The 70,867-nt window shown below is 49.2% G+C and overlaps 1 protein-coding gene across 1 annotated transcript; it reads right to left on the bottom strand.

Annotated features, from left to right (window-relative positions):
- Positions 1 to 43,201: 43,201 nt before the first annotated feature.
- STC2 (stanniocalcin 2) lies at positions 43,202 to 53,726 on the bottom strand. The gene is made up of 4 exons (XM_028102792.2): positions 53,576 to 53,726; positions 51,300 to 51,442; positions 48,601 to 48,812; positions 43,202 to 43,699 (listed from the first exon to the last, which is right to left on the bottom strand). Exons 1-4 carry the CDS (start codon positions 53,724 to 53,726, stop codon positions 43,297 to 43,299), a joined length of 909 nt encoding a protein of 302 aa, XP_027958593.1. The 3' UTR covers positions 43,202 to 43,296.
- Positions 53,727 to 70,867: the final 17,141 nt, after the last annotated feature.

Here is a 70,867-nt window from a genome sequence, read left to right as displayed (position 1 = left end):
ACTAAGTATTTACCCAAAGGATACAAAAGTACACATTCGAAGGAGTACATGTACCCTGATGTTTATAGCAGCATTATCAACAAGAGCCAAACTACTGAAAGAGCGCAAATGTCCATCGACTGATGAATGGATAAAGAAGATGTGGTATATATATATACAATGGAATACTACTCAGCCATCAAAAAAATGAAATCTTGCCATTTGCAATAACGTGGATGGAGCTAGAGTGCTCCATCTTATGCTAAGTGAAATAAGTCAGTCAGAGAAAGACAAATACCATATGCTCTCACTCATATGTGGAATTTAAGAAACAAATGGCATGTGTACATATTACCTATAAAAATTCAATAGGGACAAACCCTAATAGCTACTTGATTGTGGATCTGAAGCAGGAGTCCCTCTGTAACTTGCTCCCGTGTTTTCCCATCACATCCAGTGCTGTGCACTCATGGTCAACAGTTGGATTGGATAGGCTGGGGGCTCTCTGTGGCTGGGCCATGGGACAGGGAGGCAGCTCAGCCTCACTAAGTCATCTGGGGCCCCAGGTTCCTTCTGTCTTGTTGGTCACCATGTCTGTGCCCCAGCTTGTGAGATGGGGGCGGGGAGGCGGGAGAGAAAGAAAGTGGAAGGCAGGCAGTTTTCTTTTGGGGGGTGATGTGGAAGTTGCACACACCACATCTTCTCACCGTCGTTGGTGAGCCCTTGGTCAGGGGCCACTCCCAGCTGCAAAGGAGGCTGGGAAATGTGGCCTCTGCTTGGGCAGCCAAGATGAGGGCAGGGGTTCTGTGATGAAAGAAAGAAGGGATGTGATGAGCCCTGGGTGTTATATGTAACTACTGAATCATTGAACACTACATCAAAAACTAATGATATACTAAACAGTGGCTAACTGAACATAATAAAAAAAAGGCGGGGGGGGGGGGAATGAGACTGGTAGATAAGTAGTGGCTTCAGCCCGGGGGCTTTTATTTAAAAAGAATGGCTAAAATTATTGGCTGTACAAGATTATTTTGCAGTCTTTTACTTGAACCAAACCCATAAAACTCTGTTACTGTAGGGGCAATGAAAAGGATGTAGTAGTAATGGTATTATTACAATGGTATTATCGCTACTTTCCTGTAATTATCCCTCTGTGAGATTCCTTTCCTCACAAGAGCAGCCGTAATGAAAGTTGTAACAACCAGTCATTCAGTTTGGCAGCTTTGTCAAACGATACCCTTTTTACATACTTTGCAGGACGCCGGGTAGGTTACGGAAGGAGCAAAGAACGCAGCCTCTGCCCCCACCCACCCCTTCCAAGATGACATTCATGCCAAACAGGGGGAATAAGAAGGAACCTCCCATTTGTTTACCATCTACAAAGACACTGTGTCCTTGTTATGTATTAGGTAGGGATTATTTTTTGTTTTCAAAAGATTTTATTTATTTGAGAGACAGAAAGAGAATGAGAGAGCACAAGCTGGGGGGAACAGCAGAGGGAGAAGGAGAAACAGGCTCCCTGCTGAGCCTGGATTGTAGGATCCAGGCCCTGGGATCATGACGTGAGCTGAAGGCAGACACTTAACCCACTGAGCCACCCAGGCGCCCTAGGTAGGGATTATTAACACAGAAGAAACTGAGGCCAAAGAAGAGAAAGAATTCACAAGGTCACCCTTCAAGCTTGGAAATGGGAGAACAAGGTCAAACAAGTGTCTTGACTTCAAAACCAGTGCACTTAAAACAATTTTTAAAATCTTGTCAAAATTATCTTGCCTTATCTCCCCCAGCCCACCCAACTAATGCTGACCCCCTTCTCCCAGAAACAACATTTTCCAACCTGTTTAACTATTTATTATTGCATTTGCTTCCAAATAATATGTATCTCTGGATTCATCAATTTGACCATTATTGCTTGACTTCCAGTTATGGCAGATGAAGATTTTAGCCCACTTATATCTTCTTGTTCCCTTCTCCCCGATATAATTTATCTCAATATTTTATAAAAATTTATTCAGTACTTACATTACTATGAGATTGTAAACATTATTCACTGTTGAATCTGATAGTCTACTATGATTACATTTCCTTTCTTGTATAATTCTTTTGACTGCTTAGGTTTCTTCCAGTGTCTGACCAGCCATGCCCTGCTCTTCAATAGCTCTGTAAACCTCTCCATATAATTTTCTATGTGGTCACATCTTTCAGGTAACTCATCAAGTCAATAGTTTTCTCAAAGCCCTCCCTCCTTCCACACAGCTGTTGGCTGCCCTGGCATTTCCTTTCACTGCTACCTGGGATGTCCGTTTGCCTTTCTCTCATGTTGGTTCCTTTTTCCCTTGACCCTTTGCCTTCCTTGTTTTCTTGGAGAATATCCTTCAGCAATTTTCTTAGAAAAGATGTACAAGAGGTGAATTCTTGAGATCTCGCAGGCCTAAAATGTCTTTTAATCTTTTCTTTCCTTTTTTTTTTTTTAAAGATTTTATTTATTTATTTTGGCAGAGAGACAGCGAGAGAGGGAACACAAGCAGGGGGAGTGGGAGAGGGAGAAGCAGGCTTCCCGCCGAGCAGGGAGCCCGATGCGGGGCTCGATCTCAGGACCCTGGGATCATGACCTGAGCCAAAGGCAGACGCTTGATGACTGAGCCACCCAGGTGACCCTGACTTTTAATCTTTTCATTGGATGTATAGTCTGATTGGGCTTAGAGGCTGAAATTAATTTTTCTTAACATTCTGAAGTAATTTCTCCATTTTTCTCTAGCTGTTGAGAAGTTGGCTACCTTTTTATTTCTTGATCTCTTCGTATGTGACTTGGTTTTTTTCTCTGTGGATGCTTGTAGTATCTTTTCTTTATGCTTGCTGCTCTGAAATTCCAGAATGATGTTCTTGGTGCAGTTATTTTATCACTTCTTGTGCAGGGAACTTTGTGGGCTTTTAAAAGCTAGAGACTCATGTCTTCTTATTTTGTGAAATTTTCTTATATTTTTTTGGTGATAATTTCCACCTCACCATTTTATTTGCTCTTCTCTTCTAGAACTCTTATTACTTGGATTTTCATTGTAGGCTTCCTGAATCGATTCTCTGATTTCTTTTTAATCTTTTCTCACCTTTGGTCACTTCTTTGATTTTCTACTGGGGGAAGGTATTTCAGAGGGATACACTTAACTTGATCCTCCAATCCTTTCACTGAAGAGTTTATTTCAGCAATAATTAAACAAAAATTTTTTTTCTGAGAAATTTCTTGTTCTTTGGCTTTTCCTTTTGTGTGGTATGCTGCTCAAGAGCAGCAGCTTTCATGGGAGCAGAGGATAGTAATTATCAATCTTTGAAGTTTTCTTGGGCTCTGAATCATCTCCGTTTGCTCTGAGTTTCTTCACTGCCTTTGTATGTTTTGGTCTCTGTCCTTTATGGTCAAGGTGTTCTTCAAGATTCTGGTAATCCCTGCTGCTCAGTTCATATTTAAATCAGAAGCTGATTGTATGGGGCGCCTGGGTGGCTCAGTTAGTTAAGCGACTGCCTTCGGCTCAGGTCATGATCCGGGACTCCCGGGATCGGGCTCCCTGCTCAGCAGGGAGCCTGCTTCTCCCTCTGACCCTCCCCCCTTCATGTACTCTCTCTCTCATTCTTGCTCTCTCAAATAAATAATAAATAAGTCCTAAAAAAAAAAGAAAAAAAGAAGCTGATTGTAAGCTCTGTGTACTCTTTTTGAAAAAAATTGATGTAATTCACATACACAAAATTTATCCCTTTAGTGTCCAATTCAGTTGCTTTTAGTACATTTATAAGGCTGTACAACCATCACCACTCACTCCAGAACATTTTCATCACCCCGAAGAGAAACCTTGTACCCATTAGCAGTCACTCCCACTTTCCCCTCCTCCAGCCTTTGGTAACCACCAATAAATTCTGTCTCTATATATGATTTGCCTATTCTGGGCATTTGATATAGGTAGAATCATTTAGTATGTGGTCTCTTGTGTCTGGCTTATTTCACTTAGCATTGTTTTCAAGTTTCATGCATATCGTAGCCTGACTCTGCACTTCATTCCTTTTGATGGCTGAGTAATATTCCACTAGATGGATAGATCGCATTTTGTTTACCTATTCATCAGTTGATGGGTTTTATGTACTCTTTAAAGGATTTTTCAAACAATTCCTATTTTCACTCTTATGTGAGAACTTGGTGCCTCCTATTCCTGAGCCTTTTTGGCAATTTTATAGAACAAATTGTGAGTCCCTCCACCAGACCCAGCAAGTCCTTGAGTCTGACATGCTTCTTAGCTCTTGGGTCATTTACGTTTCTCCAAGTGGCTGGCATTTTATATATTGAGGTTAAGGGTTACAGGTGTCTCCTGGTTTCACTGAAGATGCAGTTTGTGCATGTTTCTTCTTATCCTCATGAAATTTCTGAGAGGGAGATTTTTGATGCGCCTTTCATTAGGCTGTGCAGCTTCATTTAAAGTATAGGATGTAGATCTGAAGGTAAATGCCCCAAAGAGTCATTCATTTAATCCATTCATTCAACAGATATTTATTGATCACCTATTACATCTGGGCAGTTAGCTAGGTCCTGGAGAATTGGGGACAATAAGAGACATGTGTCCCTACCCTCCAGGAGAGCACATGTTAGGGGGAGATCTAGACAAGGACATAGACAATTGCAGTACTGTGGTACGTACTCAGATGGTAAGGTCGGAGACGCGAGCCACCCCCCCCTCCCCCGCCCCCCGGGGGAAGCACTTAGCCCAGGCTTGGAATAAAGCTCTAACTTGCCAGAACAACCTTCACATAGTCAAAAGAATCCCGGTTAAGTTCAGAGATGAGAAAGCAACCATGTATTGTGTCCCTCCTGCCATCCAATAGCATCTTCCTGTGGTGTGGAGAGAGCTCCCTGAGCAGTCCCAGCTCCCTGCAGCCTCAGGTAGCTAAAGATACTTAAAACACCACTCTGCTTCTGTGGGAAGTTGGCGCAGGGCCAGGTCCGCCCCTGGACGCGGTGAGGCCTCAGGGATGACTGCGGCTGAAGGGTGTTCGCGCTTCCAGGTGGGCCTAGCTCACGTGCTACAGGCCGTGCAGACAGGAACGTGTTTTGAACCCAGCCCTGTTTGCCCCATTTATTCTCAGTGCCCGAGTGTGCTAGAACAGGATGGTGACAGTGCAGAGTCCCTGGAACAGACCCCGGGACAGAGGCCTCACCGTCAGGGAGAATGAGTGGGAGCTAGAGGCTAAGAAATCAACCAGTGTCTCACACTGACATTTGTCACTTCACAAAGGGCTCCAAACACAGCCATCTTTTTTCTTTTCAATATTGTACCTTCCCGGTCTTTCCTTCTTACCCCTCACTTGGTCAATGTTAGGCAAAAAGGGTTGATTTTGCACTGATACTGGCCCAGGTCAGGGAGGTGGCGGGGCCCGGCTGGACCGCTGCACCCCATTCTGGCCTTCTGGGGCCCGGGATGCTGAGCGTGAGGGGGCCTGGCAAGGGCAGGCGGAGGGCTCTGAGGGTGCAGGCGCTCAGCTTGGAGGCACTGCCAAGTGAGAGAGGGACCGGCTTCATTCTGTCTCTCTTCCAGGGCAGAAATAGACTTGGGGGAGGATGTATGTTGTGTGAGCCAGATTTAGCCAAATATGTTAGGAAGACATTTCTAATCATGAATGTCTTCATGAAAGAACAAACTGCCTCATGGAGCAAGGACGGCCTCTTCAAAGTTTAAGCAGAGACTGGAAGTTGTTACCGGATGTTGGACCAGGTCACCTTGGTCTTTCCAAGGCTGGGCTCTATGGTCTCAACAGCAGTAACTAATATCTATGGAGTGCAGACTAGGTGTCGTTTTACATATATTAACTTACTTAACTCTCACAACAACCCTCTGATGTAGGTATTATTATTTTTAGCCCATTTTACAGATGAAGACCCTGAGGCTCAGAGAGGTTGCTGTGTTTTTTGTCTGTGTTCTTTTTGCCATATAAGTGGCCTGGCTTTGTGACAGACACTATCCTGTAGTGGTTGAGAACTTGGGCTCCATGGGCTTGGACTCTGGAGTCTGTCATACTTCCCCAGCGCAGTGGCCTTGGGAAAGTTCCTTCCTGTCTCTGAGCTTTGGTTTTCTCACCTGTGAAATTGGCACAACAACAGAGTCTCGCCTGCCAGGACTCCATCTGACACACAGCCAGTAGCCAAAACCCATCCCAACCCAACCCAGGTTATGTCTCGTGAGCAGTCCTTCCTTTGGCACATTCGCAGACTGGCCGACACCGTGTTCACAGGCTCTGCTCCCGTGAGTTCTAGGGAAATGTGGTTTGAACTCAACTGTTTGACCTTGGAGATTTCACTTGTAGGCAGGACTCTGGCTTTAGGTGCCAGTGGGGCTGTGTACTCTCACTTGTCGATGCTAGGAGGCAGGGAACCCAGAGAGAAGGAGCAGCTGAAAAAGCAAAGAGTGGAAACCAGGACCCACAAGTATCTTCTGAGGACCCTGCACAGCCTCCTGCCAACCAAATGCTTTGCTTTAATTCCAGCAGCAAAAGTGCCCAGAAGCTCCTGGCACATAGATATCATTCTTGTTGCCATTGGGATGAAGACCAGGGTCTCTGGTGGAGCTTTTTGGCCCTTGCTTGGTGTGTAAAGCCAAACCCAGGTCCTGCCCCCCGTAGGGCCCTGCTAGGTGTCTTCTGACTACATGTGTTGCAGAAGGAGCCCGGGCTTTGGGAAGGGACACATCTGGGTTCAAATCCTGGACACCAATAAGCTATGTGACTTTGGGCAAATGGCTTCTCACAGCCTCTATTCTTCATCTCTAAAAGGAGGAAAGTAACACCTACTATCTCATGAGGTTTTTAGTGTACTGAGTGGAGGAACATACTTGAATTACCCAGTGTACTGCTTGGCACCTAATAAATGGGAATATGCCATAAATGGCAAATTCTTCTGATGATGACACAAGCAGGAGAGAAGCCAGGTCTGCTCAAATACGGGAGCACTATTCCGGAGTACTATCTCCTTCCGTTGTCTTCCATTCTCTTCCCCTCAGGTTGAAATTCTGCTTTTCTACAGGGAAGAGAGCTAACCTGTGAAACACACGCGTTCTTGTTTTCCAGTGTGCCTGAACGAACTGTGGAACAGTGCTTGTCCCCTCCTACTGGCTGAATATTTTCTTAGCTACTCTCTAGAGCTCATTTGTATCTTAACCCACAGGTTAAGTGACTTCACGGGCCAGAAGCCCCAGGACCGTGGCATTACTGAATCTGCGTGTTTTCTGCCTCATTATGCTGCACCAACACCCACTAATAGTCCCGAGGATTCAAAAGGGACTGAACAATATGAATGCCAAACAGAATATCTGAAAAAGTAACTTATAGTCCTATTACCTCAGCAATTCCATTTCTATTTCCATTTCCTTTGCTTATTTCCTACAAGCATATATAATTTTCAGATGGCTGCCATATCTAGAACAAAATTTGCATCTTCTCTCTGTTTATGTAATTGTCCTAAGTTGCTAGATAATATTCATCCTTAGAATTCAACATGTCCATTCAAGTGGATGTGCCGTGATTGATTTAGTGATCACAGTCATTTACATTGCTTGCAATTTTTTATTATCCATAGCTAGGTCTGCCAAGGTGCATGTAGCTCCCCATGACCTTGCCTTATTTTTGGTCTCCTTATCTTCCGACATCAGCTGGTAGCACTATTAGGGTTAGCACGTTTCATACCTTTAGTCATGGGTGGCAAGTAGCATGTTTCTACTTTGCCTCTAGAATAGCGCTCAGAGAGTCAAGAGTGGCCCAGTTTTGCGTCTGTGATTTGGCCCAGGAGGCTGGAGAATTGAGGAGACCGGGACGCGCCCCGGCCGGTTGAAATCCGAAGCTCAATGTTGCCTCCAAGTGAGAATATGCGGAACTGCAGGTTTTGGAGGGAGGGTCGGTGCCTTGAATGGGGGGCGCTTTCGTTTCAGATGGGTTCAGAGAGGAATAGGCATCCTCTCCAATTTTGAGGAGACACTGATCTGGTTCAGAGATGACAATTAGATGACAATTGCCAGGCTGGAGACCTTCTCCAGTTTTCATTCCGTTTGGTTTTATGGTTTAATTCCTTTCTAGAAGAAGAAGATAATAATGATGGTAATGATTATGGTCACTATTAATTAAATGCCTGTTACATGCCAATCTTTTTGTTAGGTGGTTTGTGTACATCAATGCTAAGTTTTATAACAAAGCTCTTATAACTGCTATTTTGCACACGAGAGAACTGAGGCTCAGGTCAAGTCTTTCACCTAGAGTCACCCAGATGTCAGATGCGGGGGCCAGGTTCAAAGTCAAATCTGTTGAGTTCTAAAGCACTGCCCATTTTATTAGACTAGGCCCATCTGCTGATGAACCCGTTAGGGCAGCACTGACCCAAGCCCAGGTTGTATTGGCAGATCCCAAGGTCATACTGTTGCCTTTGCAACTACATGGTCAGTCCTGCTATTCTCCCAGAGCTCTGTTTCACAGGCCCTGCTGGGAAGCTCCATTTTCTATGTCAGCAGGCTGGAGGGCTTTCCTGGTTGGGACTGTAGTACCAAGCACCAAGCCCTTAGTACCCAGTGGCCCTGTCCTGGCTCCTCAAAGGCGGCCACCAACAATCAAATGGTGCCAGCTTCCTGGTAGCTCAGGGTGTCTTGGGCCCTGTGCTCCAGGGCGGAGCTTGCCACCCTGCCCTGGAGAGAGAGGGGCATCGTGGAGCCCACCTCTCCCAGCTGCCCACTCCCCGCCCCGGGGGCTACGGAGGCAGGGCCAGCAGCAAGCCCTACACAGCTGCTCTCCTCCTCCTTTATAAACAGTATCGATTAGGTTAAAAACTAAAAACAGGTGAAAAAGGAAAAGCAAGCAAATAAAAAAGTCTCCACAAATCCTGATTTCCAGACCACACTTGTTAATTAAAAAAAAAAAAAAAAAACACACACACACAATACATTCCAATGGCAAAAAGTAATTCAAACAGCACAGAAAGGCAGAAAAGAAAAAGTAAAGCTTCTTCTTCCAGAGGTAGCCTTAAAACAGCTGCTTGGATTTCCTTTAAGAATTTTCTCTTGTATGGACTAGCAGACAAATAATACATATACTTATTTACATGTATTTAAAATTTACACAAATGAGTTCACACTATGCACACGTTGAACACTCGGCTTTTTCTCATTCGATGTATGTTGGGGACTTTCTGCGTCAGCAGAGGCCCCACATCTTCATAAAGGCTGTGCAGGGCTAAGCTCTACCTGCCGGGATTGCTTTAAGCTGCCCCCTAATGGCAGGCACTGATATTTTGGTTATTCCAGTGTTTTCTGAAGCAAGTCCAGTATGGTGACCCCACCCCATCAGCAGGTGCAGGAATGAACCTGCTGCGAGGGGCCAGGCGGGGCCACCTGGTGGAATCCGCTCCGCCAGCCGCAGCCTCCGGACCCAGCCCTGCCCGCCGGGGGTGGGTGGATACCAGGAGAGGCTGAACTGCTGCCCCCTTGTGGCCCGGCGAGGGGGAGCCTCTTGCTAACCGGGTGTGTCCTAGGAAAACTGAATCCCACCTAAATCCTCTCCGTGGAACCTCATCTCATCAGCTCGTTCTTGGTGTGAAGGAGGGAGGAGGAGAATCTTTGGTCCTTACCGCTCATGGCTCACCCATACCTGTGGCTGAATCTAGCACCGGTCTTGGAACAAGGATGCTCAGCTGCTGCTGTGCATGGGAGGGAAGGTTTGGCAGTGATTGGGTGCCTGCAGTGTGCCTACTTTGGGTGCTAAAAACCAGGATCTCCCTTACTCTAAGACGGAAAGATTTTGTTGGAGTCAGGTAGACCTGGGTCTACCACTGACCTGCTGTCTGTTCATCCGTCTATCCATCCATCCATTCAATCATTTGAAATTATCTATGGAGTGCCACTGTCTTGAGTGCTAAGCTCTGTGACCTTAGATGAGTTACTTCACCTCTTTGAACTTTAGTTTCCACATCTGTACATTGAACATACTGACATTTATTTTTTATTTTTATTTTTTTAAAGGTTTTATTTTTAAGTAATCTCTACCCGCCTCCCCCCAACGTAGGACTTGAACTCACAACCCCGAGATCAAGAGACTCATGCTTTTCCAGCTGAGGCAGCCAGGCATCCCTGAGCATACTGACATTTAAATCATGTTGGGAAGAGTAAATGAAATAATGTAGGTGAAACACCTGGTGCATAATATGGATTCAGTAACTGACATTTAGTGGATCTGAGAATTAGAAGATGCCTCACCTTCCAGAAGCTTAGACTTTAGTCAGGGGAACTGATGTAGACACCTAAAGCAGTCAGGGACTTCGAGCAAGCACAAAATACTGTAAGACCATTGCGTGTGCATGTTGTGTGTGCACACGTGTGTCCAAAGTGTAGGCCTGCGGGATGAAGCGATGCAAAATCAGGGGTAGACTGGGGTGGGCTTCCTGGAGGGAGAACTCTTTAGTCAGGCTTTGAAGGATCGGGATGGCTGGAGAGAAAAGACGGTGTGCCAGGAAGAAGGCACCGCACAAACAAAAGTCATTTCTTACACAGAAGTGCCACACCATGGTTGTACTTGCATCTCCAACCCGCTAGCCACTGCATTGGCCCCCAAAACGATGGTGGGCCCTGTCAAGACCACCTGTTTCTTGGGGCAGTGAGGTAGCCAGCCAATGCCAAGCTCAGAGTCATTTGCAGCCATTTCTCACCACCTGAATTAGTCAACTAATTGGTCACTAAATGCTTGCAGCAACATTGCCCCAGTCGCCCACCTGGGAATCCAGACAGACTTTATTAGATTAATTGCAGAGGAGAGTTCAACAATTCTGAGTTAGCTAAAGATTATAGAGCACTTGCTACGTGCCAGGCATTGTGCTGGATCCTTCACATAGCTGTAAGGCCGAACGATTACACTCATTTTCAGAGGAAGAGTCTGAGGGTCAGAGAGGATAAATGACTCACCCAGGACCACAAAGCTAATAAATGTAGAGTTAAGATTCTAACCCAAGCCTCCGGACTCATTGCTTTCCCCCTCTATTTCCTGTCCTCTCCCATACTCTCTCCTGGAATTCAGCTCTAGGTACAAATTAATTCCCTGTGATTGGGTCTTCGTGTTGTTGGCCCTAGTCTCCCTCCCCACCGGGGAGGGCCTAAGTGGCCTCACCCCACCCAGAGTGATTGGAGGGGACTCAGGAAAACCCCGGGGGCTTCCCTGTCTTGAAAAGGTAACCCTAAGTGCAAGCTCTGAATTTGAATCCCGCAGTCTTTTAAATAACTACACACACACTATTGTGGTAAGTCATCGTATCTTTGTGGGTCACAGGGATGTTTTTCATTAGTTCATGAGGTTTACCTTAGGTTTCTTCACTTTTCTTAGTAAATACATTTTTAAAAATCAAAATAATTTGAAAAACAAAATCAGGGAAAATGAAAGGACTCATAATTTTACCAGCCCTTCTGACTCTAAGAATCAGCCATATAGAAAGCTCCCCCACCCCCACCCCCTCCCTGGTCCCTGGAGTGACCAGAGTTACAGGTACAGGGATACTCCTGGCCGCTCTGCTTGTGTCAGCAAAAAAAAATTGGAAGCGATATCCATCTACAAGGGACTGCTTGAAAACACTACTGGGTATTTACCCCAAAGATACGAATGTAGGGATCCGAAGGGGTACGTGCACCCCAATGTTTATAGCAGCAATGTCCACAATAGCCAAACTGTGGAAAGAGCCAAGATGTCCATCGGCAGATGAATGGATAAAGAAGCTGTGGTGTATATACACAATGGAATATTATGCAGCCATCAAAAGGAATGAGATCTTGCCATTTGCAACGACGTGGATGGAACTGGAGGGTGTTATGCTGAGTGAAATAAGTCAATCAGAGAAAGACATGTATCATATGACCTCACTGCTATGAGGAATTCTTAATCTCAGGAAACAGACTGAGGGTTGCTGGAGTGGTGGGGGGTGGGAGGGATGGGGTGGCTGGGTGATAGACATTGGGGAGGGTATGTGCTACGGTGAGCGCTGTGAATTGTGCAAGACTGTTGAATCACGGATCTGGACCTCTGAAACAAATAATGCAATATATGTTAAGAAAAAAAGAAGTTATATAAAATAAACATGTTTTTAATTAAACAAAAAAGAAAATATAACAAAACTCTAGCAACACTAGTAAGAATACAGTAGCATAGGTGAACATGGGAGGGCCTCTAAGATAAGTACAGAAGGTAGCTGTCATGTGCAGCTGATTCCAGGTACATAAACAATATACTGCGTGTCATTTCTGGTTTTGTGTATAGAAGTAATTACTTAGTTGAATAGGCACCAAATTAGTTATGGGCCTGTGGGGCATTGTTCATTTTCTCTATTTTAATATTTCTTTTTTTTTTTTTAAAGATTTTATTTATTTGACAGAGAGAGACACAGCGAGAGAGGGAACACAAGCAGGGGAGCGGGAGAGGGAGAAGCAGGCTTCCTGTGGAGCAGGGAGCCTGATGCGGGGCTCGATCCCAGGACCCTGAGATCATGACCTGAGCCGAAGGCAGACGCTTAATGACTGAGCCACCCAGGTGTCCCACTATTTTTAATATTTCTCTAATTTTAAAATTCTGTGTCAGGTGAGAGGCCGGCCTGCAGTGTGTGCTGCAACCTGGAGGGTGTGGAGACGTGGTCAGCGGGGCCTCGGGGTATATAGGTTCCAGGGCATGTGTGTGTCTTGACATCCTTGGCTGTGTGAGCGGAAAGGTGGAAGGTGCAGGGAGCAGCAGTGAGACGGGCTGTTGGTTGCACGGGATTGGGGCTGCTTCTCTCTTACCTATCCTGGCAGACTGCTGGCCGAGACCACCTGTGCAAGGTGGCTCCCACATCTGTGAGGTACCTTGTTGTGGTCCACCAGGCTTGGTTCCTGCCTCCTTTTCCATCCAGGCCCCCAACAACTCTGCGCCACAGAAATTATTATCATCTCTATTTAATACACGAGAAAGCAAAGGCCCAGGGAGGGTAAATGACTTGCTCAAAGTCACATGGCTGCTGGTAGAGCCCAGGCTGGAGCCCAGGTCCTTGGACTATGGGATTGTCTCTCCAATTTCTCTTTCTGTCTCAGTAAATTTTCTCTGGGTCAATAGTGTTTTTTTAATTGTTATGTTAATCACCATACATCATTAGTTTTTGATGTAGTGTTCCATGATTCATTGTTTGTGCATAACACCCAGTGCTCCACGCAGAATGTGCCCTCTTTAATACCCATCACCAGGCTAACCCATCCCCCCACCCCCCTCCCCTCTAGAACCCTCAGTTTGTTTTTCAGAGTCCATCGTCTCTAATGGTTCGTCTCCCCGTCTGACTTACTCCCCTTCACTCTTTCCCTCCTGCTATCTATATTGCATTATTTGTTTCAGAAGTACAGATCTGTGATTCAACAGTCTTGCACAATTCACAGCGCTCACCATAGCACATACCCTCCCCAATGTCTATCACCCAGCCACCCCATCCCTCCCACCCCCCACCCACCACTCCAGCAACCCTCAGTTTGTTTCCTGAGATTAAGAATTCCTCATAGCAGTGAGGTCATATGATACACGTCTTTCTCTGATTGACTGATTTCACTCAGCATAACACCCTCCAGGTCCATCCACGTCGTTGCAAATGGCAAGATCTCATTCCTTTTGATGGCTGCATAATATTCCATTGTGTATATATACCACATCTTCTTTATCCATTCATCTGTCGATGGACATCTTGGCTCTTTCCACAGTTTGGCTATTGTGGACATTGCTGCTATAAACATTGGGGTGCACGTACCCCTTCGGATCCCTACATTCGTATCTTTGTGGTAAATACCCAGTAGTGCAATTGCTGGATCGTATGGTAGCTCTATTTTCAACTGTTTGAGAAACCTCCATACTGTTTTCCAGAGTGGTTGCACCAGCTTGCATTCCTACCAACAGTGTAGGAAGGTTCCCCTTTCTCCACATCCCCGCCGACATCTTGAGTCAATAGTGTTTTATACACTTAGGATTGAGCAGTTCAATGCAAGTGCCAGAAACTCAGCTCAATCCAGTTTAAGAAAGAAAGAGTGACAGAATATAGTAAGTTACAACACTGAAAACTACAAAGATTAGGGTTTCAGGTATAGCTGTATCAGGGTGCTCAAATGGTGTTACTGAAGATCTGCCTTCTCCATCTCTCAGTTCCTCTTTTCCCTGTCGTGGCTCAAACCTCAGGTGGGCTCTTTTCGCATGGTGGCAAGACAGCCCTCAGCATGCCTCAATTTCTTCTCATGGAAAGCTGCTTCAGAGAGGGAAAAGGCTGGACTTCAACTCATATTGAATCCCAGTGAAGCTGGAGCTGGGACATCATTCTGCATCAAGACTCCAAAGTAGTGGCTCAGAGAGGTGCTTTGTTTGGTCTGCACAGTGTTTTTACCTATTTATTTTACATTTTTAAAATTTATTTATTTTGCACAGGGTTTTTAAAAGCTTTGGGTTGGTTGCCAAAATTTGAAAATCAGATTTCATGTTAAAGTCATATTTCCGGGGCGCCTGGGTGGCTCAGATGGTTAGGCGTCTGCCTTCGGCTCAGGTCATGGTCCCAGGGTCCTGGGATCGAGTCCCGCGTCGGGCTCCCTGCTCCTTGGGAGCCTGCTTCTCCCTCTGCCTCTCTCTCTCTCTCTCTCTCTCTCTCTCTCTCTGTGTGTGTCTGTCTTTCATGAATAAATAAATAAAATCTTTAAAAAAAAAGTCATATTTCCAGCTTCTTTTGAAAAAAAATGGAGTCCTTGTCCCTGTAAGGCGGCACATTGGCTGGTGGCTGCCCCCTCCAGTCTGGGTGTGCTGTTTTAGTACACCGTAATCCCCACCACTCCTTCTTGTCTCCTATCCCTGGTCTTCTTCATTCATTGACTGAAGTATAAACCATAGAAATAGTAGTTGATAGCATGGACTTGAGCCAGAGAGTCTGAGTTTGGATTCTACCTCCTGGCTGTGTAACTTAGACAAGTTAGCTAACCGTTGGCTGCCTTAGTTTACAAACCTGTGCAATGGGGACAATAAAAGCACCTATCTCATGAAGCTGTTTTGAGAGGCTTAAATGAGTTAATATATAAAAAGTGCTTGGTGCATTGACCACATTTTATGAACGTTAAAATTATTATTATCATTGCTTTCTGGCTGTAACTATTTGCATTTTTTTTTTTTTTTTTGGACTGCTGCTTTCCCCTTACAGTGACACACATTTTTTCCTTCTTGAACCATGCAACCATCTCGATCCAGTCCGATAGATAGAAGAGTTTGCAGAGAGGGTTACGAACTCGTCCGAGATGTTGGCCGAAGTCAGGCAAACGGAGAAAGGATGCCAGTATGAGCCTCCCACACTGGCTGTGCTTTTGGGGGCTGCTCTTCCCAGCCAGGAGCCTGCTGTGACCTGGGGAACCACTGAGCCTGCTGTCACTCAGCGTCCCCAACACCCTGGCCTGTCAGGCGGAGCCCAGCCCCTTCTGCTCAGCACCAGACACCTTCGGACCCTGGAGTCGGGAGTCAACTGCACCAAAGGCGTTTATCTGGCCCAGCTCTCCTGCTGCTCAGCTGGCCTGCCTGGCCCTGCTCTGGACAGACTCAGATGACAAAGGCAGAATTTAGAGCCCTTCTGGATGGCAGCTGGGATTCAAGCTGTCAGCCGGAGGCGAGTCGACACAGTCGGGCTGCAGAGACCAGGCGGGCCTGCAGAAGGGCAGGAGGTGATGCTGTGCAGGTCTCCCGCCCCTGTGCTTTCTTCTATTTATAATTCCCCTTGATAATAGGGCACATTCATCCCCCTGCAGGCCACTAATTGCTCTGGAGCGAAGGGATGACAGCCTAATTATTCACTTCACAAAAATTAAAGTTGGGTCGTGTCAACAAAGTCCATTCGCTGTCACCCAGATGCAATCCGTTGCCCTTCACCGGGGCAAAGGGCAGTTGGAAAAGACCCCCAGCCCCTGGCCTGCGTCCAGCGTGAGCAGACTTTTATTTTCTGGCCTCAAATGATCTCTGGGAGGTTCTGCTTCGAGGAGACAGAATGCCTCTTCCTCTTGGCCATAAACTGCGGTCAGCCAGTCATGCCTCCCCTGACAGGAGGCGACATTTTGGTCCCCGGAAATGAGGCATCTGAGAGAAGGAGTGAGATTAAAAACCAGCAACTACTGGGCCCAGTGCAGCCCACGGGTATGTTTTATTTGGCCAGCGGAGTGTTTAAAAAACTAAACAACAACAACACAAAACCAACTAAAAAAAATTGAGGTAACATTCACATTACCTAAAATTAACCATTTTGAAGTGTACAATTCAGTGGCATTTAGTACATTCATAATGTTAGACCATCGCCATCTGGTCCCGAACAACGTTCCTCACCCCAGAAGGAAAGCCCAGTCACTCCCCACTCCCCCTTCCCGCCAGATCCTGGCAGCCACCGCCTGCTTGTGACCTGCTAGTCTGGGTATTTCACATAAATGAAACGATATAACAGGTGGCCTTTTGTGACTGGCTTCTTGCACTTGGCATAATGTTTTCGAGGTCAATCCATGCTGTGGTGTGTATCAGTACTTTATTCCTTTCAAGGCTGAATAATTTCAGAAAGATCTGAATTAGCTCATAGCAGCCTTACTGAGATATAATCCACATACCATCATCCGGTTTACCTACTGAAGCACTCAGCTCCATGCATTTCACAATGGCGTGCACAATTCACAGAGGTGTGCAACCATCACCACAATTAAATGAGCTTTTAACATGGAAAAATCAGGAGATTTCACAGAGCGCCTTAGAAAACCAAGAGCTGTCACACTGAGCCCCCAGTCACAGCACAAGACTGCAGCCCGGTCCTCTAGATGAGACTTGTGCTCACTCCCTCTTGTGTGGAACCAGCCACTTCACTCATTTGCTTACAGCCTGGTCCTAGAGGCATGTGAGCCTGTGCAATGCCCTGCATGTACCGGTGGAGAAACCAAGGCCCAGCCAGGCCAGGCTGCTTATTCAAGGATCATGTGAGATGAGCTGCACGTAGAATGCAGGCCTTTCAACTCCCAGCCTCACACTCCTCCCACTACCACGTGGCTCTTTCACAGGGGTGGAAGCTAATTGTCAGAATCTCTATCTTAAGGGAGGTGTAACCCTATGTTTGTGACAGCCTATATACCGTATTATTTGATTAATATGTGCATTGGGGATGACTGCCATTTCTACCTTCTTCTGGTAACTGTGCTCCAAGCTTTCTTTGGGGAAACACCCCAAATAATCGCATGGTCTCGGTGGGGCAGGCCCTGAGCACCCCTGTCATAGGGGAGTGCTTGTAACTTCCCAAGCCTGACAGTCAGACTCTTGCCATAGTGTTTGAATCAGGGCTGAGGAACTTTTGTTCGATTATTGGAAAAGAGAAGCTCCTTCCCAGGTACGGGTCCTGAGATGGTGAGATATGAGTGGAAGTCTGCTGAGGGCCGTCTCACTATCGTGTAGAAAAAGGCTGCCTGAGACTTGAGCCAGTATAGGGGAAAGAAGAACTGAGAGATAGAGAAAGCAGATCTTCAGTAACATTTGGGCAACCTGATACAGCTGTGCCTTAAACCCCAATCTTTTCAGTTTTCAGTGTGGTAACTTAATATATTTTGCCTCTCTTTTTTTCATTATTATGTTCAGTTAGCCAACATATAGTACATCATTAGTTTTTGATGTAGCGTTTGATTCATTAGTTGCATGTAACACCTGGTGCTCATCACAACATGTTCTTTTTTTCTTAAATCAGATTAAGCTGGGTTTCTGGCACTTGCATTGAGCTGCTCAATCCTAAGTGTATGAAACACTGTCCACTCGAAGAACATTTATTGAGCATTCATTCCATATCAGAGTTTTCACATACATGAGATCAAGCATGTGAAAACTGTGAGGTAGGTAGCTACAATTATTTCTCATTTACAGAGGACAGGATGGGAGGATTAGGGAGGTGACTTACCCAGAGATACTCAGACTGTGAGTGGGTGACCTGGGCTTTTAACCTCATGTTTGAAGCTAGTTTCTACATCACAGTGCCCCAGTGCATCACGGGAAACATTTGTCATGTTCCAAAGAGCTTAAACATATTTTCCGCTCCCACCCCCATGATAAATTGTGGAAAAGTTGGAGTATATAGAGAAAAATTCCAGCAGTCACAAATAACCCTCGTGAAGTCAGGAAACGACAGATGTTGGCAGGGATGCGGAGAAAGGGGAACCCTCCTACACTGTTGGTGGGAATGCAAGCTGGTGCAACCACTCTGGAAAACAGTATGGAGGTTTCTCAAACAGTTGAAAATAGAGCTACCATACGATCCAGCAATTGCACTACTGGGTATTTACCACAAAGATACGAATGTAGGGATCCGAAGGGGTACGTGCACCCCAATGTTTATAGCAGCAATGTCCACAATAGCCAAACTGTGGAAAGAGCCAAGATGTCCATCGACAGATGAATGGATAAAGAAGATGTGGTGTATATACACAATGGAATATTATGCAGCCATCAAAAGGAATGAGATCTTGCCATTTGCAACGACGTGGATGGAACTGGAGGGTGTTATGCTGAGGGAAATAAGTCAATCAGAGAAAGACATGTATCATATGACCTCACTGATATGAGGAATTCTTAATCTCAGGAAACAAACTGAGGGTTGCTGGAGGGGTGGGGGGGTGGGAGGGAGGGGGTGGCTTGGTGATAGACATTGGGGAGGGTATGTGCTATGGTGAGCGCTGTGAATTGTGCAAGACTGATGAATCACGGATCTGTACTTCTGAAACAAATAATGCAATATTTAAGAAAAAAAAAAGAAGAAGAAGATAGCAGGAGGGGAAGAATGAAGGGGAGTAAGTCGGAGGGGGAGACGAACCATTAGAGAGGATAGACTCTGAAAAACAAACTGAGGGTTCTAGAGGGGAAGGGGGTGGGGGGATGGGTCAGCCTGGTGATGGGTATTAAAGAGGGCACATTCTGCGTGGAGCACTGGGTGTTATGGACAAACAATGAATCATGGAACACATCAAAAACTAATGATGTAATGTATGGTGATTAACATAACAATAAAAATTATTAAAAAAACACAAATAACCCTCGTGAACGTGTATAATATGTCCAGGTTTTAAAGTATAATTTTGTAACATATGAAAGTTTATATAGAAAAAATCAGACATCAGCCGGTATGTACAATTTCGTATTCTGCCTTTATCATTTAAAGTGATGTCATAAGAATGGAGACAGCTTTTCGTGTGTTTCCTCTTGGGTCAGAGGAAGAGGCAGCTTGCTGAGGCTTTGGGGGTAGACCAGGCGCTGACCCTTCACGGGCCGGCGTCGAGCCCTGTGTGGCACCTCTGCGGGCCCCGGGCGGCCCCTTCCCCGCCTGGCGTCTGGCGGACCCGTGGGGACTCCACCGAAGGGCCGGCGTCCCCTGGTCTGTACTCGACTCTGCCCAGCAGCCGCCAGCACCGCGGGAGAGCACAGGGCGAGGAGGGGAAGGCTTGCGTGTCTGTTTCGTAGGCGGGCAGGGTGCGTTGTGGTGGAGTCGGAGCAAATGTACGTCCCAGGCCGAGGTGGAGCGGGCTGCGCGGGAAGCGCTGGTTTTGCTCTCCGGGTGACATTCGGATTACCTCCCGACCGAGGAGGCGCGGAGCCTTTAGCCCACTTGGTCGAAAACGCGCTGTGCTCTCCGTTGCCGCCAGGTGGCGCTATGGAATAGGAAACGAATTCGCAGCTCGCGCTACGGGAGGAGAAATACAGGCAGAGCGAGATGAGATCTTCCGAGAAGAGAAGGAAGCAAGCTGACGATGTCCCGCTCCTGAGGGTGCACCATGCAGGGTGAGGAGGGAGGGTGTGAGCCCATACAAAAGTGGGAACACACTGGGAAAGAAAGATACAGCGGTAATGAATCAATGAACGTGTCGTCACTGAAATGAGAGGCAGCTGATGTAGAGGGAATTCTGTGGGTTGTGGGGTCACACAGACTGGGTGCGGATCCACATTCAGGCACTTACTGGCGTGATCATAGCAAGTCACTCTGTTTCTGAGCCTGAGTTTTTTCATCTGTAAAAGGTACATGAGCCTACCTCTGGGCTACAGGGCAGATGTGAAAAGGTGGAAGGGGGCTCTTGTCTGGATGCCTCTCATTGCCTATTGCGAAGGTGTGATTAGCTCAAGGTTCTCCATGGTGTTTCGGTCCTCTTTGTGCTCACTGGAACCAGGATGGTGTCATTTTTGCATAATGCCTGTCCTGCTGCCTCGTACAGAGAAAGAGCCCAGCACGTTGTGTATTACACTGAATCAGTTGTGTGATTGTACACTACAGAACATGACCATGGGTTTCAAGTTGTGAGATGGACAGTGGATCCTGGCCATCAGATAAAGGGGCCTAGGAAGGCTTCTTGGAACATGTGAGGCTTCGAAACGGGAGGATTGAATAGGGAGATGAGAATCCCAACATTCTGGACTAGGGGGGCAGCATGAGCAAAGGCCCTGAGGTGGGAGTGGGGGAATGGATGCAGTTTAGGATGGGGCTGTCTTGCTGGTGCTGGAAGAAGAGTGAGGAGCTGGAGCAGCTAGGATGGTGGAAGCCCTAGGAGCCTAGCTGTGAAGTGCCTGGATTTGGCTTAGCAGGTGCAGGCAGGCCACTGGGCAGTCAGGTCCAGGACACCTGTCCCTGGGCTAGTCACCAAATCAAGCCTGTCTTGGTTCCAGACACTCCTGCCTTGCCCAGAGGCTTAGGGCCTAGAGGGGCTGCTGTCTGTATAGGCACCTGCCGGGTCTGAAGGGTGTCAGTGCTGGCAGGGGGCATGGATATCCAGTTAAGGTTCAAGGCCTCCTGCTCTCCCTCATCAGCAAGGAGGGGGAGGAGAGGTTAGGGGGCTGTTCTGAGAGGTTTGGAGGGACCATGACAGACTGACATACTCTCTTCCATTGGATAGCTTCCAGGAAATGGGAATGACTACAACAGCCCTCCTCCTTGTGGTGTGTGGCGCAAGGAGCTGGGACTTCAGACCCAGGGGCCCCTGACCCGGTGAGTGCTAAATAGGCCTGTGCACACTGCAGAGCTCTGGGACCAGGAATGAGCTGGAGGATAGTTGTGTGCTTGGGAACAGGCAGCTCCCGGACCCTGGCTGTGGACGTGCTAATTCAGGGGTTTGTTGTAAGGACCTCAGTGCTTCTGATACAAGTGGCCACTGGAATGTTCTGGGAAGAAAATGTGGGATTGACTTGGTAGGGTTGCCTTAGAAGGGGAATCGAGGTTAGTGTGCACCTGTTTTGTGTCAGGAATACATACATTATCTTGTTTAACCCTTTTCAAGCCTTGTGAGGTAGGTATTACTCACCCCATTTTATAGCTGAAATGGGGCTCAGAGAGGGTGAAGTGACTTGCCTAAAGTCACACAGCTAGTAAGTGGCAGTGACCCAGGTCTGCCTGTTCCAAAGCCCCCTTCTATCATTACAATAATGATTTTGGTAACAATGATCACACACACACACACACACACACACACACACACACACACACACAGTGATCTTCTAATAACAGTTCTTTGAGATATAATTCACACACCATATAATTCACCCATGTCAAGTCTAGTTTTTCCATGACAGTTTATATTTGCATAGTATTGTGTTTCCAGAAGTGCTTCCCCATCTAGATATTATTTTAGTAACAGCTCTGACACTTACCTAGCACTTTAAAATGCACAGAATGCTTTTGCTCATTCTCTCTCTAGTCTGTTTTTTGATCCTATGATACCCTGTGAGCAAGTAAGGCAGTTTAAAAAAAAATCATCACTTTCCTGTTACAGATAAGGAAATGGAGGCACAGGGAAGTTGTGGCTGGTCTAGGAGGCAGCTGACTAGAGAGGGGAGGGAACAGAAGCAGCCCAAGTCCACAGACCCCAGGTTGGTTGGCGGCCGTCCTGAGATGACAGGCAGGGCCAGGCTCAGTTCCTGCATCTGCTGGAGGCCTGGCACGGTCTGGAGTTTATGTGTGCATGCTCTGGCTGGTGGGCAAGAGCCCCCAAGCCTGGGCCCTGGAAGGCACCGAGGGCAGGATTCTGGCCTGGGCTGAAGGGAAAGCAACTTGCCTACTGTTGTATCATTAAGGTTACCTTTGGCAACAACTAACAGGAAACCCCACCCACAATGGCTTGACCTACAGAGAATTTAATTATCTCATGGACAAAGATTCTGGAGGAGGCAGCTCCAAGTTTGGCTCAGTAGCCCCCCCCCCCATGGCCTTGAAGATCAGGGCCCTCTACCATCTCTAGCATGTGGCATGTGGGCCTTCCATGTGTCCTCTAGGTCACAAGATGGCTGCAGCTGCTCCAGGCCACACATCCTCACAGAGCAGGATGCCAGAGAGGGCATTCCCCACAGTGCTCGTGTTTTGGTCAGCAACCTCAGAAAATCTTGGCACGCTTCTTACGTCTCACTGAGCAGAGCTGGGTCACATGACCGTTCCTGGACTCTCACTGGCAAAGTGGAACAGGATGGTCAAGATTGGCTTAGACAGAGCAGAATTTATCTGTCAAGCCTGGGAGAGAGAGTGGCTTTACTTAGCAAGATGTCTGAACAATGTCCATTTTTGTTATCCAGGAGGAAGGGGCAGGCAGGTGGGGGGAGATATAGAGGAATGTTTGCTGGGTAGGAGACCAGGGTGTCTCCCTCAATTGGGTGGGACTGGGTCTAGCCTGGCTTGGTGGGGGTCCTGGTTTGGGCAGGGGAGGGGGCCGTCATGGCAGGTGTGTACCTGTGATATGGTGGGCCCACCGAGGAGTGAGGGCCTGGGTAGCTCCTAACTCAGCCGCCAGCAGGATAGCGCAGGTGGGAGGGCCCGTGTAGTAGCCTTTGCCTTGCAGTGGATTCAGCAAAGCTGGGGCCACAGCCCCTTTAATGGGGGAGAAGGCAGGCCTGGAACTTGGTGTTTCAGACTCTGTTCATCTTTCTTTGGGCTTTGCCACTTGCTCTCGTGATCACTCTATATCCTCGTCTCAATGTCAGGGGCAAAGCTTGGGCGGAGGCTGCCAAGGTGAAAGAGACAGAACTGGAGGAGAGCATCCGGTGGGGATGGATGCATCTCAGGGGGGTGGCATAAGGCTGTCCAGGCTGTTCCCTGCACGACCTAAGGGGATGCTACTTGCATAGGTCATAGCATTTAAGGGCCCCCTGGAGCTGTGTGGACACAATCTATAAGACCTGATAAAGCCATCCATGCCGTCTGCAGCGTGTAGACGCAGGGCATGGATTTGGGAGAGTTGGGGACACTTGGTGGGTTGTATTCTCCATCTCTCCTCTTTGTTCCATCCATTCTCTTGTCCCTCCCTGCCTCTCAGTCACCTTTCCCGGCACCTCTGTCTTCCTGCTGTTCTCTTCCACGCCCTGGAGCCACCACGCCCTTTTCTGGTCACCTTTGCCCACAAGGGAAGGCTCTGCTGCTGGAACCCCAGAGTCCAGGCCTACTGGTGAGAAGATAGGGACCATTTCCAGCCCTCCCTGAAATTTCTCCATCTGTCTGTGCGCTAATGCCTCTGAGCAGCCTCCGTCTCACTTGCTGTTCCTCTCAGACTCCATGCTGGGGGGTCCAGCGCTGTTCGGATGTCAGCGAGGGAGCAGGGGCTCACAAGGGCGTGGATGGGTGGTGCTCAGGCCCCGTGCTGCCGAGGTGGGCTGACGTCCTTCCTCTTGTCTGCTAGATTGCTCTCTTCATCTCAGTTTCTCCAGCTGACCCACAAACGGGCCCCACTCTTCTTGGGCAAATGGGGAGAAGCAGGTGGAGGAGTTTGGAGAAGGATCTGCACAAATTCCTCTCCAGGGCCTGATGAGGCTTCTGCGCTTGCGAACGCCGACCAGTAACGTCATCTTTATAGAGGAGGAATGATGCCCTGTTGCCACGTGGCGCCCGGAAACTGCCACCTTGGCTCCTTTGTTGTGTACAGGCCCCCTTGGAAAATGTGGTGAGTGATCTGGGTCAGATAACACCCCTGGTGGCCCCGCCACCAGCGCCCGCCAGCACGGGAGGCCCGAGGGGAGCCTGGCAGTGCCCGCCAGCATGGGAGGCCCGAGGGGAGCTCCCCAGGTGCGCGCTCCTTTGATCGGATGTCAGCATTTGCTTGTCAGTCTGGTGTTCCAGCTGCTGTCTGATATTAGCTTTTCCCATTTCTTTGACTTTTAACATCCACTTTTGTATTGCTGATCGATGGAGGGCGGATATTTGGGCAATCTCGCAAAGAAGGTGCCCAGGAGACAAGGAAGTAGAAACATAGGAGTGATAAACGAATGATAAAGGCACGTCAAAGGAATGCTAAAGCCGACTGTTAAGTGGTGAGCCGCCTGTCTTGGATTTGGATTTTGACATATTTTGCTGGAGACCTCTTTTCACCCATGAGCCTGATGATAATAATAATAATAAATAATAATAATAATAAACAATGACAACAATGTCAGTAACAGCAGCAACCATCATCACTGAGTGATTTTTATGTGCTGGTAGCTGAGTTCATGTAATTGAACAAAGCAGCTATTGTGATCACCATTTTACAGATGGCAAAACTGAGGCCCAGAAAGAGGAAATGACTCGCCCAAAGTCACACAGCTAATTAAGACTTGGAGGCAGTATTTGAACCCAGGCAGGGTGGCTCTAAAACGCAGGTCCTGACCTCGGCTGCATGGCCGCCTCCCAGCGAGCTGTGCTGAGGAATTCCAACTCACAGAAGGCCAGGGAGGCACGAGGTCTGCTGCCAGGGCTGGACGGATGAGGAGGAGGTGAAAGTCTTTTAAGAGTTGCCCCAGAGAACCCGGGTGAGCTGTTCTTGCTCGGGGTGGTCCCTGTGGTTGGCGGGCGGAGCCGCAGGGGAGCCCCGAAGCTTCCCTAGGCTCACGGCTCTCACTTCCTTCTCTGCCAGATCCTAGCCCTGTCTGGGACCTGCTACTGCTCGGAGGGCACAGGTGGTTATTCCAACTTTCCGAACTAGGAGATGAGACTCACCCAAAGTCTTGCAGGCCAGAAATGACAGGAAGCCGGAGTGATCTGTCACGCCTGGTCTCCTGCAGACCCTCTGGGGGAGCCCACTTCCCCTGCTCTGCTGTTCCGCCTGTGCTTGGGAAGGTCTGGAGGGAGGTTCTCAGTGAAAAGAATCTCTTGAAGAGGTAAGAGAAGGGGAGGAAGGACCTGTGAGGGTTTTGGGATGGCCTCCTGAAATTGGTGGCCTGCTCTTTCTTCCTTGTGACTGCTCCTCACTGAATTCCCACCCACATCTGGGCCATGATTACTGTCATCCTGTGGCCCTTTCCAGGAACAGTGGGTGGAGTTATCCTGATGTTTTTCTGGATTCAAAGAATTTCTCCAATCTCCTAGAACTCAGGGATGGCCTCGACTTGGCCCTTGAGCTCCCCGGGCTGTGTTTCCCTGGCCTTTAGTGAGGGTCAGGTTCTGAAGGTCACTTCTCTATCCCTTCCCTCTGCTTCCCTTTCCTGTTCCCACCTTCTTCACCTGGCAGTCCCCACCCATTCCTTTCTTGATGCTTCCACACCAGGTGTGCATGCTTGGAGGCTCTGCATTTGGCTTCGGTGTGGTCCTTTTCCTGGCCCTGTAGTTCCTGATAGCTCACGAAGCCTCAGGTGGAAACTCCTGCTCCAGCCCCTGCCCCTAGGAGCCCCACCCCTGCCTCCCAGCCTGCAGCTGCAAGATGGAGCACGTTGAAATGAATGGAGGGATGGGTGTCATGAGGCACTATAGCCCCGGCCCCTTTCCATCTCTCTACCCCAGCACTTTCCAGGACACCGAGTAGTGCTGAAGGGTGGCGAGCCTCTGGCGGTCTTAAGGTAGAAACAGGGAAAAGGGAAAAGAAAGTGAGAAACAAATGGAAAACAGAAATAAGAATAGTAGCACTATTGTTGAGTGCTCTGTGCCAGGTCCTTTACAGAGGTTATCTGGCTCTCTCTCCATAGCAGCCATCTGCAGCGGGCACTGTTAACCCCATTCACAGATGAGGAAACAGAGGTTCACAGTGGGACACTGACTCCCTCAAGGCCCCACAGCTGGGCAGTGGCAAAGCTGGCAACCCTGGCTCTATCTTTATCCCAGTGAATCCCTTTTAAATCTCCAGTCCAGGCCTTTCTCTCAGAGTTCCAGACTCTTCTATCAGACACTCCCTATGTGGTTCTCCTCTGAGCAATCAGTGTATTTCTTCTCCCTGCCTACAGTGACTGTGGAAAAAAAAAAATAGGCCAATGAGAACCCTTGGGAAGGAGAAACTCTTTTTTTCCTCTGTGAATGCCAGTAGGAAGGAGGCTGTAAGCCTGCAGCATCCAAGGGATGCCACATGGCATCCTAGAATGAAGCTGGCATGGAGAGAATCAGGCCTGAGAGATGGAGAGGAGGTGGATGAGTCCTCATGGCACCGTCTGAGCCTGGATCCAACTATGCCTGAAGCTGGAACCCTTACCTTTTTAGCCAATAAATTCCCTTTGTTGGCTTAAACCAGTTTGAATTGGGCTGCTGCCACTGGCAACCAAAATCTTCTAATACAATTACCAGAACTTGCCCTAATTCCCATTTAAGTGATTTTATTAGGTCTGTCCTTTTGAAGTGCCTTGTACACAAAGGCCTTATAGTTAGTCTTGCTCCCAAGTGGGGTCTGGCTTTTATAAGTAGTCGTATGCTTCTAAGCCTGGCGCATAAAAGGTGCTTTATCCAGACCTTTTTTCTTTTAACTTTCTCTCTCTCTTGTTATTATTATTTTTTAATAAATAACTTTTGAGTCCTAGACTACCAGCCAGGAACTACCTCCCTCTTGCCTGTTCTGACCTAGCCATATATTTAGTTCTTTTCATCCCTCTCCTTGAACTTTGTCGCCTCTCCATCTCCCTGTTCTTGCTGTCTTTATAAATACATGAAGTGCTCTGAGCGGCAGGTCGTGAATCCTCAGAGGCGCGCTGTACTTCGGTGTTCCTGGACACAATGTAGGAGCCTAGGCCCTAGAGTTTTGGGACACTTTGGCCTGTTCTGCTTCGGCCCCTCTGCCAGCCTCTGGTCTCCTCTGAGAAATGCTTTGGGAGCCATAAGCCTCCAGCTGGTGGCTGCGTCCTCCAGATTTCTGCTTTATCCATGCCCTGGGTAGACCGAGAGCTGAAGATGCAAGCTGCGCCAGACTGCGGTTCTCTCTCCCGAGGTGGGGTTGGGAGTCTCGAAAATTCTCTAAATGGTTGGCTTGGTTTTAGGTTCCTGTGGGACCCAGCAGAACCTGGATGGAGAACTGTATCAAAGCCCGGCTCACTTCCTTGAAACGATCTTTTTCAGCCCCATCTTACCAATGGGAGAACTGAGGAAGAAACCAAAAAATGACCTGCTCGAAGTCCTGACGGAGAGTCTGACCTTTGGACTCGGAATCCCGTGCTGAGCTTTCCTGCACACGTAATCCCCCTGCTGCTTTATTTGGTCTACTTCCCTTCGGCGGGGGGGGGGGGGGGGGGGGGGGGGGGAGACACAGCTGTTGAAGCTTTGGGGGGAGGATGTAATGCTTAGTAAGACCCCTGCTCCCCAGGCAGGGGTTCGGCGGGTGAACTCCTGAGCCCCCGGGCTGCTGCAGGAAGTGTGACATCCTGGCTCCGGCTGGATTCTGAGGTCTGTGGGGACAGGCAGATGAGCCGGACTGAACTCTTTCGTCCAGGAGGTGAAGAGTGTGTAAGGGAATAGCAGAGCTAGAGCTGCTGATGCACTTCTCCCGGCTCCCGGAGGCCTGGGCTCTGCGGGCACGACACGTGAGCATCCATGCGCCGGCGGCTGGGCAGGCCCCGCTGGGGTCTGGGGGCCCACAGAGGCTGCAGGTGTGGGCTCCGGGCCTCCGGGCCACCACTGGACACCTGCCAGCCTCCCTGCAAGGCTGGGAGACTCCACAGCTGGCAGCCTTGGCCGGAGCGGGGTGGGGGGTTTGCTGCAAGGGGTGGGACGGTAGGGCGGCAGATCTATCCCGGCTCTGGGAGCCCCAAGGGAACCTCGGCTTCCACTTGGGAATCTCCTGCGGGGAGGCAGGGAGCTTGGTACCTCCTTATGACTGCCTTGAAGCGAGGGGAGTCATTAGATAGAATGTTGGGCTCCAGGTGCGGGTACCAGCCGTGTCAAGTCTGCCCACGCCCCCCCCCCCACCCCGCCCCACTCCTCTACCTTGTGCCTGTAGAGTTCTGCTGAGCTTTGCTGCCTAGTATCTATTCCCCTTCCTCTTGGGTAGCAGCATCTTGACTGCCTTTGGGGAAATCTACCACACGCTTAGGGTGCGGTTGGCCTTAGCTCTCTGATTCCAGGGTTGAGCCCGTGACTCAGCCTAGCCAATCAGAGCACCACACCTTGCTAGCTGCAGGGGTGAATCTGTGTCCCAAGGTAAACTAAGGACACATGTGTTAGTGAAGGTATGCCAGGTGAAGCTGCAGTAGGCGCAAACCAACCCCCGTAAGTTCTTTGCATCCACAGTATTTTTTTTTTTTTTTTTTTTTTAATTCCCTCTCGACTATCTGCTCTCTTCCTTCCGGGGGTGACAAAACTGTAAGATCTAAGTCTAGGAAGCCACCTTTGAGGGAGCCTGCCTTGGAATGAAGCCAACACAGAGGAGAGCAGAATGGAGAGAGGCAGTTTCCTGATAATCTATCATCCGAGCACCTGGATCTAGCCATGCCTATATCCCATTGCCTGAGCAATACAGTGGCCCTATTCTTTCCTCTTTCATCCCTTCTCTCCTTCCTTCCTTTTTGTTTTTGGTTGGGCTTAAGCTACTTTGAACTAGATTGCTGTTGCTTGAACCAAAATAACTCTAATGTATAAGTCCAAACTCTTCTCTCCTGCAGGCTGGTTCAAAACTTACCTTCTCCAAGATTAATGGCTCCTCTTTCTGATTCACTTATATTTTCAATGCTTCCTCAGAATTTACAACTTTTCTTTGCCTGGCATCATTTCGTGCTCATTTATATATTGTTATTTTCCCATACAGTTCTTTTTAAATTTCCTTGACTGGATTATTTTCAAGTCAAGTAAAAAAACAAAGATATTTACCGGGCTCCTCTGAGTAAATGGCATTGTGCTGGGTGGTGGGGTGGAGTGAGTTGGTAAGTCACTTGAAAATAACAATAGAACATTTGAATTGGGTCCGAGATAAAAGTCACACACTAGGAAGGCCAATTCAAGCCGGAGGAATCCAGGAAGGGGTGATGGACGAGCAGGGGCTTTGTCCTGGCTACTGTCACAGTCTCAGGACTGGTTTGGAGGTCCCTTGCTTAGCCTCTGATGATTTCGAGAAGAAGGACCTGTAAGCAGAGGCACAGGAGGGAGGGTGCCAAGCAGCCTGAATTGCCTCCCAGGCTCCCTATCCTGTGGTCTGTGAACTTTTGAAGCTGTCTCAACTGCAGATGTAGGCCTCAGTCCCATGACCTGTCAGGGAGTGTGAAACTTCTCTAAGGTCTCTCTGGCTGAGTCAGCATTATATCACCTTGCTCCGACCCCAAGCTCAGCAGGCCTGTTTCCTGATGACCAAGCCTTGACTGACTTCTACCTGGATCTCTTGCCGGATAGAAGATTCTTTCTGGGTGTGGGATCTTGCCTTGACCTGGGTCTCTGCAGGGGCTGAGCCCTAGGCTGGGTCCCTCCTGCTGACCTCTACATGCTCTATCTTGCCCTCTGCTTATTTCTGTTCACCATGTTCTCCCTGACCCACCTGCCACTTTCCTGTTGGGCTGTCTGGGCTCTGGGCTTTGGGTGGTTCCCAGGAGCCCATTGCATCCAGACAGATCTGGCCAAGATGGGTTCTGGGTTGGGGGGGGCGGGGGTAGTAAGCCCCTTCTGTCCTCTGCCAAATTGCCTCCGTCTCCCTGAGAACCATCTGCTTCTCCCCTGAGACCTGGGGTTCAGGGAGAGGAAATGACCGTCCCAAAGTCACTCGTGGGGTCTGCAGTTTTACCTAGAAATGTTGGTAAAACATTCTGAGATCCTCAGATGGGAGGCAGCAGATAACTCTCCTTAAAGCAGCAGAGAATGACTTTTCCTTCTGGTTTCTCCAAAACCAGAAGGGAAAGGCTTGGAATTCTATATGCTCAGGCTCATAGCCCAGGCTTGACAAAAGCCCTTTCAGGATTGAAATAACTCTGCAGCTCCCAGCTCGGCCGCCCGTTTCTGGTACCAGCAGCACTTTCTCTTTGTCTGCAAACTGCCGCACTGGTGTTTGCTGAAGGGGTTCCTGCCGGCTAACTGTGTACTCTCTCGGCCCTGCAGAAGGCAACTTCCTAGGAAACAGGGCCTCTCATCCCACCGGGCCTCCCTGTTGTTTATCTTGTCTTCAGATGAGTCACTGCTTCTTGTGACTTATTGACAGGCCTGATGTGGCCCTGCAGAGAATCCAAAAGCTGCGGGTGGCCGCCAGGCCCCTTGGAGGAGCGCCTGTCTCCTGGAGGAGAGGAACTGGGGACTCGGTCTCGGGGATTCCTGAGGTCAAGTCTCGGCAACTGCTGTTGTGACCTGGAGAAGTTGCTTAACTTCTGGGCATCTGTTTCTTTATCTGTAAAGGAGGAATAACAATTTCCATCTTTCGGGGGCATCTTGCAACTCTCTCTTTTTGAAACACCAGTCTAAATGTGGAAGTTGAGGAAAGATTTCAGAGCCTGGGGCTACTCGCAGGGTTGTTGTCAAGGGGTTCCTTGGTCTGGTGGTAGGTCATTGCCCTGTGCACGCCCCCCAGTACTGTCACTCCATAAGGCCAGCTGCTCAGTGATCCTTCCACAGGCCTGCTTCTGGTTCCTGGGCCCCGGCGGGAGGCCTGAGATGATGGTCCTGCTCTCACTCGGTGTTTTCAACCACCTGCCCAGGTGTGTCCTCAGGACCAGTGAGCCCACTGTGCTGGTCCACCAAGCAAAACCGCTCTTCACTGGGCTGGTGGCTGCTCGGGCTATTTCTTTTCCTTCAAATTTTAACTTTTAGCTAAGTAATACCTATATATAGTTAAAAATTTTAAACACAAGTTCTATTGGCAGAGACTCGTTTTTCCATCGCTGGCACATGGCTTTCCAGAATAGAGATGGTTTTTTTCCAGCCTTCCTTGTGACGAGGAGTGACCATGGGACTCAGTTCTGGCCGGTGAGATTTACACAGAAGTGTTGCATGGTCACGTCAGGGAAACATCCCTAAAAGACAATGTGGATGCACCGTTTTTCCATCCTGCTGGCAGGAATATGGGTTTGATGGCTGGAGCTGGAGCAGTCATGTTGAACTATAAGGTGATCTGGAAACCAGAGGCCGTGTGTGTAGTATAAGCAACAAGAAAAAGGAACCAGAGTCTGAGAACTTTGTGGAGCAGCCCTCAGTTACTTATCTTCAGACATTTACCTGGCACAAAAATGCATTTCTGCCTTAATGAAGGGATTTTGTTTTGCGTTTCTCTTTTTTTCTGCCAAACCGAATTCTAGCAGATCCAAATTACCTGCCCCACCCCTCCCCACGAACAACCACTTGCTGTCCTTTAGCTCTTTCTTCCAGTATTTTCCTCCAGATGTCTGAATAATATGCCTCGCTATGTTTTTGTTTATTTGATTTTAGACATTATCTATGACTTCCTACTACCAAATACTTGAATTTAGTTCTCTTTGCCCATCCCCTAACCCTCTGCTACCCTCACTCACATACTTCCCTCTTGCCCATCCCGCCAGTATGGATTCTGGTTGAATCCATAGATAGTGTAATTATCCATTATTACCACCGTGTAATTACTATTTACAGCTGAGCTCAGTCTATACTTACAGAGAGTGTGTCACGATTACATTTTCTTTTTAAATATAACTTTTTACTTTTCATGGAATTAATGATGTACCTTTTTTGATTGGTTTCCTTTCAAGACTTTATTGAGGAATAAATCACGTGTAGTAAAACATAAATATCCCAAGTGTCTGGCTTAATGACTTTTGCATATGATACACCTGTGACACCAGACCTATGACGTCCTAGAAAGTTCCCTTGTGTCCCTGTCAGTTAGCACCTGCCTGTCCCTGCCTCCTCTCCGCACGAGATAACCACTGTTCCGAATTCCAATTCCGTAGACTAGTTTTTCCTCTTTTTAACCTTATATCACTAGGCTCATACCCCACGTCTTCTTTTTTGACTGGCTTCTTAGCTTCCTCATGTTTGAAAGATTCATCCGTGTGATTGTGTGTCTCAGTCATTCATTCCTTTTTAATGCTGAGTTGTATTCCTTGGAGCGAAATATCACACTTTGTTTATCCATGGACATTTGGGCTGGTTCCAGGTTTTGGCAGTTATGCATAAAGCTACTCTGAATATTCTCATACTAGTATTTTTCTGGCTCTATGTCCTCATTTCTGTGGACACATTCCTAGGAGTAGGGTTGCTGCCATAAGATGGATAGACATTTACCTGTATAAGAACCTGCCAAAGAGTTTTCCAGAGTGGTCGTAGGCACAATTTGTGCCCCCTTGTGCAACATATGAAAGGGCCAGTTGCTTCACCGCCTTCTCAGCACTTGGGATTGTCTGTCGTTGTTTTTTTTTTTTTTTTTTTAAAGATTTTATTTATTTATTTGAGAGAGAGAGAGTACATGAGAGGGGGGAAGGTCAGAGGGAGAAGCAGACTCCCCGCTGAGCAGGGAGTCCGATGCCGGACTCGATCCCAGGACTCCAGGATCATGACCTGAGCCGAAGGCAGTCACTTAAGCAACTGAGCCACCCAGGCGCCCGGATTGTCTGTCGTTCTTAATTTGATCAATTCTTCTGGGTGGAGAGTGATTATCCTTGTGGCCTTAATTTGCATTTTCCTAATGACTAATGTTGTGGGGGTCTTTTTCCTGTGCTTTATAGCCATTTGGACACCTTCTTTTGTCAAATGCCTGTTCAAGTCTTCTGCTCATTTTTGGTTTGCTTGGTTTCTTGTAATTAATTTCACTACTACTAACTTACCCCTAAGCCCCCTGACAGTACCGTGAAGCGCTCACTTGCAGCCAACCTCTGGCCTCTGCTCTGCTCCCCCTGGACCGTTCTTACCATCATCCTGGGAAGTCCCTTCCCTTTCTCCTGTGCTAGATCTCTGCTTCCTGGATCTGATTATGTCTTTGTTCTCACTTTACTCCCTCATTTTGGTGGAGTACAGCCTCTGGGAGCTTCCTGTGGAAGGATATTTGAGAAGGAAATTTTTTGAGACTTTGCATGTTTTAAAAAATATCTGGATTGTACTCCCACTTAATTGATGATTGGACTGGGTGTAGAATTACTTCCCTCAGCATGCTGAAGCCTTGCTCCTTTGTCTTCTGGCTTCCAAAACTGCAAGAAGTTTTGAGAAGTCCGAGACCATGCTGATTCTTGATTCTTTTTATGTAACTCCTCCCTCTACCCCTTAGAAGCTTTTGGGATTTTTCTCCTTTATTCCTAGGAGTTTAGAAATTTCACAAAAATGCATCTTGCTGGACAGTTTTTCATTCACTGTCTTGGGTCCTCCTTCGGAGGGACAAGTCATGTCCTTCATTTCTATGCTGTTTCTTAGATAATTTTCTCCCTACCATTTCCTCCGTTCCCTTATTCTGGAATTCCTGCTGTTTCGATGGTAAGTCTCCGAGACTGATCTTTCTTATATTTTTTCTTCCATAATTCAATTCTTTCTGAGGGACTTTCCCAAATTGAGCTCCCAGTTGTTTTATTGTTTTTCTTGCTTATATTTTAATTTCCTGGCACTCTGTTTAGGTTTTCTGAATGTGCCCCTTTATATCCCCATAAGAAATGGAATGACCATGAATGGCTTGGGTGTGTCCATGAGTGTAGGCAGGCGGTCTACGGGGGCCAGGCTCATCAAGTATGTTAGTGTGACATGTAGGGTGTAAGACAATAGGGAGTGGTAGGGACTGTGGGGGAACTGGAAAGAGGACTTGGCATTGGTGGATGTTTTTATTCTTGAAGAGAAGCTGGAAATCTGGATTTTTATGCCTTGTACGTGCTGGCAACTAATCTGGCTTTAAAAAAAAATCAACATGTGAGTCAAACCAAATACATGTACAGGCAACATTTGACCTGTGAGCCACGATTTTGTGAACCTCTACTATGGGCCTTCTAGTTTGAAAATTACTCTTATATTCCTTCTCTTATTCATTTCTCACAACAACTCTGTGAAGCCTCTTGCCCAAGGGCAAGAACGGAGTATAGTGCCCTGCTTAAAGGTGTTTTAAAAAAGTGTTGGCCATGAAGCCACAGCGGGAGTGTGCGGCTCAGGTCTCCCTGCTGTGCAGTGTAGGTAGCTCGGCCTCCACCCGCCCCTCCTTTGGGGCCCATCGCAGCGTCCAGGCTGTTCTCAGCAACGACTGACCGCAGCAGGTAGGGGACCGAGCCGGCCATTCTTGCTCACCGCAGCCCTCCTCTCGCAGCACACCTTGCTCTGCGGTCCCCATACCCTGGCTGACACTTTCTCAGAGCTTTACTGCAGTCCTGCGCAGCCCCCCTTCCTCCTCCTCCCCCTTTGCAGGTGTCAGGCCTACACTGTGGTCTGAGGCTCGGCCTGCCTGCTGCAGCTCGGCCTGCTCTGCCTGATCCTTCCCAGCCTTTCCCCAACAAATCTCTTGCACGTTTAATTCCGTCTCTGCTTCCCCTAAATGACACAGTTTCTGAGGCCGCAGGCCCCGGAAACATATGTATGGAGGTTACTTCCATCTCTGCCTGTGGTGTCTGTGTAGAAACCCAGAGGTTGGTAAAGGACTCCCAGGACATTCATGCCCAGCAGGGAAGGGCCTCAAGAGGGTAGCAGGCTGGGCGCCTGGGTGGCTCAGTTGGTTAAGCGACTGCCTTGGGCTCAGGTCATGATCCTGGAGTCCCGGGATCGAGTCCCACATCGGGCTCCCTGCTCAGCAGGGAGTCTGCTTCTCCCTCTGACCCTCTTCACTCTCATGCTCTTCATCTCCCATTCTCTCTCTCTCAAATAAATAAATAAAATCTTAAAAAAAAAAGAGGGTAGCAGGCCCCATTGCTCTGCAGAGCCACAGCCGCTAGGAGGCCAGGGCCACCCCCCCCCCCCCCGCCCCCAGGCCCCAGGCCCCCTTCTTGTGCTGACACTTGTTTGAATGGGTCAGAGGAATGGCTTCTCTTCCAGAAGATTCTGGGATGATGTAGGGTCCGGTGTGGGGGGCGGTGGCAGGAATTCTCTGCTGCTTTCCTATTTTCTGTCAGAATGTAGGGGATATAATCAGGGTGTTTTCTCTTAAGGGGCAGGGGAGGCCTGGCTTCAGGACAGTTGGGGCAGTGGAGTTTGATCCACCGACCCCGCCCGGGGTCTTCCTCTGCATCCTGCTCCCTGCCAGGCTGCCCTCCCTGCTCTGCATCCTCCCAGGAAGACTCCTGCCGATGGTTTCCCCAGTGACAGGAAGCCCTGGCTAAGAGGGGGCTGGGAGAGCCTTAAGACAGGTGGCACGGTTGACAGACCCTGTGAGGGGTTGCAGTTCTTAGCCCACACTGAAATGAACTCTTCCTCCCAACCTCCCCTTTTCTGGAAATGTGAGTTTCCACGGAGTTCCCTGCCCCAGAGGAGGTGGAACCCCATTGTGGACCCAGCACTTACCGGATGACCCAGGGGAAGGGCGACACAGAGCTGTGGCTTCTCTTTGTTCTCCCATCTCTTCTCATTATCACGCTTGTTCTTCACTGAATATTTCAAGATGAAACTTTTGCAGTTGGGGTCATCTGACCTTGGCCGTTGGAGGGGATGGAGTTGTGTCAGCCTCTGAGGAGGGTGCCTCCTTCCACCTCCCTCCTCGCGGTGCCCCTGATGGTTTCGTGGATGCAAGAGAGCAAGGGAGGAGTCCCAGGGCACTCCAGCTCCCTGCGAGGTGCCTGAGCCCGAGGTCACCTTTCTACCCGACTCCTCTGTCACAGAACTCAATACATTGTCCGAATCAAAAGTGTGGGGAAGCTTCCGCCCTGCTGGGTGGCCTTCGGCATCTCTTTTGCAGAGGTGGGCTCCAGCCCCTGGGGACCACAGACCTGGCAGGCCCTGAAGACTCTCTTCATTTTCGTGGTGTTATTCTTGGTTTAGAAACCCTAGTGAGCTCTCGAGCTTTTTGCAGATTCGTCCCACTTACTCTGAGAAGGCATTTGGACCCCATCCTGGGGCTCCATTTTGTTCCTTTGTGCCTTTCATCGTTTCGCTTTTTAAAAATACATTTCTCTTCATTTCAGCTGAGTCATTTTCCTCCTCCTCCTTCTCTTCTTCTTGACACTCCCGGGAGCCGGAAGGAGCCCTGTCCCAAATCCTTGGCTCCACCAGGCCAGATCTTTTCCAAATGTCAAACTCTCAGGAGCCTTGGCACGGAGCAGAGTGGAGTGGGCTCTGGCCCTGAATCTCTTCTCTCCCTCATCTCTGTCAGCCTCTGCTTTCCTTTCTCATTAAGGAGTTTTGTGAACTGGCTTTTCTGTGGGTAACTTGCCTTGAGGTTTGCAGACAGAGCCTGGCAGGAAGGCCCTCTGCTCTCTAGCATGGTCCTGCCGCTCTCTGGCCGAGCCTGCCCCTCGGAGCTCCCCTTGGAACTCACATCTAGCAGGAGGTGGGGCTTTGGGGAGCTGCTCAGCCACCACTCTCGTATCTAGACAGGGACTGGGCCTTGCTCAGGGTCCCCACCTGGTTGCTGGTTGGCCTCGGACCCTCATGCCTGGCTCAGGCAGGTTCCCACCCTGCACAGCTGCCCTCTCCACTCCTGTCCCCAATCCTGGCCATGAAAGTCTTCGTAGATGCCTCGTGGAACCACCAGGACAGTGGGAACGTTGGGTAGTTCATCTCGTCTGTACTCTTGGCTGTAGGGGGGAGCCTTCCAGAATGCAGGAGAAATAATATCCATCGTTTACAGGACAGTTCATGGTCTTCAAAGCCTTTCCTATGTATCGTGACTCTTGCACAGCTCCAGATATTGTATCCTCACTGACCCCTGTGAGGGAAGCAGGGAGCTGTTAGTTTCCTTATTTTGTGGCTGAAGAAAGTTTAACTGATTTACCAAAATCTCAGGGTCAGTCCTGATTTATTTTTTTTTTTAGTTGTTATTAAAAAAGAGAGTAACTCTTACTCTCTTTGCACTAGATTTACCTAGTGCAAGACAAGGAAGATCAGTATTCCTGTCTATGTCTCCTGATTCCCAAATTGCAGGCTTCTCAGGGATTTTCAATTTTGATACCCACTCATCGATTCTATGACATGTGGATGCCCCTTATAAGGACAGAGGGTTATATTTACTTTAGAAGTGCGTTGAAATTTATCTGATTTGACAACTTGGCACCCTTTTAGATACTCATTCATTCATTCATGCACTCTGTGTAATGGCTGGCTGCTGGGCAACCACGAAACTTCGTGCAAGTGACATTGTCTCTTCTCTCATGGCATTCAGATCCCGGGGTTGTTACGATACCAAGGATGAAATCAAAATCCTAGTTTGGGGTTGAAGAATAGGCTGCAACATTCTCTAAGTTCTCTTAGGGCAGCCTGTCAGTGTCCGTCACCCTGAGGGAGCCATGCTTTGAGAAGTCTTGGGGGATGAGGTGCCAGGAGCCACCGAGTCACCATTGTGCAGGGGCCACCAGGGGAGGGGACCCTCCAGCCCTCGTGGCCCCAGCGGATGCCTTGCGGATCAGAAACCAACCACCTAACTGAACCCTTCCTAAATTTCTGACCCACAAAACGGTGAGCAAAAGAAAGTGATGGCTTTAATTTACTTAGTTTCAGAGGTAGCTTGTCAACATAGCAGTAAACCACTGGGGCAGAATTCTAGGGCCTGATCATCTATCCCGTGCAAAGCCGTCTTTAGCAGCCTCTGTCCTTCGCTGACTCAGGAGGGCCAGCAAGCGGACAGTCCCCATCCTCGTTAGCAGGCCACTCCTTATGTACGTGGGCACTCTCCTTAACTTGAAGAACCATAAAAAATCCTGGGAACTGTCTAAGGAAAAATAGAACCAGCTGCTTTTCCTCTGCACCTTGTGAATGGTTGCCCTGCCTCTGAGCATTCCTTGGGGGCGCTTTTCTTGTCCCTCCCAGTTTTAGTTTGCCTGGGCCAACCCAGTGGTCCATGGCAGCAAGGGGGATGCACGCCCTCAGGAGCCACGGGGATTGGATTCTGTTGAGCAAGCGTCAGGGTTCATCCTGGTGGGGCCCATTGCATGCATAAGCTTAGGTTGGCTTTGTGGGTTTTTTTTTTTTTTTTTCATTCTCTTCGGGGAGTGACTTTTTGTGTGTGTGTTCTTTTTGGGGAGTGAGAAAAGCTGATCTGCTTATGCAAGCAGCAACGCATGACTCCTAGCCCAAGGCTTCTGTTGCTCTTTTCTTCTCTTCGCCCACAAAAAATAATTTCACACGAAACCTGTTCTCTGGCCAACACTTGTCCCCTCCTCAGCAGGGGGCTTTCTCTTTTGTTGACTTTAGAACAAATTCAGATTTCTGTCTCCCGATTTTGGGGCACGCAGCTCCCTCTTCCTTTGGAAACTCTGCTTAAATACCAGCATACTTGGAAGCCCCTCCGCCTTCCTCCTCCCACACTCTAATAATTCCTGCACTGATGGATTGGAGCCGGCCCGAGGGTTGGGGGGAGCCAGCTGCCGTGTTTGAATGTCGTGTGTTTCACCTACCTTTTCACACCCTGGGGGTGGGGGGGGAGACGCTGCAAGTAAGACTGAGCAGAGTGAGCCCTGGGGTGGGTTAGCGTGCCACCTCTAGAGCTCGCTGGCCTTGGACGAGCTCCAGGCATATTAAGGTGTATATTAAGGCGTATTAAGATGCCTTGGAGCCTCAGTTTCTCCGTGTGCAAAATGGGGTTCAGAAATAATGCCTGTAAAGCACATGGCGGGGGCACAGGATATTCACAAGGAACTGCAGGTGTCATGAGGAGGGGGATGACGGTGGTGATGGCTTCAGCGGAGCCTGGCTTCTCAGACCTGGCGACTGGGTGGGCTTTGCAGAGAGAGCTCCGGCTGCCTATTCACAAAAGCCAGCTTCTCCCCAAGGCTTCCCTCAACCACACCTGAGAATCTTTAAAAAAATTACCTGCGTGCACAGGAACGTGATGAGGCTCTGTGATTCTCCTGCTCTCCCTTATCGGAACCAAAATTTGAGCCTTGCGGAGAGGAAAGGTGAGGGCAACAATTTTCCTTTCTGTTCTAAAGCAGAGCTCCTTGAAGGTGCTATAAATATAAAAGTATAATTATTCTTTCTCTAAGCCCCGTGTAAAATAGGAATAATACTGATTGGTTTAAATTAAGAATAAATCAAATGCGGAGATTCTAAGGATGAAGTGGGGGAAAGCAGGTGGGCTTAGAGTCACAGATCTGGGTTTGGGTGCACTGTTCACTAGCCACACGGTTTGGTTTGGGGCCAGCTGCTTTACCTTTCCCTATCTCAGTTTCTTTGCCTGTAAAATGGGGACTATACCCACTAATCGTAGGATGTAGTCAGGATGAGAGAATGTATGTGAAATGCATAGCAGGGTGCCTGGCACTTGATGGGCACACCGTGGGAAACCAGGGACTCCAGCTCTGTTTTGCTGTGGTGAGGATGAACTGGGGAGGAGGCAGTGAGCTTCCCTGCTGGTGCCAGGCCACTGAGCTGTCATGCTGGTGGCATCCGCCACAAGCTCAGTCTGAAAGAAAGGGGGGCCAGGCCACAGGGGAGACTCACAGGTGAGACCAGAGGGAGCTGGGAGGACGGCCCTAATGGTGGGGGCCTGGCGCCTCCAGGCAGGCTGCATGGAGTTCATTTTCCTCTTTGTGACTCAGGCAGTGTTTTGGACAGAGTGCCTCTAATGGAGGAGAAACCCAGGATGGTCATCTTCACCTGGTTTCCCTTCCTGTACACTGAGCATCCAGAATTTTTTTTTTAAAGATTTTATTTATTTATTCATGAGAGACAGAGAGAGAGAGAGAGAGAGAGAGAGAAGCAGAGGGAGAAGCAGGCTCCCAAGGAGCAGGGAGCCCGATGCGGGACTCGATCCCAGGACTCTGGGATCATGACCTGAGCCGAAGGCAGACGCTTAACCATCTGAGACACCCAGGTGCCCAGCACCCAGCATTTTAAAGGACTCAAAACTCACTTGCACACAGCCATTCCCCCTATGCGCTGGGTGTCCAAAGCGCTCTCAGACAATGACGCTACTCAAGGGAAAGCCATGTCTTTAAAATCTTTATTAATGAATGGAGAAAAATAATGCCATGTGACAATGTTCAGGACCTGCTGCCTAAATCCATAACAGAAACAGACATTATGACTTAACAAGCTCACGTGGTGCCAATTCTGAGATCAGATGAGGTTGTTCTTCCTTAGGAAATGGGCTCTGGTAGCATTGTTTTTCCATGTTGTTCTAGCAAAGCCTTTTACTTGGTTCAAGTTTAAATTTCTCTCTCTCTCTCTCTCTCTCTCTCTCTCTGTGTGTGTGTGTGTGTGTGTGTGTGTGTGTGTGTGTGTGTGTGTGTCTAAGTATGGCTACAGCTCTGAGCTGGTGTTTGCTATTTATTTGGTTTCAGGTGTCAGCATTTTGCTGTACTAGGTTGGTCCTCTCCTTTCAGAATAACAGGGCTATTTATTGATACAAAGGAGAGGTGTTCAGATCATCTTGTTAAAATGCAAAGCTCAAAATAAACAGCGTATCTTTATTTGGAAATCCACATCCTTCCTTAAAGGAAGGCTCATGAGTAAATTTGTATGAAGTATGAAGCCCAAGTCGAGTGTCTATTTTTAATGACTACTTTGCTTACATTTTAGATTGTACAAGTGTCTCTGTCAACTCTTACAGGAATTTGGACTTTACTCCGTTTTGAGCCAAAGAATCTTCGCAATAAATACTATTGTATGCTTCAGAACATTAAGAACCAGAATGAAATGCGATCTACCTGACTTTTGAGAAGCAACACACTAGTGGTATGAAAAATACACAACAGAGATCAGTGAAGGGGTTCAAATGAACACGGTAAGCAATTTTATGTCTTGGGGGAAAACACTGAGATAATAAATACAAATGACAAATATTTACAATAGAAGCAACAAATGGGACATCAGTAGGCGAACACATAAAACATTTACACTGAGGAAAATATAAAAGTGATGCCTTTCACACATCCAGCCCAGGAGCCGGCGAACAAATGAACAGCTGACCCAGCAACGCGGGAGAATGTTATTGCTTCAGCTTTTGAGTGATGTAAGTAAAACAGTAACATGCTGCAGTGGCCCATGGCATGAGACAGCCATGGTTTACGTTTGGTTCCCATGGCAGAGCCTGACACACCGGTCCTTCTCCCCCCGAGGGCAGAGCTGGATTAAGTGCACCATCTCTTCTGCTTTCTGCAGCTCTAGCTTTCTAGGTGTTTCTCCCAGCATTTTGTCCCCCCCACCCCCCACCCAAATGGTTTCTTTCTAACGTGAATCACGGAAGACTGGGGAGCTGACCTTCCAGCACCATGTCCTGGCACTGATGAGATTGGGTTTGGGGTATATAAATACTAGCTGGGTTTTGGGTAAGGGCATTCCCTGGGACAAATTATTTTAGAGTAGATAAATTTAGCTTCTTTATCTCTGGCCTCAGGTTGCTTTGAGGGAAAACTATAAGCTGATACAAATGGAGGATGCTTACTTTTTTCCAGCTCACTAGAATGGGGGTCAGAAAACTCAGGCCCAAGAGCCAGATCCAGGTGGGCATCTATTAAATGCAATTTTACTGGCATGGAGCCAGGCCTGTTGGTGACACATGTCTATGTATTCCTGCTTTCCTGCCGCAGTGGCACAGTTGAGTACTTGTGACAGAAACCACATGACCCACCCAACGGAAAATAGTGTAATTTACTACCTGGACCTTTACAGAAAAAGTTTGCTGACCACTGCTCTGGAAGGAACTGGCCCAGAACACCTGTCTACTCCTTGTAATACTGGCCTCCTGTTTGAGTATGGCTGCAAGAGAGGAGAAGCTTTAATGTGACAACCCAGCAGGCAAGAAAGAAAAGACCTATCTGTGGAACATTCTGACCAACCACAAGAACCCCACCGCTGACCCTTTGTTACAGTCCTCTCCCGCCTTGCCTTGGATTTTTAGTTCTGTCCCTCCTCTCTGCCTTTCCTTTGTCCACTCGGACTCCTTTCTTCGTTGCTACATTCCCAATCCGGATCTGGAAAATCCTGTCCCTCAGTGCTTCCTGGCGGTCTCCTCCATTTATGTAAAAGGTCAGCCTTCCCTGCTGGAAATCACAGCCATCTTCGCTCTCTTCTCCCCCTTTCCATCCCACACACCAAGAAGCCCCGTTTCCGACTTGACCTCATGGCATCAGGTATGCGGCTTTATTGATCTTGGCTGAGGGTCAAGGTGGGGGTAACAAAATGCTAAGGGAAAATCTGTCAAATGTACTCCTCGTGCGTGCATTTTCCTCCAGGGGTGTGGTTTGCCCTGAGTGGCTGTGAGCCCACGCCGGGCAGGCAGACGCACGGCTTCATTGCTCTTTGATTCCTTTTAAAAGAGCACTCAAAAGAGAAAAAAAATCAGCCCCAAAAGATGGGCTGTATTTCTTTTTCCTTTGAGCTGGTTTTAATGACCCAGTTGCTTTGTTTGAAAGCCATTTATTTAGATGACAGGTATGTAGATGTAACTGGATAAATAAAAAAGTGAAATAGAGATTCGAAGCAGTGGTTAATATACAAACACACAGGGACCACTCCCTCGGACATGGTCCCCCAGACAGAACAATGGCTCAGAAATTACACTTAGAACCCTTGCCCTCCCCGTCCCCAGCAGCTCCAAACCTCAAGGTCCCATGCAAGAAACTGAACTTCTGTTTGGCACCAAGCACCCACACAGCCCCCGTCTCCTCTCCACCCTTCTGACTCCCAGCGCGGTTTTCACATTCCCTCCTGCACCCGGATCCAGCCCGCCCTCTGCCAAGACAGCACCGAGTGCCCGGTCCAGTCTGGCGGGCCTGCCGACCCCCGCCCTTCCCCGGCCCACCTCCCCCACAGCAGAGTAAACCGCAGGCCGCCGCCCAGTGGCTCCACGGATGGAAAGAAGACAAAGTTGCAAGGAGGCCACGTGGCGCTCACTTCGGGATGTGCAAGTGTGGAACCCCCCCCCGGGCACAGCCGAGATCTCGCTGCGGCCTAGGCCGCCTCCGCCTCACCTGTTCGGCCCGCTAGCACACACCTTCATCAAGTCCGCAATCCCCACCAAATCCTGCGTGTGACATCCCCCCTCTTTAATGGCAAATGTTTTGGAATGTCCATAGAGAAGAAAATGGACGGCGTGGAAGAAAGATTTCCCGGCCAGGCCTTTCGTTTCACCTGCGGATATCGGAATACTCAGACTGTTCCTCCTCCCACTCGCTGCTTCCAGAAGTTCCCTGGCCCCCGTGGCCAGCTGCTCGGCCCCGGGCATGGGCGTTTGGGTGGCTTTTGCTACCTCGCTCACCCTTGGCACCTCTGCCTGTCTCCCGACTACTGGGCTCTGAGAGCTGGTGACCTGCCTCACCGTGGTGTGCCCTGGAGAGCTTGGCTCTGTCCGCCTGGAGCTGGCGCTCAGGGGGCATCGTGGGGGGCCTCTGGATGGTTGAGGTGCAGAAGCTCAAGATAGAGCACAGACTTCCCCAGTTCTGCTCGCACTGTGCCTGGACGCTATGGGTGATGGCCTCCTTCACCTCCTCCCCGCAGGTCAGCAGCAGGTTCACCAGGTCCACGTATGGTCTAGAAATGGAGAGCAAAGAGAGAATGGAACCAGTCCTGAATGGGCCAGACACAGAGGGCAGTGAGGATACCAGGCAAGAGACAAATGGCTGAGGCCTGGCTTCGGTTTAGTTTTAGGAAAGAGCTTTCAAGAATTACTTCAAGCCTTTATCCATATCCTAAGGAGCGCTGGCCTCAGCCACTATTTACTAGATGGCCATTACCTCTGAGGCTCCATGCCAGCATTGGAGAGAGGCTGGTGATCGAGCCTACCACCAGGAAAGGGGCCGGTGACAATTTGCAGGTATTTACGATAAAAGGAAGAGCCTCTGGGGAAGGTGGATGAGAATGCCAGGTACGGCGGCTGGCCATGTGAGTGTTAAAAAGGAGTGTAGGAGAGCTCTGGGCATGTTTCGGGTATGCCAGGTAGGAGAGTTTCAGTGGGGGGAGTGGTGAAGTGTCTTGGGGGCCAGTGGAATAAAAGGCAAATGGTGAAGGGTCAGAAATACCAAACTGAGGAATCTCTTTGGCAGGAGAGGAGGAGCCATCAAATATTTGGGGCGATGGTTCTCACGTTGCCCTCTTGCCATGTGGCGTCATTGGGGCTGGCTGGCTTTGCACTCGGTGCCACTCTCCCAGGTAAGTCTTCTCTAAGGGAGGCTCCCAAGAAACCATTTCCCCATGTCTGTGTTTGCCCCTGGTTTAGGCTCATGGTGAAGAAGGGTGCTTTTGGAGGGTGCTGGATGCACTTCCCTCTGCACTCGGAGGAGTCTGGAACAGGTGGATAAAGGTGGGAGGCAGACCACCACCCTGTGAGGTCACTTCCCATGGAGCTCTTCCCTTTCCTGGTACTAAAGGTTGAAGAGGGTGAGTGGCTATCTAAGCAGCTCTATTCTTCCAGTCTGGGCTTGCCTAGAACTGGAGGTGAGGGCTGGCCGCAAGGGGCCTAGGTGTTGGGATGAGTGCCAGCAATCCGTGAAATAAACACACTTGGTTCTTGCTCAGGTCCCCCAGCTGCCCTGGGCTGTTCTTTGGGAAAAGTGCCGGAGGAAGGATGACCACATCATGCCGACATGGGGGTGGGAGGTGTGTGCCAAGGGCAGGAACAGCGTGCCTGCTCTTTATGGGCACATCTGGTAAGAGGCTTCCCCTGTAATGGGTTCTCATGGCCCACTCACTGAGCCCTTCTTACATCTCACTGGCCTTCTAAAATCCCCAAGGAGGGTATAGAATGTTTCATGTGGCTAACCAGCATTCTTTAGCAGTCCTTGGCTAGCAAATTTTCTGGACATATCTGACCATGAGCATTGCAGCTCTGGGACATCGCCTTGGGCCGGGAAATCACTCTGGAACGTGAGATCATTTATAAGGAACAAGACTTTTTTTCCTCTGTGAGCCTGGACCACCTGGGTGGCTGCCTGTTAGCCCATTTAATCTTTTCTTTGCAAGTTGGCAGTTGTTCCTAGGCAGAAGAGCAGATTGTGTTTTAGGACTTGAGAAGTAGTTCACTGCCATTTTTATGAATTAGTCCTCAAGTTGTAGTTGAACTGTCCTCATGTCATAGATGTAAAAATGGAGATGCCTGGTGGTGGGGGGAGGGTGGGGGAGAGGAGAAAGTAGTCTTTGGAAGCTTCTGGGCTGGGAAGGCCTAGAGCTGGGCTGAGAGCAGAGAAGAGGAATGTTCTGGCTGATAGAGATCAAGCTGCCTTTTAAGGCCTACTTGATGCCTTTGGAGTCAGAGAGTCTGTGCATGGCTGATGGACAGGGTGCTTAAACTCTCTAAGGCAGGCCCCTACCAGTGACAAGGACAGTGATAACACTCCTTGGGCTGCGAGAGGCGGCTGTGGGGCAACACAGAAGAAATGCTGCACACATATTTGTTTCCTTCCATCTTTTGACAACTAGCAACTGACTGCCTCAGGGAGCTCAAGGTCACGGAGTATATCTGCTACGGCAGCATCAGGATTTTAGCGCCTGATTTGTACCTGCCCCGCTCTGGGATGACATGAGCAAATTGCGGGGGCTGAGAATCTGTCTTTTTGGGACTAGCCTGATGCTCTTCTTTGAGTTTCTTTCCCCAGAGTAAGGGGAGGGCTCTCTTGGGAAAGCACGGACTGCTTGCTGGCCTCCTTTGCCAGAGCAGTCTGCCTGCCAGATGAGCTCTCGGAACCCCAAGGCGGATCCGAGAAGGCTGGACTAGCCCACACTCTCTCCTGCCTTTGGCGCTCTCTCCCGAGGAGAAAGCTGTGAGCCATGGGGAGGGGTGTGTGTTAATCTAAGCCGTGTTTTGAGCTGGCGTGGTGCCTTCTCAGGCTGCAAGCTCAGCCCGTGTCTAATGACAAAGCCCAGCTTTCTCAACTGGGTGTCAGCAAGGCTAAAGGATTTTTAAAAATACTTGGAGGGGGACGTGCCTGGAGGCTGCCAGCACCCAGTGACAGGGTGTGTGGTAGCCAAGGCAGTTGATATGGAGAAAGTGGGGCGGGAAGGGGTGAGAGGAACAGAGGGAAGTGGAGAGCTTGGACGGAGCCACTTTAACCAGACATGAGTGTTTTGCGGTGCCTAGGGATTGGGGTAAGGAATGGGGGTGATGTGGATTCTGGAGTGACTGCGATTTCCTCTTCTCTAAAGGGAAAAGCAAATTTGGTTCTTTCTCATTTTCTTATCTGTGACCAATGCCACACATTCTTAAATGGTCTTCTTGATCTTTGGGGACTGATAGGATCCTTTGTGCCAGAATCAGTGAGGGTAGTTAACAACACCACCAGCTCAGCTTGAAGTTCCAGCTGATGCACTGCATAGTCATGGCTTCCGAAGGAAGGGGGTGGGGTTCTGGGGGAAGTTGGGGTTCGGTGAGACCCGCTGCCTGGAGTTGCTGGCTTAGCGAGGGGAAAGAGGACTTATGGGCAGGCACAGTGAGCGTTCTTAAAAGAGGCCCGGGGTGAGTCACGTGCATTCCCAGAGTGGGCTGGGGTGGAGGGCTATGTGTTCATTCTAAATGATGCGAGGAGCCCTCGGGAAGTAAAAATCTCATGGCCCCATGGGCCATGTTTCCATGGAGGAGGTACCAGAAAAGCCACAGTGCTTTACCCCTTCTTAAATTCCAGGGGGAGCAAAAAACCCTTCAAAACCTTTGGTTTTCCCAAAGAAGACTTTTCTCCAATCTTGAAAAAGACAAAGTCTTCTTGCACTCCAGGAATGTCTTACTGACTTATAAACTCATGCCTGTCACCCATTCTTGAGGCCAACAAACTATCTATAGTGGATGACAGTGGACCCAGGACAAAGGAGCTTCGGGAATCTCCCAGCCACGGGGCATTTGCCTCTTCTAGGGGCAGCTTGAAGGAAGGGACCTTTACAGCACTCTCCTTGTGTAATGGGGGTGTAATTGAGAAAAGGGAAGAACCCCTGCTACATCTGGGGGCCAGTGAGCCTTTAGCAGGTCTAGTAGGGCAAGAGCAGGTCAGGAGAAAGGAGGTTTCATGTCTATTCCTGATGAGCAGCTTCAGTCATATCTATTGCCAGTTCCCAAGCTGCATAGTAGGGATCAAACTTCAGAGCCAGATCTTGAGCCTCTTAGCGGCCCTTTTCTCCTCTGCCAGGTGGGGTTAGTGATCTCTACCTTGCAGCCCTGTTGGGATAAATCAGATCATCCAGGTAAAGTCCCTGGCCCAGGGCCTGGCCCACTCACAAAATAATAGCTATTATCATTATTGTTATTGTTGTTGAAACTCTTGTTGCTCTGTTTCTTTACAGGTATTTGAGAAAGTGATAACTATTTTGGGGGGCATTAGTGTGACTAAGGAGAAGACAACATTACTTTGCTCTTGGCAAGAGCTGCCTGCAGAGATTCATGGTGAATCTTCAAATTCTAACACTGCACTGGGGCTGTTGCAAGATACCTAGACCCTCATAACCCAGTGGAAAGTGACAGGTGCTGGTTGTTGTCTCTGTGATCTGAGCAGTGTGTGTGTGTGGGGTGGGGAGTAGCCTGCTTAGTGGCATAGCTGGGGGAAGGCCATGGCACCAACTAAGGAGCAAGATTTCATAAAATTGGACTGATTGGGTGGGCCCAGTGAGTCACTGTGTAAAGACCAATGGTGCCATCAAGCTGGCAGTGACTTGCATCGGTCCTCTTAGCTAGTGGCCTGCTTTCTGCCCTCAGACTCTGAGGAAGGAACCATTGTGACCTACTGCCCATGCTTCATGTTAGGAGCAACTGTGTACCACACGCTTTATCACTTTGCAAAGTTTAGGATCCTACAGATGGGATTTTTTTTTTTTTTTTTTTTAAGGAATAAGATGTCTGGGGTTTATTACTGAATTGTAAGCCTTTGAATAAACAAGTTCCTATTTACCCACTTTGGCAAAAAGTGGGCTCCCGAGCCTGGCTTTGTCTCTCATTGTCTGTATGACCTTTACTTCAGTGAATCTCAGTTTTCTGATCTGTAAAATGGAGATGAGAATGGTACCTCGCTTGCAGGGCCGCTCTGAGGACCTGGTGACAGATTCCCATAAGGCACTGAGCACAAGGCCTCGCACTTAGTAAACGCTCAGCCACTGTGCTTAGCTCCCAGCTGTCTGTTGGGGCACCTGCACGGCCACTTGGAATACTCAGAACTGTTGGGATCTGGGCTGAGGGGAAGGTAAAACGTATTTCTGAATCCTACACATTTCACGCTTAGTATAATATTTTGTTTCTATTGCTTATGCTTTCGAAACCAATGGTGGACATTTCTTTCAGGTTTCCTGAAGGCCAGCAGGAAAGGGCCTCCCAGGGGAGTCAGCACAGCTTTCTGAGGTAGAGAGCAACCTTTCCCATTTGACGGGAGTTTGGCCTCCAAAAACAAGCCCCTCAAACTCCTCCAACACCAGCCTGAGGAGCGGGTCCCTCCTTCCCAGGGCCCCTGTGGGGTGGCACTCACTCGTGCAGCAGTAAGTCCTTGAAGTGAATCATCTCCGCCATTACCCGGGTGTTCTCCTGGGCGGCAGAGCACAGATCGTGTTTGAGGTAGCATTCCCGTTGTAACTGGAATACCATTTCCTTAATGGCGGGGCACTTCCGGCTTATGCAGCCGAATCTGTGCCGCAGAGCGTGGGCCTTACACTTCAAGGCATCTTTGATGAATGATTTGCCCTGAGAACAGAGAGGAGAGAGAAAAGAGAGAGGGGGGCAAAACAGACAAGTCCTGGTCAGAAGCTCAGACATTCACACGATATGGCCTTACACAGGATTTTTGTTTGAAAACTGAACCCCAAGGTCCTGCCTCAGACTGCCGTCCATGCAGGCGGCAGGCTGATACTCCTTCAGGAGGTACATCTAGAGTGACATGATAACTCCGGCATTTGGCCAAAAAGGATGTTTCTTTGGGAGACTAACCAATCTTTCTCCTTCCTCCCCAGCTGCTCTACTAGTTTCCCTTGTTCTGGGGCTTCCGTGGCCCTCTGTCCTCCAGGCAGCCCAGGGTTGGCTGTTTGGTGGCAACTTTTCTGGAACACAAGGGGAATGTGGCCAGACGTAAATCCCGAACTCCCAGCACGAGTGTTTCCCAAGTAGAAGGTGCCTGCTGATCCAAGTCTCACACCACTGCTTTCTCCTCCGACCCCACGAGTGATATCAAGATTGGGTGCTATCTGTGCCTCAGGGCCTCCCACCGCCCCCAACCCATATACTCATGTCTCCTCCTATCCTTCAAGGAGGAGCATTCTTTTCCTTTTTGAAAACGATTCGACTCCTTTAAACTGTTAGGATTATTGCCTCTAAAAGGCCCGCCTGGCACACTGCCTGGCAGCATCTGGAGTCTGAACTGCCCAACTGACAGCCCCTCCCCCACACCCCCTGCCTCTGAGTGGCTAAGGCAGCCAGGCATACATCTGGCCCACAGTTCTCTTTTCTGGCAAGCCCATTAGATTGTTCTTATCCTAGAAAGGAGACAGCTGTTGGGGGTGTGGAGGCAGGCTGGGGCGTGAGTTCCCTTATCAACCTCTCAGGGCAGAGAGGCATTGTGGGATACCTACCTAGGCATCCCCATTCCCCCATTACTATAGAAACAAGCTGTCATTGGAGAGGTCACCCCTCTGTTTTTAGACAGGCCTGGAAGTAACTGAGTGGAGACAGAAAACGGGTTTAGGTTGGAAGTGGGAAGCCAGCCAGCACATTTAATTCAGTTCTTCCTTTAGAAGCAACTGAAATGTCTACAGATAGTGTCTGGTTGCTGAAAAAACCCCTCCCCATGGCCCCTTTTGCTCTGACTTTCCAGTGGGAGCCAAAGAGGATGGAGGGTAGGGTGTGCCATTTATGAAGTAGTCACATGCTGGGAACCAGCTTGAAAGGGATGCTTCTCACTTGAGAACATACTCCTGTTGGTTGAGAGAAAAAGGAAGATTAATTTATTCGAGGGCTGCAGCAATCTGTTTTGGTATTCTTCCCTGACATCCTGTGGGATCACCCTTAAATACACATCTTTCCTCCGGATTTCCTATTATGTTTCCTAATTCCAGTTAATCCAGAAGGGATGCTTTATTAGGGGAGCCTGAGGAGTTCAAACGCTCTACTCTTTCCTCCCCTGGTTTCTGTTGCCCCTCCCTGCCACCCCACATCCTCTGCAGCACAGGCTGCCAGCCCTGTTGCACCCCTTTCTGATTCCCAAGCATTGCTTTGTCAGGCTCTCTACAGGATGGCAGTAGATGGTGACGGGTGGCATTCATAAGTCACACCGTAACTGTTGGCCTTCTCCAAACGTTGTCCCCACTGTCCAATGACATGGGAGAGGAAGCTGATGAGATAGAACAACAGGGGGCTTTGTAGTGCATATATGAGCTGGGGAGAACATGAAGAAGGTGAGCCTGACGCCACTTGCCACCTGAAATGTATTTGGATTGTCAGCACTGGAACCAGAGGGTGGCTTGTTGGGTTTGTGCCCTGCCCCAAGCAACAGCTAGGCTTTTTTCACCCTGCTGACTCTGGGAAAGCTAGAGTGGGTCGGGTTGTTAGAGGACTCTGTCGAGCAGGACTCATTCAGGGTTTTTGGGTTGGGAGAGGACTGTCTGCTACTTAGGAGGAATAAGTCGGTTATTCTGGAGGCCCTGAATTATCCGTGTTGCCTGCTCACATACCCACCGGAGATGATGAGTTTCTATGAAGTTTTTTGTCTCATTTATTCTTCCCTAATAGGTGAAAACAGGTCTTGGAATGTATAATTGGAGTCCCTGTCCTCCCCCCACAAACCTTCTGTCTGTAACGTGATGGGCCTTGCAGAGGCCACTACGTGGCCAGACATAGTGTGTCCCTTTACAAGATGTTTATTATTTGTTATGCCTTTTGTGTTCTCTGCTAAGAATCCTTACATGATTGTTCAACTTGCACTCCATCCCACCCACTCTGCCTGTGTAGACACAGCTTAAGAGTGGAGAAGGATTTCACCACATGACAGTGCTGGAAAGCAGAAATCCATGAGTGGAGTGGGGAGAGACTGGCATCCTGCTGTGCACCAAGAACGTCTCTTGCAAATGCTAAAATACACCATAAAGATCAGCTAAGGAAACCTGTTCACAAGTCCTTCCAATGAACATTTCAATCATGCAACGCCAACCTAGAACATTTTGTGCTCTATGTGGTTTTTACCTGGGCATCAAATTTTCCAGCGTTGTGCAGAAAAGTCATGCAAATCCCATGTAAGCCTCGAATCTCACAAGAGTTGTTCTCGAAACATTCAAACACACCACACCCCACATCGCCTGCGTTGACCAAACAGTGTTGGATTTCCGCTAAAATGAGAATTACATACAAATATATACAAAATTCTCAGCCACGCTGGGGAATGCAGAGGGGCCGGCTGCAATAAAAGTTAGTAATGACTAAGAGAATGCTGAAGAAGATAAAGTTAGAAATGACTATTTCAGGATCTAAAAGGCTAGGGCAAGAAAATGTCATCATTTAATCTACTTATGAAAATGTCAGTATTTGTAAATACTGTATCTGTAAAAAAATAGCCAAACCTATGTTACAAAAATCACAATCAGAAGTTAGGTCTGAGCACTCCACTTTTCATCCTTCCCATCTTTTTCAAGTCTTTGTGGAAATACTTAGTTTGAAAGCAGAAACAATTTCAGCTTTCTAAACCCACAGACACAAGTAAGATTTTAAATGATTAGCTTGCTCTCTCCCTTCTGTACTTCATCAATGAAATACCCTTCTCTACTTGGAACTCAAAGCCGCTGCTACTAAATCACAGCCATTTCCTTCCTGACCCCCAAATGCGAGCGTCCAAAAAGCAGTTTCAATTCAGCTTTATGATTCAACACCTAAAAATCAAAACAAAATTCCTATTAAGGCAGCGCCTCCAAACCATCAGCATTAAAAATACCAGGCTAGGAGAGCTGCGGTTGCGAGCAGCTCAGGAATCGAGTCAGACGGGGGCTAGCCTGCAGAAACGCAATCGTTGCAGTTAGAGGGTCCTTTTAAATAGAAATCCGGTGTGAGATATCACTTAATCCCCTAGAAATTCCCGCGACCCGGGAGTTTGCTGCCTGCCTTCGCAGAATGTGGCCCTAATTCATCTCTCCAAAAGGATAGACTGGGGGAGTTAACTGTCAGGCTGCCGCGTGCAGGAGACTCTCTTCCGTCCCTCCCCCCACCCACCCAATTCACTGATTTTAAGCCAACCACAAAATTACATCAGAAAAGTATATTTTGGAAGAAGGGCGGGGTCCGAGTAGATAATCCACATTCAGATTAAATCTACCGAGAGAATGAGGGGAGTGTATTTGTTGAGGTCACCAACTCCCGAGAATCACGTTCAATTCTCAGGGAAAGCACTGGAGAGGGGGGGAGGGTGGGCGCGGGTCCTAGGCTGGGCCCCGCGCGGGCTAGGGGTGCGGGAGCTCGCGCGTGGAGGTGGGAGACTCCCGGATGATCCCACGCGCGGCCCCGGCGCGCCGGGCAGGAGCGCGCAGGGCGGCGATTCACTCGCTCCGGGCGTCCCTAATGGGCACTCGTGCATTCCTGCTCGTGCGGTGAGCGCACGCAACGCCGCTGCTGGGTTTCAGGCCCCAAATAAAGGCGGCGGCGGCGACGGCTGCGGCGGCTGCGGCGGCTGCGGCGGCGGGGCGGAGGGGGGGGGGGCGCCGAGCGAAGGAGCTCCAGGCAGATTGTCTTTCTCTCCCAGGAGCTGGGAAAAGGGCCAGCCCCGTGCCCTGCACGCCTGGCTCTGCTCGGCAGACTGCCGGTGAGCGGAGAGCCCGTGGAGCAGCAGCTGCGCGCGGTTCGGGTCGTGTCACCATTTCTGCGCCTGCTGACCTGCCCTGGAGAGGGAGAAGGCGGCAGCACCTCAGAGGTACGCTTTGCGCCACCTCCCCCGGCCCCTCCCCGGAAAGCAATGCCCCGGAGGGGGAAGTTCACAATGCAATCGGTCTCGCCTACAAAGTTCTTGGATGTCGGGCATCTTTTGAGGAGGGGGAAAGCGGTCCTGTCGCAGCCGGCCGGCTGGGAAGAGAAGTTCTCCGGGCACAGGGCGCAGGCCGGCTCCGGGGACCCTCCTTGACTCCCGCGGGCCGGCCGGGATGGAGCGGGAAGCTTTGCACCGGACCGGGGACTCCGGGGCCGGCACTGGCCCGGTCAGGCGCTGCCTCTTTTACCCTCGACCCCGGGGAGGACAGCAACAAGTCCTGCTCCAGCCATTTCATCACCCTGCCAGCACGTGCGGAATCCCGGCGCGCGGAGCCTGGCGCGGACCGCTCTCGCCTCGCTTCGAGCTTTCCTTCGCACGTCCCGCGCCACCCCAAGAGTTTGCGCGGCCCCTAGGTGGGCTCTCAGTTCCGGGAAAAGCGCCCGCAGCGCGCTGCGTGGGTGCACCGTGTTGTCTCCCAGCAGCTCCCCGCCGCGGGGGCGCTCGCACTTACCTGTGTTCTGCAGGGACAGGCGGCCTTTCTGTTGGGAGCCCCTGTCTTGGGGACCCTCCGGTGGGTTGGTGGCGTCGGTCCCCCGCGCCGGGTCGAAGGTGGCCAATACCAAAGCCAGGGTCACGAACTGGCCCAGCCGCTCGGCACACATGGTTCTTGGTGTAAACCTCCCGCCCGGAGACCTGGATTCTTTGTGCTCCCCTCCTCCTCTTCCTCCTCCTTGGCCGCTTCCCCTCCTCCTCCCACTCTTCCTCCTTGCTCGCCTTTTCCCTCCTCCTCGCGGCCGCAGCTCGGATAGAGGTTACCCAGCGCCCTCCCGTAGCTCTCTGGAGAGCATGTGACCAGGCCGTTAGCAGCGCCGCGAGTGCCCGGCAATGGCAGGGATGGTGCCTCAAATATCCCTGGAAGCTCTGGTGTCACTTGAATGAAGGAGTCGAGCAGGTGTTGTCCCAGCGGCTGGACCAATCCGAGACCCCGGCCCGTTTGACAACACGGCTGGGAGGCGGGGCCTGCACCCAACTACTACAGGAGGAAGCGGAGCTCGGCTGGGAGCGCCCGACAAAGTTGCCGACCTGGCGGCGGCCACGCGTTTACGTGCGTGTGTGAGTGTGAGCGCGGCCGGAGACGCGTGTGCGGGTGATCAGGGCAATGGATGAACGCACTTAAAAAAAAAATAAAAGCGAATACCAGCTCCGATTGTAGCTAAAGAAAGGCGGGAGGAGACGGTTTGCGCTCGGACAGTGTCGCCCCCCCCCCCCCCCCCCGGGCCTCTGGCTCGCATCACACTCGCATCGTGCTGGGAAAGTTTCTTCTTTCTGTCGTTTGGAATCCAGTGAGCTCCCCAGCCCCGAGCCTTGACAGATTGGAGTTTCCTGGGCACAGTGACGCTGGGGGCAAACTGAACACATATGGGAATTCCTGGCTTTGTGACGCTTTGCATTAAAAAAAAAAACCCTCTCGAACTAAGATAGGAGATGCACTAGATGAGGACTTGGCCTGAGCAACTGCCCCATCTTCCCTCTTTCTTTTTGCCCCGATTTGGTGGGCCGTGCAACACTTAGTGTGCCAGTTCCTCGCCCCTCCCCCCCAATCCAGACGGATTCCGGGCTGGGTTGCAGGGATCCAGGTGACCGACTGGACTTGCATCATTTCCAGGCGGGTGGCAGGGAGGCCCAGGCCGCCCTGAGTCAGCCCGCCGCGGAGCATCGCTTGCCCCGGAGGTCGGAGCTTGAAAGGCAACTTTACGCGTCTCCAAACACACTCTTCCATTTCCCCAAAGCGCTACTCGCCGCCCCGCTCCGGGTTCCCTTTAGTCTCCAGTCATCGATGGAAATGGGTAAAAAACAAAAACAAAAATAAAACCCTCAAACCAAACCCGGGGAAATTCTCTCCATCTCTTCCGTCTTGTTGGAGCTTCCTCCCCAAGCACGGCCCGGGCTGGATCGCCCCGGCTGCTTTCTCCCCCGGCCCGCGGAAGCAGGGAGAAAGTTGGGCGCTTCTCTGAGCGCCTCTTCCCCCGCTGTGTGTGTACGTGTGCACGCTCACGTCTCCCCTGCGCCGGGGCCGGGGACAGGAACTGCTCTGGGCACCGTCAGTCCGACGGCGCAGCTCCGGGGGCTAGCGCGGCTGGGGGAGGGCGGGGACGCGAGCTCCGCGGCCGAGCTCCCCGCCGCACGCACGCACCCCGCTCGGCCCGCCCTCGCCCCTCCCCCGCCGTCCCCACCCTCCTCCGGCAGAACAGGTGAGCTCGGGTACCAGCTCCTACCCTCCCACCCCCGCCCGGCTGCCCGCCCGCGCCCTCTGCGGTAATGTGCGGGGGAGGTTTCATCACCCGCTGCCCGCGGCGACGCGGCCCTGGGTCTCCGCGGCGGGACGCACTGCTGCGCCTCGTTCGAGCCGCCATGTGACACGGTTGGGGGAGGGGGTGCGGAGACGCTGGGGCCAGGTCGTCCTCGGGCCGCCGCTGTTGGGCCTCCGGAGCTTCCCTCCCAGGGTCCTGGTTGCACTCCGGCGTAGGGGAGGCGGAGGCGGGGGGCCGGGGTGGCCGCCGCTGGCCACAGCTGTCCTGCGCGTCGAGCGGCCCTGAGTCGCGAGTCTGAGAGGAGGGGGTGGGGAGGGCGCCTTCGGAGTGGGCAGTCCACCATCCCTGCCCGACTTTCAGAGCCCCAGTAAATGGTCACTTCGAAGGTTTGAGTCTGCAGCCGTGACAAACCGAGCGCTCATGCCCAGGATTCCAATAGCAATTACTTTTTGCAGCCTCAGATCTTTTGTGGAGGGAGGTGGGGTACAAGTACATTAAAATGGGTGGTTCGCATTTCCCACCCTGCTTTTGTTTGCATAGTTAACTTAGGCTTCCTTTATTACTTTATGAAAAACACTCTCCCGTAGGTCCTTAAAAGACAAAACACTAACAAACAAACAGCAGCATTCTGGCCTCTCAGGAGCTCCATAAGCCCCTGAATTTCCGGAGTCCGCTTTCTTTCCATAAAGCCTCTTTTGTAGGCGAGAACACGAGCAATATTGGCATTAAAAAGGGTGTCTGGTCACTTGGCTCTTTGAGCAACAGAAATAGTAGAGGTCCAGGGGGGCAGGAGCAAGCCCACCTTTGCTGGATGCAGACACTGTGAGTCTACTTGGCAGAAGGCTCCGTGGGCATCTGGAACAGCAGGTAAGCAGGTGTAGGCTCCCAGGCTCCCACTTACCCACTGCCTTTGGTTAGGCAGTACCTGGTGCCTTGAGGTCCTGGGGCTGCCCTCAGGGGACCTGCATTATTCAAATCTTCATCTTGAGGCTATTTGCTCCAGGCTCACAAGGGACATTCCTGTCTCCCACCAGAGCCAACTGCCTCTTTAGAAGGAAGAGAAAAGTAGTAGCTAGATTTTGAGGCATTGTAAGCACAGGTATTCATTCTTCAAGGTTTCATCTCCAGGCCACTTGGCTGGGGCCAGACATCCAGAGCATGCCCACCCCGTTCAGTCCCATCATGGCTGAGAAAATTCTGTGGAACTAGTAGGCAGTTAGTTTCCTGGGACAGCTACCCCAGGCCCTGGGCCTCGGGTGGGAGCTGGGAGGGGAGAGCGACTGGTGACTTTGTTCTAACTGTCCTCTTCAGTCTTCTGGCTCTAGAACTCTAGCCTCGTTTGGCAGATTGTGGCTCATGAGAGTGGGGGGTGGGGGAGGGAGGGTAATGATTTTATTATTATAAAGCTAACATACATTGAGAACAGACACAGCGCCATACACCCAGTTTGTGGCTTTGATGTCTCTCTAGACCTGAGTCCACCCTAGATGGGAACTGGGACTTGAGAGGAGCAAGGACAGACCAGTTAGTGTTATCCCAATGTTCAGCAGGGAGTCTGGCTGGATGGACCCTCCTTCTCAATTTAAGACCCAACCCGTGGCAGGAACAATGAGGCAGGACTGCCTGGGCTTCTGTGGTTGATGCTCAGGACCCACGTTTTTCTCTTTGATTCACCAATTAAATTCAGCTAAACACTTAGTAGTTTCTTTTGGGGGGGGGCAGATATTTGGGTTAAGACTTTGAGAGGTAGGAGAGGATACTGACAAGTAGAGGTAAGGAAAAAGAGAGGGCACCACAGGGGGGAGGACCAGCAGGAGTAAATGAATGGATGAGCTACTGTGGGATTTGTATCAGGAACAGGGGTTTCTCAGTTTCGTGTTAAAGTGGGAGATAACTGGCGAGGGTATCTGGGGCCCTGTTGTCAAGGCCTTTGGGACAAATCTGTGCTCACCATAGAAGATCTTGTTCTCTCATTGTGATGGTATTTAAGGATGAGACTCCAGCACGCTCTTAGACTAGATTCCCCTTTGGAATTAGGAAAGGTGGGAGGCCCAGGGCTGATGTGAAGGAGGAGGTGGAAGAGAGGTATGGGAAGTAATTAGTTTGAATCCTGATGTGGGTTGCGACGCCCTGTAGGACAGAGGTGTTCTTGCTCAGGTACAAGCAGGTGGGGCGGTGGAGGATGGGAACAGCCCTTAGGTGAGGAGGCAGTGATCTGTAGGTTGGTACAAGCTGTCTAGTTCAGGCTTACTGTGAGTTCCAGAGCCTGAGTGGAAAACGTGGCTTCCACGTGGAGAGCTCCTCCTACTGCACACCCCCCCCCCTTGGGGCTGCCTGTCTGGGCTGATGGCACCACCTTATGGTCAGAGAGGGAACTGTCTGACCACATAGTGGACTCTTCCTGACTCAAGGGCCTGGGGCACTAATATTGGGTCTCCTGCCCTCTTTTCAATTTCTTTGGCAAATCAATTCATGCAATCTCCTCATAACAACTGCTTTAGTTGCCTCCTCAAGGAAATCTCTTTTAAACTTTTTGCTTTTCTTCCCCCATCCTTTGCTGTCCTGCTGTGTGAGCCCCAAATCTACCGTCATCCTGGCTTCCCCCCCAATCATGCCTATATGAAGGAAAATGTGGGCAGACAAAATAGCAAACTGCTGCTATCAGCCTCCAAAATTCTTGAAAGCAGAAGTCTGCCCCTAGAAAGTTTCCATCTTTCCCCTTGTCTTCTTTCATTGAGGTGGTTGTTACATTAAATAAACTTCAGGATAAAGGAGAATATGTCTTCAATATTTGGGTTCGTTTGTTAGTACTACAACAAAATTGCTTTCTACTAATTTTTACCGAGGTACAGGGCTTCAACAGTGTTATGAGTTAAGGCTTTTGTGGGTCTGGTTTGGAAACCTCACCATCATTTATAATGTTATTTATTGAAGGAAAATAAATTCTGAGTGCCCAAAACAACTCCCAAAGATTTAGAACACATCACTTTTGTGAACTGGACATTTCCTCTGTGTCATAGATTAATAGTCACAGTGTATTCATGGATTGACTGGAAACACAAAAGATAAAAAAGAGTTTTTAAAAAACCCCAAGAGAATAGGAACATTGTCTCCCTCACCATAAATTCATTTACTGGAAAGAATATAAAGCAGTACACATCGGGTGTCTGGTTGTGGCCTGAGTTTTGTTGGTGCCTTGCTTTGAAGCCTGAATAGTATTCTGGAAGTCCTCTCTGTTTTCCTTGGGTCATCATTTTTGCTTCCTCATTGTGTGCCAAGATGAACTCCAAGAGAAAATGTCCCAGGCGAGGGGCTGCTTAGAGTCCGTGGGGGCCACTGGTAACCCACGGTGTTGGAGAACTGTGCAGCTCTTGTGGCTGGGGTTCAATGTTGGTCTGAGAACTGAGATTTCAAGTAGGTGAGGAAAGAGTCTTTTTGTGGGGTACTTTTCCAGTGGGCCACATTTTGAAAGTCTTTGTGAAACAACCAAATCTATAAATATGATTTAACTGTCAGTGTACAATCAGGGTCCATTGGACCTAGTTTTGGTTTCTGAGTTTTTTTTTTTTTCCCTTAGCAGTTCTGTTTGTAAAGGTTGATGTTTCATGACTTTTGTTCTTTTTAAAGAAATCTTCCAAAGATCAAAAAAAAACATTTACTTTTTAACAAAAACAGAATAAGACTCATTCTTTCTTGAATTTACCATATGGGACCATTGGAACCATTTATAAACCTAAGGTACTTCATGGGATCTTAGTGATCTTATTTTTCTTATATCTTGAAACATTTTCCATTTTATTTTTTCAACAGATTTTATTTATTTATTTGTCAGAGAGAGACAGATAGAGCACAAGCAGGAGGAGTGGCAGACAGAGGGAGAAGCAGACATCCCGCTGAGCAAGGAGCCCAAGGTGGGACTCAGTCCCAGGACCCTGGGATCATGACCTGAGCCAAAAGCAGCCACATAACTGACTGAGCCACCCAGGCGCCCCCAACATTTTCCATTTTATTATCCTAGGAATTATTTCATCATTACCCATCAACTACTGCTAATTATTTTATGCTAAAAACGCTAAAATAATAAGAAAACAGAAGAGTGATAGAATCACCACCTAGAAGGATGATACAACCGTGAAATAAGACATCCCTACTGCATCACCTTTCCGCTTTCTTGTTACATTCCTTAGCGTATTACATCATCTTTCAAGAAGGTATAGAAAATGGAAGACACCATTTTTGTTTCTTTCATTGCATCCACTTGAGACTCCAGAATTTTTCATTTCCCAAACAAAATGGTAAAGAGAAGAAAATTGACAAAGGAAAATGTTTTATCATAGTTAGACACATCAGAAAGGACAGCAGTGCTGTTGACTCTAATAATGCTAGTAAAATTGCTTATACAAGCAAAATCTCAGACTATGAGTCTTACAAGATAATAATCTGGATGAATTTTTCTCAGACTTCTGAATTGATGAATAAACAGTATCTTTCTGACAAAGAGAAACTATGATATTCTTATCCAGTTAGTCATTCATCAGGAATGATTTCCTCACCCAATATTTTGCAACAAGAACCTGGACCATCCTGTTTTGCTAAAAGAAGGGGAGCCAATATTCTTTTACCTCTTGTGTTTGGTTACCAGAATGTCCCTGATACGGGTTGCAGGGAACAAATGATGAAGTGTCAGATGTGTTTACAAGGCAATCCAAAGGAGATAGATGACATAGAAATGGAAAAAAAATTATTGGACTAGTTCTTGCTGGTATTTATACACATAAAAATCCTTTGCAAGTTTGGAGAAAAGAAGATGCATCTCTTTAAAAAACTTATGAATCATCAGAGGTTTGAAAAGTAACTGGTCTTGTCATGTAAGTGCAAGAAGAACCAGAAATAATGATAAGGGGTGCCTGGGTGGCTCAGTTGGTTAGGTGACTGCCTTCGGCTCAGGTCAGGATCCTGGAGTCCCGGGATCGAGTCCCGCATCGGGCTCCCTGCTCAGCAGGGAGTCTGCTTCTCCCTCTGACCCTCTTCCCTCTCGTGCTCACTATCTCTCATTCTCTCTCTCTCAAATAAATAAATAAAATCTTAAAAAAAAAAAGAAATAACGATAAGCTAGAACTTACTGGAGATTTACTTGAGATCTGGAATCAGTATTGAGAAGATGGATCTGTCCCAGGTTCCTGCATGACAGGTGATGAACAGTTAACTTGCATGCAGAGGACATTGCACATTTTGAGTTTATATATCTTCAAAGTCAGGAAAAAGGGAATGAAAATTTGCTATATTAAAACCATTAAATTTTGTAATAAAGTTTTATTAAAAAAATATTTTTTGAGAGAGAGGGACACACACACACACACACACACACACACACACACACACACACACACGAGCGCATGTGCATGGGGCCGGGAGGGGCAGAGGGAGGATCCCAAGCAGGCTCCACGCCCAGCACAGAGCCTGATAGGGGCTTCGATCTCACAACGCTGAGATCATGACCTGAACCCAAATCAAGAGTTGGCCACTTAACCAACTGACCCACCCAGGCGCCCTAAATTTTGTAATAAAGTTTTAAACACCGTCCCTTTATTATTATCTCCATCAATTGTCCATAAAAATAAAAAGGCTGTGTTGGACCCTGAATAACAAAAATTAAGGAAACCCCATGGTAGTAGCCATCCACTCGCAGTTGTTTCGCTATCACACCTTCCCATACATGCCCACCGTTAAGGATTGGTGACTGTTTTAAAGAGGGTGATTTGAATGAGAGACATTGTCCAATAGCCTCTCAGGTGATTCTCCCCTTTAGTGGAACTCAGTGCTTCTCAAAGTTCAGTGGAGACAAGAATTACTGTACAGGACGCATAACATGGATGCTCTATTTTAGTATATGGTAGACAGGACTTTTAGGATTAATTTTGACCCTTGAAAGCTTTCACTTTGAAAACTTTTAGAACTCGATAGTCTTGCCCGTTGGGGCCGCTGTAGCAGAATACCGTTGACTGTGTGATGACTTACAAGCAGACATTTTTTTCTCACGGTTCTGGAGGCTGGGAGTCTGAGATCTGGGCGCCAGCCTGGTTGGGTTCCTGGTGAGAGCCCGCTTCCTGGTTATATCTGTATATGGCTTTCTTGGAGTTTGCCTCCAGAGAGAGACCGAGAGAGAGGGAGCGAGAGAATGAGCAGGCAGGTTTTAAGCTGGATGGTTTGGTGTGGCTGGCAGGATGGTGTTTGTGGAGGAGAGGACTCACAGTCATACATTGACCAGGGCTAGACCCTGAGGGCCTGAGGTGTCTGCCTTCGGCAAGTAACCGAAAACCCAATGCAAAAGTCGTAAGCAATAGAGGCCAGTGCGTTACCTCCCATTCCAGGAAGTCCTGAGGTGTGGGGCTAGTGTGGGTGCAGCAGATGGGTTGGAGGGGGAGACCTCTGAGGAAGGAACACACTGAGAAATCAAGTGGCACGTTGGAGACGGAAAAGGAAAAGGTGATTTTGAGAAGCTTGTGGGGGACAAACTGGCAAGATGGCCAGCTTGTGCGTGTGATGAGTAAGTGGGGAAAGTGATGGAAGTTTGGGCCTCTCTTAGCATTCCCTCTTGCACCTGCACTGTGTCCCTCCCCATCTCCTCCACAGACATCTCAGTCAGTGCCGTCACCACGTTTCTGGGTGCTCCAGCAACTCCTCCCCTCTCCCACCAGGAGTCGTCTTTGATATGAAGGATAGGTCTTTTCTTCCTCCCTTCATGCTTCCGTGTGGAATGTGCCAGATTCTTATTCCTGACTGTGAAATACATGTGATTCCATTCACCTCCCTCCACTGCTACCATCTGGGTCATCTTTGTTTTATATATTGCTGTGGGGTTAACCAGCTGGTCTTCTGCTTCTCCTTTTCCTCACCAGCACTCTCTCCAGTCCAGATTCCCTGCACTGTAGCCAGATTGAAGAAAAACCAAACCAAACCAACCGACAAAAATAAACCCCAAACCAAATCATTACCACTCAGTTGCTTAACTCTAGAGGCCTCCTTCGAATCAGTTTCACACTCCTGACCATGGGCTGGAGGGCACTGCGAAATCTGGCCCTGCTGGTTTTGAAGGCCTCCCAGGAGCCACTCTTAACCCTTCTTCATTCCCTTCCAGCACCTTCTTTCTATACTGCAAATAGGCCAACCCCTTCCCTGCTTTAGGGCCTCGTACAGGTTGTTCCCACAGATCAAGGGCTTTGCCCAGTTCTTACCTTGTTTATTTATTTAAATGGTTTGTTGTGTCTTATTCTCCCTCCCACTCAAAATGAATTATAAGTGCCCCAGAGGAGGAGATGTTGTCTGCCAGGGTCAGTGTTCAATCCTTAGCACCTACGAGAGCCCCTGACTCACAGCAGATTAAGTGTGTGTCTGGTGTGTGTGTATGTATGGTTATTGGATGACAAAATGCCTCCTGCTTCCATTAACAGAACTGGGACTTAGGGAGGGGAAGCCCAGGCTGGTGGGGAGGGGTGATTGAAGGGTTAGGGGGTGTCCTTCCACCTCTTGTGGCATTTCGTAGTTCAGCCAAGACCCTGATCCCATACTGCTTTGTGCTGGAATTATTTGTAGGTTGACAGTGCTTTCATACATGTTGCTCCCTTAAACCTCTCTCTAATCCTGGGAGGGATAGAATTATTATTCCCGTTTTACTAATGAAAACCTCGAGCTCAGAGATTCTTGCCCAAGACACACACAACTGGAAAGGTCCAAGTCTAGATTTGGACATGAGTATTCAAATTCCCAATTCTTTGTTTTTTATTTTTTTATTTTTTTAAAGATTTTTTATTTATTCATGAGAGACGAGAGAGAGAGAGAGAGAGAGAGAGAGAGAGAGAGAGGCAGAGGGAGAAGCAGGCTCCCAAGGAGCAGGGAGCCTGATGCGGGACTCGATCCCAGGACCCTGGGATCCTGACCTGAGCTGAAGGCAGACGCTTAACCATCTGAGCCACCCAGGTGCCCTGTTTTTTATTATTGTCCTGGAAGTCATAACCCACTTCTCTGTGCCTACCAGTGAACAATAAGGGTTATGGATCATATTGCAAAACACTTTCATTTTGATGCTGATCAAAGTGATTTTAGTTAGCTTGATGGTCAAAGGAATTCAGTACCTATGTATGTATATATAATACTTATATGTCTTTTCTCCCTAAGATCTTAAAACCTTGAAAAAGGCAGAGGAACTAGGAAGAGAAATAAGCGAAAGAGAGAAAATTAAAAGACCCCAAAGCAAAGAAATAGAAAGGAACCAAAGGTAAGATTATAATCTAAAAGGAAGCCAAAGAATATTTTCCGAAACTTCTTGTTTTTTTGGCAAGGTTGCAAACTAAGGAAATGGGCAACAAGATAAATTAGGCACACAGAACTAAAGCAAGAAGGCTGATAATTGATGAGAAAAAAGGGAGAAAAGCGCCCTCCAGGGGAAGGCAGAGGAAAGGAGAGACTAGCTGGACGGGGCGACTCTGAGAAGCATGGGTATGCTAGCATCAACTACGTGATGTCCACTGTAGGCCTGGCATGTGGGCTGTGTTTAGGAGAGATAGAAAAGAGGAAGGTGTTGGGCCCTTGGTGTCAGTTAGCTGATGGCGGAGATGAAGAGCAATGAGAGTTAATCTCTGGAGTGTGAAGGTAGGGAACGCCTTCTGGGTTGGGGGGAACGGGGAGGCAGGGGCTTTGGATCAAGATGCCATGAGGTTCACATCTCAGCCTTGATACTGATTAACTGTGTAACCGAGGCCAGGTTACTTAGGCTCTCTGAACTTCAGTCTGTTCAACATAAGCCCAGGGATAATACCATGTACTTCGGAGGGTTGTTGTAGGATTAAATGAGTCAGTGTGTCAGAATGCCTTGCTCAGTGCTTGGCACCTGGCAGGCACTGAATAGCCAGTGTTTTCCCCAGTGATCAAACCAGGAGGTGATGACAATTCTCTGACTCACATTCGAGTCTCCGTAGAAACTGTGACCTTCTGTTGCCTTGGGCATCCTCAGATCCTCAGAAGGCAGGAAACAGAGTTGGAGAGCTGCCCCCTCCACCTATCTTGGTTCAGGTGGCTCCATCTAGATGGTGAGATTGGGGTGGGTTTCATCTGGGGGCAGCTGTGTGGGTAGTGGTTGGGTACGTTTTTATTTGCAGGTTACCGTGTGCAGTAACTTCTCACATTTGCTTTTTAAAAATGCCTTAATGGACTGCTATAGTAGAGGGAGAAAAATCTTTCATTCGTATGTGTATGTCATTCAAATGGTATTTTTAAAGATTTATTTTTGTGTGTTCACGATGTTCTTGAATAATGTTTCCATAAGTACGGTCAAAGATAAAACTTGCACGGTGCGCAAAATCTGGTCATGCATATTTTAGAGTGTGACCGTCTTTTGGCCAGCCTTGGGCTCCATTTGCCGAGCTCTTCACTGGCCACGTTTCCTTAGGAGGGGTTGCTTGAGCTGGCTCGCCGACCGGGAAACTTCTGAACACAGGCTAAGCTGATGGTGTGCCCTCTGCCGGTGTCGCCCCTTTCCCGCCACCAGCCCAGCTCTCCAGCTGAACCAGTGGAGGGCAGACTTTTGTGTCTCAGTCATTTATTCAGTAGATATCTGATGAGCATTTTGATGTGCCAAGTGCTGTGCTGGGCTTTGTGGGGTATAGTGGTGAATAAGATGGGCAGAGTCGCTGGTCTCATGCAGCAAAGGAAGTAATGAGAAGATACAGTGTCGAAGGGCCTATGTCAGTGAGGGTGATCTGGGATGACCTCCCTGAATAGGGATTATTTCTTGAATGACACAAAAAACTTGAATGATACAAAAAGACCGCCCTGTGAAGATCAGGAGAGGCTGCTTCCAGGCAGAAGCAGGTAAGTACAAAGGCCTTGAGGTTGGCATTCAGTTTGGCTAGTTCACTGAACTGAAAAGAGGCTGGCGTGGCTGGAGCCTAGTGAAGTGATGTCTGGAGAGTGGCAGGAGATGAGTACTTTAGGGCCGATGGCCAGGGTAAGGAGTATGGATGTCTTATTTAGCTCGGGCTGCTATAACAAAATACCGTATGCTGGGCAGCTTAAATGCCAGACATGGATTTTCTCCCAGTTCTGGAGACTGGAAGTCTGAGTTCAGGGTGCCAGCATGGTTGGGTTGAGAGCACGTTTCCTGGCTTGCTGATGGCTGTCTTCTTGCTGTGTCCTCATGTGGTGGAGAGAGAACAAACAAGCTCTCTGGTGTCTCTTCTTCTAAGGGCACCAATCCCATCATGAGGGCCCCATCCCCACGATCTCACCTAACCCCAGGTACCTCCCAGAGGCCCCACCTGCAGGTGCCATCACAGGGCACCAAAAGGCACCCAAAGGTGTCAACTCTCAAGATTTAGAGGAAAACACAGCAGCTGTGAATGCCTGCCTCAGTTCCCACTCAGTAAAGCTCCGGTCTCCAGATTTCTGAGTCAGCTTCAGATTGGGAAGGAAGACGAGTCTCTCACAGACCTAGCAGCATTAGGAGTTTGAGAACGAGGAGCACCACCTCAGGAGAGTGGAGAATTGATGGAAGCTGTCTAGGGAATGGCCCTCAGTCAGGCCTGAGCAGACAGAGCCTAGGTTCCCTGCGCCACCCGAGAAGAGCCTTCCATGCGGGCTAAGGGCAGCCTGGGAAGTGACTCCCTAGTGTCCCTCCTTTTCTCATGCTTTTAGAAGCCCCATCCTCTGGTGGGTCTCTCTGCCGCCAGGACGGCACCAGGGGCCTGAAGTGACTTCCTGGGAGCCAGGTGGTGAGGTCGCCGTGGAAGGAATGTGTCAGGGCTCTTTTGCTGTGAAGTCGATCTCTGTACCTGCGGAGCCCCGCCTCTGGAGTCACCCCAGCCAGTCCTGGGGTCCCTTTTATTGTCCCTGCTGCCCCACCGCTCTCCATCTGCTTCTCTCCTGTACATACTGTTTCGCTTCATTCTGTAGCAGTTTCTGCAAATGAAGACCTGTTCTTTCCAACAAGTGAACGATGAGCTTCCTGGAGTCTGGTTGCTTCTGTGTGATGCTCACGGTCCTAGATGCAGCAGCGGCTCTTGGTAAACATTTGTCCGTTGAATCAGTTGGTGGTTCTGACCTGTCCTCAATTAACCAAGGACTGGTTTGAGCCAGTGGGTCTGAGGGGGGGGTCTGTATTTAGGCAGTTTATGTCAGGATCACCGGCCATCAGTCATTAGCTTATCCGCTTTGTGTTTTCTTGCCATACGTGCATTCCACCGTTCAGTTCCTTGCTTTCTCCTTTTCTTTAAATTGGCTCATGTTTTTCCCTGACAAAATTAATGTCAGCAGAAAACTTGATAGCATGACTGTGTGTGAAAACCACCATTGCTTCTCATAAATAAAAGGTGATTGTTAAAAGACAGCCAAATCTCTGAAATAGAAAGCACATGTTTCTTGCCCCGTGAATCATCTCAAGGGGTCTAGTAATCCGCACATCACACTTTGGGGAACTGTGATTTATATGACAGGTGAGGATGCATTTAGGAAAATGACAGCCATCCCTGGACATACTTCTGGATCTTGGGCACCTCCCCGTGCCATGCACTGTGGGCATGACAGCCAGGGGCTGCCACTTGCCACGGGTTGCACAGGGAGGCAGTGGATGACCAGTGAGCAGTACTCTGGTGCCACCGTTCTCCTGTCTTGGGAGGCCCCCTGCTCCTTGACCTTCCACCCCGCTTCAGGCTCCTCCTGGGACTAGGAGCCAGTCTCCTTCCTCCATTAACTGCTAGTCCTGAGAACAGCTGTGGAGGAGGGGGGGGAGGAGGGGGGATGGGAGGGGACCGGAAGGGGAGGGGGAGGAGGTAGGGGTGGGTGCAACGGGAAGGGGGAACTGGCTGTGGAGCAAAGGAGAGAGCACCAGGAGGGGCCAGAAAGGGGCGGGGGAGGGGCTGAGAGGTGTGCCTTGCAGCAGGAAAGTGGTTTTGGCAGAGAACCAGGAGACCGTGAACTGTGTATTTGTCTATTGAGCCTCGAGGCGCTGGCTGGGTGGACAAGCACAAAAGCAACACTTTGATTCTTACACTGCAACGTGTAACCCTCTGTCGGATGAAAGATTTTAAGAGGAAAAGGCAAGGTACAAGTGTAAAAGTAGTATGATAATTATTCAGGTAATGACTTTCATTCTCTCCTGTGTTAGATGTTTGGACTTGGCTTAATTGCCAGTTTTGATCAAATGACACAGCAGATCATCCATAAGCCTCCAGATTCTAAGTCTGTTGTGTCCTGACTCAGCGGAGATGCGAAGACTCAGAGGTGCCAGGGACCTTGGTGGGAAGCATCTCCCCAGAGCCCCTTGACTGAGCTGCTCCCAACATGTCTGACATCCCCGGAATCTAAAAGTAAGTCTGGTGGGGGGCCTTCCTAGCAGGTGACCCCCTAGCTTCACAGGGCACCTCTAGCATTGTATAGGCTGCTAACGCATAAAGTGGCAGCCCCTGCCCTCTGAACTCTGGGCTTCGGGCTCCTGTGCAGCATCCTGGTTTGGGACAAGTCTTTGCAAGGCTGTTGGGAACCAGTGTGCCTGGTGGGGGACCTGGAGGAGACATTGCACCTTTCTTCCAGCTCTATATCACGCTGCTCATAGGGTTGACCCAGGCTGGTTTGCTTCCAGATGGGCAAACCAGCCACCACATATATGCTTGTGGCCTGCATTTGAGTCCCAACTTTATCTCCTTGCTTTATGGTTTCAGACAAGTCATTTCACCCTCCACACCTAAGTTGACTAGTTTGAATCCCAGCTTTGCCCCATGCTAGCTGTGTGACTTTTGGCAAGTTGTTAACCTCTCTGTTCCTCTAGTTCTCTGTCTGTAAAATGGTGATAGTAATCATACCTCTCTGTCTTCGGGTTGTGGTGATTAAGAGACTTGACGTATGTGCGTCTGTAGAGCCCTGAGAGAAGCCGCGCTTCTCTGTGTCCCCAGGCATCCCCAGGCTCCAGCCAGCTTGTGCTGTTGCCTGTATCCTGGCCAACCTTTAACAAACCCCAGAGGCAAGGGCACAGGACCTCCCAGCAGAGGGTCCAAAGTCCTGCACCTGCTGATGCCCAGACAGAACTGCTGCCTTGTGGCCCCTGCATTTGGCTCACTGTCGTCAGTGCTGTGTCATGCCTCGTCTCCTAGGCCAGCCTGCCTCTATATCCTGCCCTTCCTTGCTCCTGATCCCAGTGCCTCTTGTCAGGTTAGCTTAATGGATTAGCTTGGCTAGGTCATAGCACCTAGTCGTTGAATCAAACACTGATCTTAGTGTTGCTGCGATGGTATTTTGTAGTTGTGGTTAACATCTGTGTTTAGTGGCCGTTAAGTAAGGAATATTACCCTTGATGTTGTGGGGGGGCCCCATGGAGTCACCTGAAGGCTGTAGGAGCCAAACTGAGGTCTTGTAGGGAAAGAATTCTGCTTCGAGACTGTGGCATCAACTCCTGTGTGTTTCCCAGCCTGCTGGCCCATCCTAGAGTTCAGCTGTGCCAGTTCCCCATGCCCACACGAGCCAGTTCCTCCCAAGAAATCAATGTGTGTGTGTGTATTTATATATACACGTACATGCGTATGCATGCATGAGCAGTTCCCAGTTCTCCGCGGTTTCGCCTTCCACGGCTTCCATTACCTGCGGTCAACTGTGGTCCGGAAGCAGACGACCCTCCTCCTGATGGAGGGTCCTTCACAATATTTTGAGAGAGAGAGACCACATTCACATAACTTTATCACAGTAAATTGTTATAATTGTTCTGTTTTATTAAGTAGTTATTGTTGTTCACCTCTTAACATCTCCAATTTATAAATCAAACATTATCATAGGCATGTACATACAGGAAAAAGAGTATCTATAAGGGTTTGATACCACCAGCAGTTTCAGCATCCGCAGGGGGTCTTGGAATTTAACCCCTGTGGGTGAGGGGGACTACTGTATGTTCATATATGTGTATGTGTTACTGGCTCTGTTTCTCTGGAGATCCCTCACTGATAGACCTCCTTTGGCATGGCCCACGCCTCACTTTCTGGAATCTTCTGAGTATCCAGCCTCCGGGAGCTGTGCCCTCCTGCCTGTCTGTAGTGCAGTGATTATTGGGTTGCCTCCTTGACTTGGCTCCCACGGTGGCAGATGGGGTTATGTAGCTTTAAGCTCTTGCACCCATTTCCTATTCGTACGTCTCTGGAGCTTCCTCAGCTCCCAGGGGGACCTGGGCACATAGTAGGTAGTTACCACATTTTTGCTGGCTGAATGCATGTGGTGGGACTCAGTGGTAAGCTGGGGATTATAAACGCTTTCCTGGACTTGTGGGGGGAGAATCAAGACTGTCTAGCCCAAGGTCATACTTCAAAGAGTTGGCTTCTTCTTTTTGTGTCTGAGGCCTAAGGCTCTAAAATATACCTTAACTACATTTCTTTCCCCTTGTTCTCCCTCTCCCTGCCCAGCATGGTTTCCAGAACATAAAATACAAGTTCAGACATGGCAGAGGAGACTAGAACATGAAATTCCTGAGCTTTCAGATGGTTATTTGGTTGGTAGACACAGCTCGATTGTTTTTGTGCTTGGTAGAGCTATATCTTGCTCATGGTGGAATATTCTGGGATTTGTCTCCTAAGTGGCCATCCCTTGGGTATCTTCAAGTAGTTCCAAGTGGAAAACCACACAAGTGCCCGTATACATGCAGACAGCTGAGCAGACTTCAGAGTAGTGGCATCCTCGGGACCTGGAGGCCAGCCTCCACCGTGTAGGCTGGCCCTTTCCGTGTCCCTAGCGATGCTTCCCCACATGACCTGGCAACCTTGGTTGGTGAACATTCACTCAAGAAGTTCCTGCTTTGAGCTAGGGAGCTTTTCAGTTTTAACAAAAGCCAAGGCCTTCCTGGAATTTTCTTTTAAAGCCCCAGTACATAACCCTGCTTTACCTCTACTGGGACTTTTTGGAATTGACAGCGCTTTCTCTTTTAACCAAACACACCACTCTTCTTGGTGGGCGAGGCAGAGTTAATGAGCACAAGCCGGGCATTGCAAACGAGTTTTGAAACGGCAAAAATTCCTTTTATTTTGTCGTTTTATGGAAAGGTCAAATAGTTGAAAAAAAAATGTTCTCGATGAGGAGTTATACTTAGGGTTTACAAAAAAGCACACTTTGTTGATAAAATATGAACTGTTTGAAAGATTTATAAGAGTCTAAAATCCTGCATAGCCCTTCAGAATTTGAAGCAGCAGGAAACCACTGTGATATTTTTAAAACAAGTATTTATAAAAGTAATTGGGTACTCTTGATGTGGAATAAGGAGGGGAAAAAAAAACTGCTAAGGAAGCTATATTGGACTTGACATAAAAGCGAGGTATGTAATTTGGGAGCAGAATGAAGGGTGAGGAACGTGTACACACAGTACCTGCGGGCCCGTCTCGTTCGGAAGAGCTGGAGGCGGCAACGGAGCGCGGCGGCCTCCCTCAGCATGGGGAGAGGGGGCGGCTCTTCGGGGCCTGCGGGCAGTGCCC

The sequence above is a fragment of the Eumetopias jubatus genome, unplaced genomic scaffold (assembly GCF_037043125.1).
Source record: "Eumetopias jubatus isolate StellerSeaLion01/CBP00866 unplaced genomic scaffold, mEumJub1_p1.0 scaffold_5, whole genome shotgun sequence".
Classification (NCBI taxonomy): Eukaryota; Metazoa; Chordata; class Mammalia; order Carnivora; family Otariidae; genus Eumetopias; species Eumetopias jubatus.
Note: the sequence above shows the minus strand (reverse complement) of the source record. Positions and strands in the feature narration are given on the sequence as shown.

What these genes read in the sequence shown, in the direction of transcription:
- STC2 (XM_028102792.2), bottom strand. Translation starts at nt 53,726, where the DNA reads ATGTGTGCCGAGCGGCTGGGCCAGTTCGTGACCCTGGCTTTGGTATTG. An exon ending in CTGGAAAATTTGATGCCCAG is followed by an intron (nt 48,813 to 51,299) that starts GTAAAAACCACA and finishes CTCTGTTCTCAG; the next exon opens with GGCAAATCATTCATCAAAGA. An exon ending in AAGGACTTACTGCTGCACGA is followed by an intron (nt 43,700 to 48,600) that starts GTGAGTGCCACC and finishes CTCCATTTCTAG; the next exon opens with ACCATACGTGGACCTGGTGA.